General features: G+C 42.5%; 3 protein-coding genes across 3 annotated transcripts in view; all 3 read right to left on the minus strand.

Moving 5' to 3' along the window:
- The window catches only part of LOC133424219 (microfibril-associated glycoprotein 4-like), a 6,668-nt gene extending 1,180 nt beyond the window's left edge, over window positions 1-5,488 (minus strand). The window contains exons 1-5 of the mRNA XM_061714709.1: window positions 5,483-5,488; window positions 3,701-3,856; window positions 2,267-2,305; window positions 2,091-2,187; window positions 1,031-1,198 (exon numbers count right to left, since the gene is read on the minus strand). Coding sequence (XP_061570693.1) covers window positions 1,031-1,198; window positions 2,091-2,187; window positions 2,267-2,305; window positions 3,701-3,856; window positions 5,483-5,488 — 466 coding nt within the window. The remainder of the gene's footprint in view (window positions 1-1,030; window positions 1,199-2,090; window positions 2,188-2,266; window positions 2,306-3,700; window positions 3,857-5,482) is intronic.
- A 12,423-nt stretch (window positions 5,489-17,911) lies between these two features.
- On the minus strand, window positions 17,912-34,269 carry LOC133440828 (dysbindin-A-like). Its single transcript, XM_061718150.1, has 10 exons — window positions 34,133-34,269; window positions 32,215-32,268; window positions 31,026-31,076; window positions 29,055-29,115; window positions 26,664-26,796; window positions 26,216-26,348; window positions 22,058-22,080; window positions 21,831-21,977; window positions 20,668-20,796; window positions 17,912-18,267 (listed from the first exon to the last, which is right to left on the minus strand). The coding sequence occupies exons 1-10, from the start codon at window positions 34,186-34,188 to the stop codon at window positions 17,972-17,974; spliced, it is 1,083 nt and encodes a 360-aa protein (XP_061574134.1). The 5' UTR covers window positions 34,189-34,269; the 3' UTR covers window positions 17,912-17,971.
- Window positions 34,270-37,413: 3,144 nt separating this feature from the next.
- Window positions 37,414-49,215, minus strand: LOC133440829 (pituitary tumor-transforming gene 1 protein-interacting protein-like). Its single transcript, XM_061718151.1, has 7 exons — window positions 48,947-49,215; window positions 48,700-48,746; window positions 46,651-46,759; window positions 40,433-40,541; window positions 39,010-39,075; window positions 38,740-38,786; window positions 37,414-37,878 (listed from the first exon to the last, which is right to left on the minus strand). Exons 1-7 carry the CDS (start codon window positions 49,044-49,046, stop codon window positions 37,829-37,831), a joined length of 528 nt encoding a protein of 175 aa, XP_061574135.1. The 5' UTR covers window positions 49,047-49,215; the 3' UTR covers window positions 37,414-37,828.
- Between the last annotated feature and the right edge of the window lie 22,874 nt (window positions 49,216-72,089).

A 72,089-nucleotide genomic window follows, 5' to 3' on the forward strand; every position in this document is an offset into this window, starting at 1 on the left:
CCTTCCTTCCTTCCTTCCTTCCTTCCTTCCCTTTTCCCTTCCTTCCTTCCTTCCTTCCTCCCTTCCCTTTTCCCTTCCTTCCTTCCTTCTTCCCTTCCTCTTTTCTCCTTTCCTTCTTTCTTTCCTCCTGCTCTCTCCTTCCTTCTCCCTTCCTCTTTTCTCCCTTCCTTCCTTCTTTCCCTGTTTTCTCCCTTCCTTCCTTCCTTCCTTCCTTCCTTCCTTCCTTCCTTCCTTCCTTCCTTCCTTCCTTCCTTCCTTCCTTCCTTCCTTCCTTCCTTCCTTCCTTCCCTTTTCCCTTCCTTCCTTCCTTCCTTCCCTTTTCCCTTCCTTCCTTCCTTCTTCCCTTCCTCTTTTCTCCTTTCCTTCTTTCTTTCCTCCTGCTCTCTCCTTCTTTCTTCCCTTCCTCTTTTCTCCCTTCCTTCCTTCTTTCCTTGTTTTTCTCCCTTCGTTTTCTCCCATCCTCCCTTCCTTATTTCTCCCTTCCTTCCTTCTTTCCTTGTTTTTCTCCCTTCCTTTTCTCCAGTTCTCCCTTCCTCTTTTCTCCCTTCCTTCCTTCTTTCCTTGTTTTCGCCCTTCATTCCTCCTGCTCTCTCCTTCCTTCTTCCCTTCCTCTTTTCTCCCTTCCTTCCTTTTTTCTTTCCTCCCTTCCTTCTTTTCTCCCTTCCTTTTCTCCCATCCTCCCTTCCTTTTTTTCTCCCTTCCTTCTTTCTTTTCTTCCTTCCTTCTTTCCTCCCTCCTTCTCTCCCTTCCTTCCTTGACCCAAAGACAGCACCAGGGTTAATAATAGTTGTCTGCGGGTGTTGGTCGTTGTAAAGGGGCTCTTGTGTGAGGAGAGGACGGGGCCGGTCAGTGTTCTTGTGAAGAGCCCAGTGCTGGTAAAAACCTTCATGATCCAGGTGTGGACCCAGAGACGCCTCGTAGACCAGCGACTACCAGGGACTACCAGGGACTACCAGGGACCATCAACATGGATGTTGGGTTGGAGTTGATGGTTGTGCATGGAGATGGATATTTCTGATCCGACACCAACCTGCCCCTCCATCGGTGAATCCAGACACATGCAGTGTGTATCCCTTGGACTCTGGGCCGATGGAGAAGGAGGACCACCGAGCAGAGGCCTTGTTCCCTACAAAGTCCTCCATGTCAACCAGCAGCTCGTACTTCCTCTGCAGACTGAGGTGGAAGAGACTCTGCAGACCTGAAAATACCACAGAAACAGGCAGGACGCCACCGTCAGACGTTCTAGACCAGGGATCAGCAACCCGCGGCTTTAGAGCCGCATGCGGCTCTTTAGCGCCGCCCTAGCGGCTCCTGGAGCTTTTTCAAAAATGTTTGACCTTTTTTTTCCTTTCTTTCTTCTTTTTTTTCTTTTTTCCTTTTTTCTTTTTTTTCCTCCTTTGTTTCTTCTTTTTTTCCCTTTTTTCTTCTTTTTTCCTTTTTTTCTTCCTTTTTCCTTTCCTTTTTAATCTCGACATTTTGACTTTTTTCTCGACATTTCAACTTTCTCTCAAAGTGCATAATGAAAGAGAAAATCTTCCCCCAGTTCTAACTAATATAGAAACATGCAGCATGTGTTGTCTTTATTCTAAGGCTGATACAAGACTTTTAGATATATTTGTTATTAATATACTTAATATACTAATATACACTAATATACTAATATGTATATACTAATATACACTATATACTAATATATATACTATATACTAATATACTATATACTACACTACACGACACTAGACTATACTATACTACACTATACACTAATATACTAATATACTAATATATATACATAATATACTTATACTTACTAATATACTTCGTAATACTAATATAGATACATGCAGCATGTGTTGCCTTCATTCTAAGGCTGATACAAGACTTTCAGATATATTAGTTTTTTGTGTTTTTGGTCCAGTATGGCTCTTTAAACATGTTGGGTTGCCGACCGCTAGTTCTAGATCCATGTTCTAGATCCATGTTCTAGATCCATGTTCAGGATCCATGTTCTATATCCATGTTCTAGATCCGTGTTCAGGATCCGTGTTCAGGATCCGTGTGAGCTTGGTTGGTTTGGGTCCAGGTCTCACCGAGCCAGTACTCTCCACCAGCGATCCCGAAGCCTATCTTGTACTGGTCCCAGCCTCGGTAGAAGTTCACGGAGCCGTCCATCCTCCTCTGGAACACCTGCAGGAACATGAAGGTTCTTAACCAGCTGGACGGCGGAGACGTGAACAGAGCTGAACCTGACAGGTGTGACACTCACCGTCCATGCTCCTCCCAGCGAGTCCATGTCGCAGTACACCTGTACACAAGCACATGTTTAACCATCTACCTGGGGTTGAGCTATTCTGCTTCAGACCTTTAAAAGCTCTTAGATCTTTGTCCAAATATTCTTCAAATAACTTTATGGAGTGGTGTTTTTTATTTTATTTCGAGGCAGATTGTCCAGGTGATTGAGCGGAGGCTGAAACTGGGTTGTGGTTAGGGTCGCCACACGTCCCGTAAAATACCTTTATTTGAGAAAACAATGTTGCGTCCCGTATTGAACTAATACGGGACACGATTTGTCCCGTATTTTCATTAACGCCCCGTACACACGTCTGTCACAAACACACATCAACACTACATTTTAACAATAATGAACAAAATAAAACACAGGAAACATTAAGGCCAGCAAAATGTTTGTGGCGGGAAAACAGGACCTGCTGCGTCTGTGCCCAGATCTTTCTATGTGTGTGCCAGACAGCGGGAGGACTCGGGCTTCACCTCCAGGTCGGGTTTGGAACTGGGAATTAAAAGTTGCGTTCCATACTGAACCAATACGGACATATATTATGCTCTTATTTATTGATGTCATAATATACAGGTCAAGGTCGGAAAATTTGAATATATTGCAAAACGTCATTCGTAGTAAATTTAACTAAAGGTGAAACAAATATATTATTTCCCCACTAAATTCAAAGTGAGATATTTCAAGCCTTTATTTGTTAGGATTTTGGTGATTATGGCTCACAGTTTATGAAAACCCCAAATAAAAAATAAATTAGAGAATATTTTATGAAATCAATAAACAATTCCATCATCAAAATTATAACAAATACAGGTTTAACATATCTTGCTTTGCATGTAATAAGACTAGGTAATATATTAGTTTCACCTTTTAAGTTGAATTATTGAAATAAATTAACTTTTACACCATATTCTAGAGTTGAATTATTGAAATAAATTAACTTTTACACCATATTCTTCACCTGTAGACTATATTCTACATCTTGGCTGATGTGGACATACGTAGCATACCGTAGGAGGATATTTCAGTTGCTAGTATGGTTGGCTGTCTGTACAGTCCTGCAAGTTCAATGCTATTAAAGCACTTTAAACTTTAAATCAAAGCATTTAGTTTTTTCATAAAAAATAAACACATTTCTATGCATTTTAGAAGTTTTGGGGCTTTTTTTTGGCTCCTGTGCTGCTGAAATCGGGGCGTCCCTTATTTCTATTTCTGAAAGGTGGCAACCCTAATCACAAGGTAGCCTATGCTAATCCAGCCCAAATAGCTAGCTTGTGGTAACCGCAGTGTTACCACAAGCTGAGCAGTACGAAGATACCAGGCTTCAAAAGGAGAGGGACCTGTGGGACCACTTGTGAACCCCCCAGATAATAATGTAAAAGGTGCTCATGGGTGGTGTGGATGGACCTGGACAGCAGACGTGGCCCCGATGGGGTAGATGATGTACACTCCACTGAGTTGGGTGGCATCACTGTTGTAGATGTCGCTGCAGTCCACCGGGAGGATGAGCTCCTGGCCACTGGTCACCATGGGAACCAGGAGAAGGAGGAGGGCTGACAGCAGCTGCAGAACAGGAGCAGATTTGATATTGTTTCAGGGTGAATGTGAACGTGTCTCATGGTGTAGCATCAGAAATTCAATTCAGTTTCACACAGCATCTACTACAACACAAGTTGTCTCCAGGATGATTCCAGAGACCAGATCATGACCCGTCGACCAATAATTTCATAAGCAACAGCAGGTAAAAACTCCCCTTTAGGAGGGAAGAAACCTGCAGGTCAGGATGTTAGTAGGCATCTAGCAGACATCCACACAGACAGATGGAAGCAATCAGTGGGATGATTAGAGGGGGGGCTGCAGGTCAGCATGCAGCTCCTGAAGCTCTGGCCTGCAAACATGCACAGAAGAGAAAAGGAGGAGGGGGGGAAGACCAGCACAACAAACTACAAGAACGATGGACAACAATGATGGCTATGTGATACTTATAATAAATAAAAATGGAAGAGGAGAAGAGAAGAAGGGTGAGAGGCACCGCCCAGCGGATCATGTCGGTGCCCCCCTGCAGCAGAGGCATATCTACCACAAAACTAGACTAACTATTATAGTCTTGTTCTATAGCTGCAACTATGACTACTGACTCTAACACAATAGAGTTTACACTAACTAGAGGTTTACTAAACACTAACTATAGGCTTTACTAAACAGAAATGTTTTAAGTTTAGTTTTAAAGGTGGAGGTGGTGTCAGCCTCCTTAACCCAGATTGGAAGTTGGTTCCATAGTAATGGTGCCTGATAGCAGAACGCCCGCCCTCCAAATCTACATTTGGATACTCTAGGAACTACGAGTAAACCTGCACTCTGAGAACGGAGAGCTCTGTTAGGAACATAAGGCACTATCAGGTCTTGCAAATATTGGGGAGCTAAGCCGTTTTGGGCTTTATAAGGAGTAATAATATTTTGAATTGAATTCGGAATTTTACGGGTAGCCAATGGAGCAAAGCGACTTCTCATCACAACAGCAAATACAAACTATCATTGCCACATTATAAGCAGAAAAAGCTTTTCACAGGGTTAATTGGTAATTTCTCATTTAAAAAAAAAAAAAAAAAAATTGGCTTTGGGGAATCATTTATTAATTGGGTCAAAATCTTATACACAGTACCCTCAGCCACAGTAATCACGAATGGACTAACATCACCACCTTTCACACTGCACAGAGGGACTAGGCAATGATGCCCAATCTCTCCTTTCTTATTCACAATCTTCATTGAAACTCTAGCTGCAGCTATTCGCCAGAACAATAACATTAAAAGAATTCAAACACCAAATAACCACCATAAAATGAGTCTTTATGCCGATGACATCTTGCTCTTTCTAGAAAGCCCCCACTCATCCCTACCTGAAACAATAAAGCTAATACTCCTTTTTTTTTAATCTCCAACTACTCCATAAACTGGCATAAATCCTCTATACTTCCATTGCACATAAACAGCTGTGATGTGGCAGCACGTACTCCACCTATTCCACTACGTACCAGTCGCATTACATATTTACATATGTCAAGAAACAGGTTTTTGAGTAAAAGTTGAATTACTACGACTTCAAAAACCTGCGACACACACACTGATTTCAGGTTGATGGTTGTTTCGCCAAGTTGGTAGACCGAGAGGCTAGAAGTCAGAAACTCACCTTCATCGTCAGAGTTCTGCTGAAGTGATCCGATAGCAGCCGGCTGTTTTTGACCTGTATTTATTTCCCCGTCGTTAATAAATGACCGGACAGCTGCTGAATTCTCACCGATAATACTTTTCACTTCTGGGAATATTTGGCCACAGGTTTGACCCGGTTTGATCTGAGTCGTGTTGGCATCCCCCAAGTAAATGTGCGTCTAACATCTCATGGAAAATGTAGCGTGGCCAGTTTCAGTGTTCTATTCAATTCAATTCATTTTTATTTGTATAGCGTCTAATACAACAGATGTTGTCTCTAGACGCTTTCCAGAGATCCAGAACATGAACATGAACCCCCGAGCAATTATTATATAAACAATGGCAGGTAAAAACTCCCCTAGTGGGAGAAAATCCTTAAGCCAAACAGTGGCAAGAAAAACTCCCCTTTAGGAGGGAAGAAACCTGGACCAGGACCTGGATCATAAGGGGGGACCCTCCTGCCGAAGACCAGACTGGGGGAGTCGGGGACGTCAGCAGTTCTCCAGTTACGAAGTCTGCTTGGGGGTCAAGACGGCCTGCCCCCCGGGGTCCCAGGACCATGCTTCCTCAGAAGGACCAACTATATCAAATAGTTGTATTTATTCTATAACAAAGGAAAACACCGTAGTTGTCTCTTCACAATATTCATGTTATATTAAATGTCAGTCCTGATATTTGACATAGCCCTGAGCCCTGAGCTGTAGGAGCGCTCTGCCCCCCCCCCCCCCCCCCCCCCCAGTGTTTACTGTCGTATTGTGGAAACATCTACGATAGCATTTTTTTCCCTCTGGGTAGATATCCGGACGGAACCGGAGTGTCTAAGTTACCAAGAATAAGACTTGAGATGATCCACTTTTCAGTAGATTTAATTAAGTAAATGGGTCAGAACTTCCATCAGGTTTCTCGGTGCAGGAATGAGACAGAAGGAAGGATTGTAGCACCCTATAATGTAATAATTTCCTGAAAATGTAATAACGCCTAAAATGGAATAAAATTTGCACTTAACTCATTCGAAAATGTAATAAAATCCAATAATGTAATAACTTCACCAATAATGTAATAAAATATCCTGACTGATATTGTAATAACATTTTTTCCGATAATGTAATACCTTATTACATTATTGGGAATTTATTACATTTTCAGGTGGGTCTTTTTTTTCAAAACTGATAATGTAATACTTGACAGATAATGTAATATATATGTTAATTTTCAGTCCAGAGTTCTACATTTTGTGTTTTAAGTATCTAAAAATGTTCTATACGCTGGATTTGAAACACCAGAATGACTATTGGGTTAAATTGCAGAGTTTGAGTACCATGTAATAAATTCCCAATAATGTAATAACGTATTACATTATCGGTAAAAATGTTATTACAATATCAGTCAGGATATTTTATTAAATCTTCTGTGAAATTATTAGATTCTTGGGTTTTATTACATTTTCGATTGAGTTAAGTGCAAATTGTATTACATTTTCAGGAAATTATTACATTATAGGGTGCTACAAGGATGCATGAGGATTTTAAAACATCAATGATGATTCATCCTTATGATTCTGATGATCAGACGTTTGTAAGGTCCGAACTGATCTTTTAGTTTATCAGTCTGCACACTCTGTACTCGGGCCAAGGCCGCGTGCTCATAACAGTAGACGTGGACCAGCGGACCAGTGGACAGACGGAGACCCGAGGGCGCTAGCTCAGGGTCAGTGAGCGGTCAGCAGCTCTGGAGTCTGCTGCTGTCGCTGATCACGTCTAAAGTTTTAAATCCAATTCAATTTTATTTGTATAGCGTCTAATACAACAAATGTTGTCTCTAGGCGCTTTCCAGAGACCCAGAACATAAACCCCAAGCAATTATTACATAAACAGAGGACATTAAAGGGGACCTATTATGAAAAACACGTTTTTTCTTGTTTGAACATATATAAAGTGGTCTCCCCTCACCCTGCCAACACAGGAAAGATGGAAAGACATGAAATTCTGCAGGGTCTGTACACCCCGCCCGGCTGAATCTTCCAGTGTCATGTGACTTTTACAAGCCGTTCAGAATCCGCTCCCGTTGTTACGTAACGACGGGAGCAGATTTCCATAGGTCTCCTCCGCTGCTGAAACCACGCCCACAACTAACTCCGCCGGCTGGAGCGTCCGCCATTGTTCAGAAGCGGTGGCTGTTTCTACAGTGAGGGACAGTTTTTGCATCCACATTTACCCTCATAAAAGGATCAGTACCAACAGTACGGACCCGGCAATTGCACACGAGCCAGCGGTAAGTGACGTTATTTTTTTATGTTATTTTTATATTTGTCTACAAGTATTATCTTTGCATGGGCTAAGTATTTAGCTCAGCTCCGGAGCACCAGGGCTCCTCACCGGACCGGACCGGTGAGTGGCTCGGGTAGCTCCGGTGTTCCCTAACGGAGTGTTAGGTAACACCGGAGCGCTATTATAACGTTTTTCTTCTGTTTATGGTTTCAGATCTTCCAAGCACCTGAAGCTGTTCAACGACACCTTCAGAAAACGCACGGTCCTTCCTTGAGCCAGCAATAGTGCATACATGTTATTTATATACAACTTATGTTTTATTTTTTTAACAATAAAGTTGCTATTTGTGAAAATTCAGTGTTGTGATTTCTTGTAACATATGAAATGATGAGGAATCTGAGTAAATAACTGTGGTGTACCTTAGAATTCAATTAAATCTTCCTGTGTGAATTAGTGTGAAGACCTTCAAGGAACTAAAGGCTGATTAATGGTTCCGCGTTTCACCAACGCAGAGCCTACGGCGTAGGGTACGCGTCGATTTAACGCAGAACCTTAAATCAGGCTTTAAGATCCATTTACACCGTGTAACTGCATGCAAGCGTCCGACTATCGCGTCGAGCTGTGTGACATCGGACGCTCTCTGTCCACACTGAAACTGTTAAACTCTCTCTGTTCACACTGAAACCATTAAACTCGCGGCCAGTTAGGACAGTCCAATACAAAAAAATAAAGCAAGCGAATTTATTTTGTCGCAGAAGCCTCTCGCATGGGAGACGCTTTGTGTACGACGCAGCCGGCTGCTCTGGCCGGAGAGGCTTTGTTCCTCCCCTGCTACACATCATTCAAGCAGCCAATCAGCACAGAGCTTCTTTATCATAGCCCCGCCCCTCAGAATCACTCACAGAAAAGAGGTTAGAAGCGGTAAAACTAAGGACATGGCCCACAGGCTGAATTTCTGTTTTATGTAGAAAAAACAAGCTTTAGATTGTATTTAAGACATTCAAGGCCTGTTTAAAATATACATTAAATGCCATAATAAGGTCCCCTTTAAGCAATATATGAATGATCTGGGTCTTTGCGATACATGGCGTTCTCTCCACACAACCCTCAGGGACTACACTTTTTTCTCAGCTGTTCATCAGAGAGAATAAAAAGCATACCCTTAAATATGAACTCTGCTAATATTAGTCTTTTATTAAAACCGGATAAGGATCCCTTGCTCCCATCGAGCTATCGCCCAATATCATTGATAAATGTGGACCTTAAAATAATTAGCAAGGCTCTTACCAAACGTCTGAAAAGAGTCACCCCTTCTATTATACATCCAGATCAAACAGGTTTCATTAAGGGTAGACATTCTTCTACTAATATTCGTAGATTACTAAATATAATAGACTATCCTTAGACGCTGAATAAGCATTTGATTGGGTAAAATGCAAGTTTCTATTGGCAACTTTACATAAATTTGGATTTGGCGAATCTTTCATTGACTGGATAAAAATATTATACAGCTCTCCCAAGGCACGTGGAAGGACAAATGATCAAATCTCCTCAAGCTTTAACTTGGAAAGAGGCACTAGACATGGTTGTCCTCTCTCTCCCTCACTATTTGCAATATTTATTGAACCTTTAGCAGCAGCTATTAGACAAAATCAAAATATTAAAGGTATACAATGCAAAGTATTAGAGCACAAAATAAGTCTTTATGCGGATGACGTACTCCTCTTCCTCCAGAACTCACGATCTTCACTATCACAGACAATTGCACTTATAGAGGGATTTTCATTTCTGTCTGACTATTCTATTAATTGGTCTAAATCCACAGTTTTGTGTGTTAACTGTAATTTTAGGAATATAGCCAATACTAAATTACAATCAGGGAACATTAGATATTTAGGCATAAACATCTCCCCTAGGCTGTCAGAGTTAATAAAATTAAATCATGTTCAGCTTTTAAAGAAAATAGAAGATTATCTTTCCAGATGGAACTCTCTCCCCATTTCACTCATGGGAAGAATTGCCACCATTAAAATGATGGTTTTACCAAAAGTAAATTATTTTTTCTCAATGATACCATTCAAACCCCCTCTTTCCTGGTTTAAATCGTTGGACTCATATGTATAAAAATTTTTGTGGAAGAATAAAACTCCACGTATTAGTTTAAAGACATTGCAAAAATCCAAAGAACGTGGAGGTTTAGACTTACCTAATTTCCAGTATTACTTCATAGCCAATAAATTACAGTATATTGTAAAATGGTCGAAAAATCATCCTTTAGATAGTCAATGGCTGGACTCAGAGCAAGTGTTTTGCAATGAGCTAGAAATCTCAGAGTTACCATTTATTAGTCAAAGCATTAAACATCATCAATGTTTCAAAAGTATTACTATTAGCACAACTCTGACAGCCTGGTGGGAGTTTCTTAAAGTAGCTAAAATTTCACTTTTTCCATGTGGCCGTACACCCATATGGAACAACCCAGACATCCTGAAAAATGATGAAAAGATGGTAAACTTTGTTCAATGGAGAGATCAAGGAATACGGTATTTACAGCACGTAATTGTAGGAGGACAGTTTGTACCTTTCAATACACTTAAAGGGGACCTATTATGAAAAACACGTTTTTTCTTGTTTTAACATATATAAAGTGGTCTCCCCTCACCCTGCCAGCACAGGGGAGACAAAATACCATGAATTTCTGCAAGCTCTCTGACCCCCGCCGGACAGAGTCCCCCAGTGTCACGTGGTTTTTCTTGAGCCGATTAAAATCTGCTCCCGTCGTTACGTAACGACAGGAGCAGATTTCCAGAGGTTCGGCCTCCGCTGCTGAAACCACGCCCACAACCAGCTCTCTCCGCAGGCTGGAGCGCTCCATCCTTCAGCCAGTCGGACGTGGCGCCGCGGCGGAGCGGATCCGGGTTAAATCATCCAGGTCCCCGGGTGGTTTGGGAGCTGGGTCCTCGGGGGTCTGTCCCAGGCTGGACCAGCTTCACCCTCCGAGATTTTCAGGCAAATCTGTCGGTTTGATCCCCGATAACGGGCGATGCGCCGCGGATGCGCCGCGGAGCGGATCTGTGCGCCCGCCGTGGCGTTGCGGCGCCCGTCGCGCAGCATCCGCCGGGCAGATCCGGCTGAAATTCCGCCGGTCGGTCCCCGGGAGTCCCTGCTACCAGTCCAGGCCGGTTCCTGCGGTCCCGGCCGGTCGGAACCGGTCAGATTCCCCCGTTAAAGCCGCGGTGATGCGCGCTGCTCCAGCAGCGCTGCTCCCGGGCGCCCGGCGTGGCTCCGGGGCCAGCGTTCAGCATCCGCCGGGTAGATCCGGCTTAAATAGTGCATAAATGTAATTTATATAAAACTCATATTTTATTTTTTTAACAATAAAGTTGCCATTTGTGAAAATTCAGTGTTGTATTTATTTACAGCCTCGGGCTGCTCTGGCGGAGCGAGGTTTATTCTCCTCCCCTGCTACACGTTATTCAGGGAGCCAATCAGCACAGAGCCTCATTATCATACCCCCCCTTCCCTAAAACTGAGGCGCAGAAAAAGAGGTTAGAAGCGATAAAACTAGTGACAGGGCCCACAGGCTGGATTTATGATTTATGTAGAAAAAACAAACTTTAGATTGTTTTTAAGACATTCAAGGCCTGTTTAAAATATACATTAAATGCCATAATAGGTCACCTTTAATGTTCAATATGGAATTAGCAGTAATACATTTTTAGAGTACCAACAACTTAAGGCCTGTCAAGGTTGACATTCCCCCCTGCCTTCAGTTTCTGTCTTGCCCCGCCTGTGTCCCATCTGCCCTGATTGTGTCTGCACCTGTGTCTCGTCATGTCTCGTTATCCCCTCAGTATATCTTGTCTTGTCATTCCTTTGTGCCCTGTCGGTCCGTACTGTTTCCACCTCCATGTCGCCTCATAGTTTTTTGATCCCTGGTAGTTTTGTGTTTTTTCATCCTGCTCTGCAGCGCCTTGTTTTTGCCTTTTTGTGGAATAAATCCTTTTGTTTTTTGAGAACTCCTGCCTCTGGCCTCCCTCTCTCTCCTGCACTTGGGTCCTCGACAAAACCGTACCATGACAAGGCCATAATAAATAAAACATATAAATTAGACTTACAACTTCCCACCCGGATAATAGATTTATTGAACCTAAGCACTTTAAAGTTGTTATCAAAACTTTACAGGTTAGTGTCTAAATTGGATAATTCAGTCTCTCTCCCGATCTCAAAGTGGGAGGCGGATCTCTCTATTAACACCGACCATATTTCCTGGTCACAAATATGTTTTAATACTTTTACTATGACTAAGAACCCTGACGGTGGGTTGCCTCCCTCCTACTTCTCCCCTCTGTGGGGTTGCTGGTGGCCTGGGTTCCGGGTTCTTCCTTGTCGGCCTCTGGTCTCGCGGGTGGCGGGGTTGTCCCCCCCCCCCCCCCCCCCTCCTCCCCCACTATAGATACACTTCAGGTGGAGCTTTGTTTGGATTATTACACACACACACACACACACACACACACACACACACACACACACACACACATTCATACCCACACACATACATACACATAGCCACATAGACATACACACACACACACACACTCACGCACACATATATACATATTCATACATGCCACATACACACATAGCCACACATATGCATACACACACACAGACACATTTAGCCACACATACATATACACGCTCACACACACACACACATACACAGCCACACAAACATATACATACACACACACACATAGCCACACAGACATGTACATACACACGCACGTATACACACACACACACACACACACACACACACACACACGCATGATCATATACATACACGCACACACACACATAGACATACACACTGGCTTGTTCAGCGGCATACTTGCTCTGTAGTTTTTGGGGTTAGTTAGCGGTAGCTTAGCTCAGACTGTGATCAGATCTCGAGATTTGGGTCGATTGCTGCTCGTGTTTTGGTCGGTTCCGTGTCGGTTTTGTATTTTGTTTGTGGTTTTTGTTGCAGATTTCCAGTGCTTGACGTGTGTGTCCGTGTGTTCTTGCTTCCTAGATTGGCAGTGGATGTCAACTGTCTGCTGCTGGGGTTTCCCCACGCAGTGAGTGTGCCCCGCCCTGAGGCAGTCGAGGCACATATTTTTCGTTTTTCATTCATTTAGCCTTGTTTAGCTCTCAGTAACAAGCTGATTTATTTCATTATTTGTGTGTGAACAATTTTGTAATAAACAGGCATAACTATAAAAAATATCTTGATTTGTCATGTCTTGTCAATGCAATGCTTCATAATGAAACGTGTGTATGTGTTTGTAACCAGTATTTTGCTAATTGGAGAGTTAAAATTGCACATATAGACACCCGATCTGACCCGAAAAATCCCAAAATTTCGCGAAAGGGGCACCCCCCCAGCCATTTCGCACAGGGCCTCGCAAATCTCTACTAGACGGCTCTGGTCCTAGGCCATAATGAACTGCTCAATAGTGACAAGAAGGCCTATACAGATCTAAGATATAGTTTTCCCCCAGAACTCAGAGAAGAATCCACGTAGATTCACAAAGGAAAACTATGAAATGATCATGAAAAATGGAGAGAAGATACAGCGAACATGGCTTCTATACTCACTTAGCTCAGACTCAGTCTTCTGTTTTCCGTGCAAACTTTTTGGAAAACAGGACAAAGCCCTTACCAAAGAAGGATTTAGAAATTGGAAGAATCTGGCTGGTCATTTAAAAGAACATGAGTATTCAAAGCCACACATTACCTGTATGACGAGTTGGCATGAACTCCAGATGAGGCTCAAAACCAAGACAGCCATTGATCAGATCAACCAGGATTTGATGCACCTTGAGGTGCAGCACTGGAGAGGTGTCATAAGCAGAGTCATTTCCATAATATGTCACCTAGCTGAAAGAAACCACGCTTTGAGAGGGCATACAAATGTCATATATGACCCACACAATGGCAATTTCTTGTCACAGGTGGAGTTGATGGCACAATTTGATCCAGTCATGAATGAACATTTGCGGAGGATTCAAAACAAAGAAACAAAGGTGCACTACCTCAGTAGTCAAATCCAAAATGAAATCATAGCAGTAAATGATGACAAAGTAATTGATGAGAATAGTCAAAAGGGTGAAAAAAGCAAAGTACTTTTCTGTCATAATGGACTGTACTCCTGACATTAGCCACACTGAGCAACTTTCAGTTGTCTTGAGAGTGGTTAACTGCGAGCCATCAGTTGGTGCGTCGATCTCTGAACATTTCGTAGGATTTGTTGATGTTCAAGATACCACTGGCAAAGGTCTGTGTGACACACTGTTGGAGAAGCTGGACAAGTTCAGCTTGAGCATTGCAGACTGCCGTGGGCAATCCTATGATAATGGGAGCAACATGATGGGACACAAACAAGGGGTTCAAGCCAGAATATTGCAAATGAATGAGAAGGCACTGTGTGTCCCATGCAGCAGTCACACCCTTAATCTGGTTGTAGCAGATGCTGCAAAATCTTCAGTACTCTCCATCTCCTTCTTTGGTGTTCTCCAGAGACTTTACAATCTTTTTAGCTCCTCTGTGCAATGCTGGGCAGTTTTAAAGGACCATGTTAAGCAGTTAACAGTGAAGTCTTTGTCAGTGACCAGATGGGAAGCCAGGATTGACAGTGTTAAAGTGGTGCGTTACTACCTGCCAGAGGTCATAGACGCTTTGTCTGCTCTTCAAACCCTTTCAGTGCAGAAGGACTCGGAGACGATGTCCACAGCAACCAGCATCAAGGATGAACTCATGACATGGAGTTTTGTGCTGTGCACTGTAATCTGGTACAACAGATTAACCACGTCAGCAAGATTCTGCAGAGCCCCGGTGTTTCTCTTGAAACACTTAAAAATGAAACAAGCGCAGTGAGAGTGTATCTGGACAACTTCAGGGAAAGTGGACTTGCTGCCGCTCAGACTGATGCTAGAGAGATAGCAGAGAAGCTAGAGATTGACATGGCATTTCCTGAAAAAGGAAAGCAGAAAACAACCCGGCAGTTTCTCTATGAGGGCAGAGAAGAAACCCAGTCCACTCCAGACGAGCACTTTAACAGAGAGTTCTTTCTGCCCCTAGTGGACACAGCCCTTAACAGTTTAAGTGACAGATTTTCAAAAATGGAGGATCTTTATGGCCTTTATGGTTTTATTTTCTCAAAGGAAAACATGTCAACGACTATTCAGAGTGGCAAACTTGAAGGCAGATGTAAGAAACTGGAGGAAACTCTACATGACATAGAGTCTGACGATTTGGTTTTAGAGATCAGGGCTGCTGTCCATGCCTTTCTTGATCATGTATCTTCCTCCCCAAGAGAGATACTTGATTACATTTACAAGGAACAGCTTCTGGATCTTTAAGGAAACCTCAGCATTGCCCTCCGTCTGCTATTAACTCTTCCAGTCACTGTGGCCTCTGGAGAGAGAAGCTTCTCTGCTTTAAAACTCATCAAAACCTCTCTCAGGTCCACCATGTCCCAGGAGAGACTTTCAGGACTGGATCTTATTTCAATAGAGCGCAATGTGCGAAGGTCTTTGGATTTGGAGGATGTGGTGTCAGCATTTGCACTCGCCAAGGCCCGTAAGCAGCACTTGTAGAATCAGTGCTTAAAGGTGCTAATGAGCATTGGCCTAATGGGGGTACATCATTTGTTGTACTATGTTTATTGTATTTTAAAGGAGCTTGAGGCTGGATTTATGAAAAAAAATTGTATACGTTTTAGGTTTTCTAGTAATAATGTCAGATGAAGCGTTCCAAACCAAAAAGAATGATTCCTCTAGTGTATCTCTCCGTTGCCTTGAACAGGCTGTGTGCTGCAAAATGTGCTGCAATCCCGGGCCGGAATTTCCCGCGCTGTCCTGTGGATTTGACGTCACATGACGCTGCATGTGCGTTCTCCCCGTTCTCCCGTGCCGGCTTCACTGTTGGCTGCAGTACCCCCAACGGCCATCGTGGTGAAGGGTGGCGCTAGAGAGTCTCATTTCTTAAAAGGAGCCTCATGCTGCTTTAAGCTATCTACAGTGTTATATTCTAGATATTCTATATGAATATAGATTTGGATTCGAGCACATACAGTAGTGTCAGCATTTCTACTAGCACTATTTTGTTCTGTTTATATTCTTTGTTACTTAAAGTATTTTTATTGTTATTTTTATTGCAGTATTGTTATTGTACTATGTTTATTGTATTTTTAAGCTATGTAAAGTATTTTATTCTATAAGTATATATATTTTGATTTGAGCACATACAATAGTGTCAGCATTTGTACTAGCACTATTTTGTACTGTTTATATTCTTTATTTAAAGTATTTTTATTATTTTTATTACAGTGTTGTTATTTACAGAAACTTTACTGTGAACATTTGGAATAAAAAACGAAATTTCATTAAGTTTTCGTTGGTGTCAGTTTATTACAACATAACGGTGATGAACGCTGGTTTGAGGGGCCCCCTAGAAATCTTTGCCCAGGGCCCCAACAGACCCTAGAATCGCCGGGATGAGATCTTGGAGCCCCAGATCAAGGGAGATTATCAGTGTCTTGTATGTCTTCCATTTTCTAATAATTGCTCCCACAGTTGATTTCTTCTTACCAAGCTGTTACCTATTGCATATTCAGTCTTCCCAGCTGGTGCAGGTCTACAATTTAGTTCTTTTGACAGCTCTTTGGTCTTGGCCATAGTGGAGTTTGGAGTGGGACTGTTTGAGGTCGTGGACAGGTGTATTTTTTACGGTGGCCGAGACCCGCCATTGCTGAAAATAAAAGTAACGCTGCAAACAGAAACAAACGCCGCTGCAAATTAAGGAAATGCTGCAAATAAAAAGAAACGCTGCTGCAAATAAAATAAACGCTTTGCAAATAAAATAAACGCTGCAAATAAAATAAACGCTGCTGCAAATAAAATAAACGCTGCAAATAAAATAAACGCTGCTGCAAATAAAATAAACGCTGCAAATAAAATAAACGCTGCTGCAAATAAAATAAACGCCACTGCAAATAAAAAAAAAACAACGCAAATAAAAAAGCCACAATGGATGTGAATTACTGGGGACTATTTTTGCTGATGCACCGGTGTTTTTTACGTGAGAGGAGAAGAAGAAGACGAAGAGGACGTAAGTGAAAAGGAAGAAATAAGAAGAGCAAGGAATAAGAAGAACAACGAACGAGAAAATAAGTGAAAAGGTTAGTGTTCAACGTCGCTACGTGTAATTTTTAATGTGAAACACCGGTGCATCAGCAAAAATAGTCCCCAGTAATTCACTTCTGTTGTCGTTTTTTTATTGTATTTGCAGCGGGGTTTATTTATATTTGCAGCGTTTATTTTATTTGCAGCAGCATTTCTTTTTGTTTGCAGCGTTTATTTTATTTGCTAAGCGTTTATTTTATTTGCAGTGGCGTTTGTTTCTGTTTGCGTTACTTTTATTTTCAGCAATGGCGGGTCTCGGCCACCGTACTTTTATACTGATAACCAGTTAAAACAGGTGCCATTAATCCAGGTAACGAGTGGAGGACAGAGGAGCCTCTTTAAGAATCTTTTTTTAGATTTTTGAGTTTTATCATCTCAAAAACATCTCCAAAAGAGCAGTGATGATTCAAACTGTTTCCCATTGAGATCAATGCCAGTTCAAAGGTTTTCAGAGGCTCTTTATTGGACGTACCAGTTCAAGCTTCAGCTCAACTCGGTGGATCGCTGACGTTCTTCTGATGCCAGGACGGCCCGCTCTCTTGATTGACAGGTGGACTTTGTGTTGAGTCATGTTTACACAATAAACTACAGAAATGTTAAAGGACTCTTCGTCTGGTTTATATTTTAGTTTTAACTGTCTGTTAGTCTTTGGGTCAAAATGACATAATTCTCCTATCCTTCTTTCCTCCTGCTCTCTCCTTCCTTTCCTCTTTTCTCCCTTCCTTCCTTCTTTCCTCCATTTTTCCCTTCCTTCTTTCCTCCATTTTTCCCTTCCTCCTTCCTTGACCTGAAGACAGCACAAGGGTTAAACAATTTCCAATTTTTCTGATCCTTAACTGACAGGTTGGATGGCTGATGAGGTTGTGTACCGTTTTGGGAATGAAACAACTGAAGACAAACAAAGCAAACATATGAGAGGTTGTTTCTTTATTCAGCAGGAGGTTGGGGGGGTGAACAGAGGGGTTCCAGACTTCAGAGAGCCTCCAGGGCCCGGCGGTCCCGTCCCCCGGCAGGTCTCTCCCCCACACAGTCGCTCTCGTCCGACCCCCAGGTGGCGCCGTCGTCCTGCAGGCCGGCCAGGGACGTGTCCGCCGTGACGTCCTCCTCGTCCGACTGCACCTGCAGCTCATCGCTCTCCTCGCTGGCCTCGTCCTGCTGCCAGGCCGGAGTCTGGCCGGACTCTGGACCGGACTCTAGACCAGACTCTGGAGCGCTGCTGGGGGGGGCCCGGCTCAGGGAGTCAGAGGAGGGGGAGTCCGGGTCTGGACCTGGTGGAGGAGAGGATTCATCAACTCTAGCTGACCCCCCCACACGGGGCACAGGACAGAAACAAGACACGCCTTTATATACACACACACACACACACACACACACACAACAGCCAGTTACAGCAGCCACTCCCAGCTCCGGGCAGAGCCGGGGAGGTTATAGAACAAGTTAGTCTCAAATACAGCTTGGTGGAAGATATGCTGCTATAGGCTTATGCTGCAGGGGGCACAGACATGATCCGCTGGGCGCTGCCTCTCACCCCTCTTCTCCTCTTCCCTTCCTCTCTTCTTCATTTCCATTTTTATTTATTATAAGTATCTCATAGCTATCGTTTTTGTCCAACGTCCCTGTAGTTTCTTGTGCTGGCCCCCCTTGTCTTTTCATCTCTCTTGTACATGGTGCAGCATCCTCTGCTGGTGGTGAAGAGCATCTCTGAATGCACAACACCGGAACCTGCAGTGTGGGAGTGAGAGGGGCAGGGTAACGGCCCGGTCAGGCGGGGGAGAAATTTGTCCGTCAAGACTCCTCTCCCTGGCCCTGCCCCTTCTCAACCTTTCCCCGACCCTGCACCTAACCTGGGACTTGCTGATTGGGCCAGAGCTTCGGGAGCTGCGTGCTGGCCTGCGGTCCCCACCCCTGGTCATCCCGTTGCTGCTTCCACCTGCCTGCGGTCCCCACCCCTGGTCATCCCGTTGCTGCTTCCACCTGCCTGCGGTCCCCACCCCTGGTCATCCTGTTTCTGCTTCCACCTGCCTGCGGTCCCCACCCCCGGTCATCCCGCTGCTGCTTCCACCTGCCTGCGGTCCCCACCCCCGGTCATCCCGCTGCTGCTTCCACCTGCCTACGGTCCCCAACCCCGGTCATCCCGTTGCTGCTTCCACATGACTGCTGTGTGCTGTTGCCGTCCCTGACCCCCAGTCTGGCCTTCGGCATGAGGGTCCTGATCCTGGTCCTGGTCCAGGTTTCTTCCCTCCTAAAGGGGAGTTTTTCTTGCCACTGTTTGGTTTAAGGTTTTTCTCCCACTAGGAGAGTTTTTACCTGCCATTGTTTTTGTAATAATTGCTCGGGGGTTTATGTTTATGTTCTGGGTCTCTGGAAAGCGTCTGGAGACAACTTTTGTTGTATTAGACGCTATATAAATAAAATTGAATTGAATTGAGGTTCACCCCTCCCTGTCCACCGTCTCCTGACCCTGTTACCGGCCCAGCTGCACTCAATAATAAAGAATCAATTCTTAATTCACAAACCTAAGTCTTCTGGTGTTTAAGGGTGATTTGACACCTGTCTGGTTTGGAGCAGTTGTTCCGGAACAGGGAGTGTTTCCCCCTAATGATCGGTTGGTTTGGTATATGTGAACACAGCAATCGCGCTGGGATGCGGCACAAAATAAAGCGAGCCGAGATCTCCTAGGAGAGGTGGTCTCGGCTCGCTTCCATTCAAGACCTGGAGCAGTTCATTTTTTTTATTTGCAGTGAGAACATAATCCACACAGCAACCGACACAACTCCATCCATTGTGTATGTGCGACCGCGGTTCAAGGAGAAGAGTCGGTGCAGCCTCCACCACCTTCTCTCCTATTGGACGAGCCGAGATGTCGTCCCAGTGCGGCACGTGAAATTAAAAGATGTTCAATTTGGGCAGGGTTTGCGCAGCGCAAACCCAGCGGCAGGCGGCCTCTCGTCCGCCGCTGAGCTCGACAGCCGAGCGGTCCGCTCTTGCGCCGCGGTAGCACATAAATGAATGTGAAAGCCGGCGGCGGCCCTCTCTGTGAAAGTGGCTTGTTGTTTTTCCTGGCGTACGGAAGAGGAAACTCCTTCCACGTTCATTTCAGACCAATGAGAGAACAGTTGGTTCATGGCATTTGTTAACAGCTTTGAACCGCTACAGACGGTTGTGAACACAAACGCCACAAATGAGAAACGAAACAACTGTATCGATTGAGCCCCTGAATCGGAACAAAACAAACGGGCCACAGGTTTGAAAGCACCCTAAGAGAGACGCAATAGAAACAATAGAAACATTCCAATCCAGAGATGATGGAGTAATAGTGGGGAAACCAGCGGGAGAGTTCCTGAATATCACCAGTTTGATTGTCACGGTGACGGTAACCAGAAGTTCATCTCATGTCATTCCAATCGTCTCCCCGGTCTCCCCAGTCGGTCTCCCCGGTCGGTCTCTCCGGTCTCCCCGGTCGGTCTCCCCGGTCGGTCTCTCCGGTCTCCCCGGTCTCCCCGGTCTCTCCGGGTCTCCCCGGTCTCCCCGGTCTCTCCGGTCTCCCCGGTCTCTCCGGGTCTCCCCGGTCTCCCCGGTCTCTCCGGTCTCCCCGGTCTCTCCGGTCTCCCCGGTCTCCCCGGTCTACAGACCTGGCTCTAGTCCAGCAGTGAGGGAGGTGAACGTACCTGAGGTCGGGGACGATGCAGTGCTGACGTCACAGCTGCTGGAGTTCAGGAAGTTGTCCAGAGCCTCCAGGTCAGACGTGTTGGAGACCATCACCTGGTCCAGACTACACAGATCAGCTCCAGCCGACCCTGGAAAACACAAACACTTCCTCCTTTACAATTTCAGAAGAAAGACGTATATAGAAATGTTTGAACTGATCATTTTGTGGCTCAGACACAGACATGAGACGACCACCGTGTTGGGACATGTTGGGACAACCAATCAACGTCCACTTCAAGGTGGGACTGACCGTTGTTTTCCACTCACAAGTCAAGCACAAGAAACCCACCACATAAACACAGATTTCACAATAAAGGCAACATCCCTTAAACTGGATGGTAGGCTCACCACACCAGAACTTGTATCCCTTATTAGGGCCCAAGCACTGACAGTGCGAAGGCCCTATTGTATCTGTAGGAATTTTTCTTTCTTTCTTTATTTTTCCAACGAAATGAGGTCCTTTTTTTTCCCCCTAAACGTGCCCCAAAAGTCACCAAATTTTGCACCAAGCCAGGCCTGGTGAAAAATGTGATATTTAATGGTTTGCATTAATGGGCGTGGCCTAATGGCTCAACAGCGCCCCCTAGAAAACTTTGTGCCTCAAGCCCCACAATACGGTTTGACGTACATGCACGAAAATCGGTACACACCTGTATCATGTCGCAACTTAAAGAAAAGTCTCTTGGCGCCAAAGCCGAAACCGAACAGGAAGTCGGCCATTTTGAATTAATCTTGTCATTTTGGCGAAATATATGCCATTCCTTCGGCAGTTAATACGACCCGAACTGTAACTTGCACCCAGGTGTGTTATACATCAAAATGTGCGTCTCCATCCTGCGACGATGGGCATTACTTTTCTCAGTCAAAAGTGTTACCGTGGCGACGATAGACGCCAAAAACCACGCCCCCCCTATCATATCTGATAGTTCCTACTTTCTGCCATAACTTTTGAATGGTTTGGTAAAGAGAGTCATGGGTGGTTTCATCCCCTAAATTTCCAGGCCTGAAGAATCTACATCAAGTCATACAAGCTTCCACTGCAGCCTGAACGTGCACAAGGGTGGAGGACCGTTCATCGCTGCTTGCAGTGATTAATGTTGAGCTAGTGTTTGTGGAGACGGACCTCTGTGTTGCAGCTGTCCGGTGGAGAGATACTGCTGCACGTCCTGGTTGAAGGCGTCCTCGTACACCTTCTGTCTCTCTCTCAGCTTCTGCTGCAGAACCTGCTCCAGCTCCGCCAGCCTCTGAGCGTGCTCCGTGTTCAGCTCCTCTGCAGACCCAGACACAGCCGTCAGACCTGGATGGAGCAGCCAACACTAGTACCACATGAAGACGTGCAGAGCTACTCACCCTCCAGCGCATCCACCTCCTTCCTGCAGAAAAGCACAAACAAGTCTCATGATCTAGGCAGGAACAAAGATCTGAGCAAGCATGTGCTGCCATCTGCCATCTGTAGTACGAGTGTAGCACTGGTACAACTATGGTGAACACGGACCAACAAGTTCCCCCGGCAACCATGGGAAATAATCGGACCACAGTGAGTGCATTTTAGGGCTGAACGATCTTTGAAAATAATCTAATTGCGATTTTTTTCCTCAATATTGCGATTGCGATTTAATATGCGATTATTTTTTTCAAGGTCCTGTTCTCATGTATTTTTCAACTACACAAGCAATAAATCAGTCTGTTTTATAATAAACATTGCCAGATTTATTTAAAGCACAGATTACAATAATAAAGAAAACAAATCTGTGCCTTTACCTCTTTAACACGTCTACACATGGGTCGTTCTCTCTGAACCCAATCGCACGACACCAAACCGGGTTAAACTTTAGCCAAAACGAGGCGTAGTTTGATAGAAAAACACAGAAAAACTCCCACAGGGAACAAAAAACTTTCCCTCCCAGGCAGTACTCGAGTTATAAAAAAAATAAATCAGGGGGGATGGTGGATTTTATCATATGGGGACAGAGAATTTGTGCTGATTACAAATAATATAATATATTACAAATAATAGCAGTGACCAAAACAGCTGCAGAAATACTGCAGGAATGACATAGCAGCAGTTAAATGCAGCCTTCTGTAAGCTTTAAATATCCACTGGGCTTACATCAAATACATCAAAACACAACAATAAAAAACACTTTTCTGAACTTATCAATATGACTCTGTCCTTCACAGGATAAGTAACATGGATCACTGCAAAAACTCACAATCTTAACAAGAATATTTGTCTTATTTCTAGTTAAAATGTCTCATTTTAGTAAAAAAAAAATCTCATTACACTTAAAGCAAGACTCATCACTGGAAAAAACAAAAAATGTCACCTGTTTCAAGTAGATTTTCACTTGAAATAAGTAGAAAAATCTGCCAGGGGAACAAGATTTTTTTGCTTGTAATAAAAAGATAAATCTTGTCCCACTGGCAGATTTTTCTACTTATTTCAAGTGAAAATTTACTTGAAACAGGTGAAAATTGTCAAATAAGTTATTTTTCTGGTGTTATTTTTCTGGTAATTACTCTAAATGTTGAAATAGCAGTAAAACCACATTCATTGATGAAATGACATAAGGGATGGAAAGGGGGGATGGCAGTTTTACAGGAGGGATGATTTGGACTGTTTTTATTTCAGGAGGGGATGATTTTGACCGTTTTTTATTTCACCCCCCCTCAACTCGAGTAATCCCCCCCTCACTCAAAAATCACAGAGAGAAAAAAAACCACCAGCAAACTAACAAACAAACCAATAAAGCTCACAGAGTTAACAAAACGAACCAGCAACTTGCAGCCGCTCTTTAACTTCTCCTGATGAGCTGACTGGCTGCAGGTGGTTTAAGGCAGATTTATGGTTCAGCGTTACACCAACGCAGAGCCTGCGCCGTAGGGTACGCGGTACGCACAACGTACGGTGCGCGTCGCCGCGTAACCTACGGCGTAAGCCCTGTGTCGATTTAACGCGGAACCATAAATCAGGCTTCACAGCGCGACTGTCCGCCCAGCTCGTGCTCGGCGCTGCGCGCAGCTCCTCGCCACGCCGACTCCGCGTTCATATATTTAATACATTTATAAAGCCCATATATTTATAAAGCCCTGCCTGGCCGAGCCCTAACACTGAGGCCATGGTAGATACAGTAGGTTACAGGCGGACACGCGGGACTGTTGACTTTTTTTCCCTGCCGGCAACGTGACCAGATCACGTGACCAGATCACGTGACCAGATCACGTGATCTGGTCAAATCGCAGCCTTTGCGGTTTGAAAATCTTGTTTTATCACATCGCGATATTATCGCAAATGCAATTAATCGTTCAGCCCTATGGGAAGTTTAATTCCTCTATAATTCAGAATGAAAATTAAATCTGATTTAAAATGAGTAAAAATTACCATGTAAACACTTAATTCCGAATGAAAATAGCCATTCCGAATTAAACTTAATTCCGAAGTAAGTGACTGGTTTATTCTGATTTTAAATCCGAATAGAATAATTCCGTGATCATGTATCCACTCATTCCTCTTTAAATTAATCTCTGTCTTTCTTTCTGCTCGTTCCCTCTCCCGTCTGTCTCCATGACGATTATATTCCGCGCTGGGCTGGTTTTCCAAACAAAGTTTCAAGATGCAGCAGCAGTAAACGCTGGTCAAGAGCAGAGAACATTTATTTAATAAATAGAAATAATAAAAAGAACAGATGGAAACAGGAAACATCAAAATTGTGAGCTTTACAAAGTTGTAGCGGCTAAGTTAGTTTTTCTTCCGGTAGTTTAACTTCCGGCCCCCCCCCCTATCCAATCAGAACCTTCCCAACCCCCAGACCTGGAGAGGAATTGGAGAAAGACCATCAGACGTGTTTTCCATGTAAACCTCAATTCAGAATTACTATTTCCATGTAAACTCGAAGGAAAACAGTTTAATTCCGAATTATTTAATTGGGAATAATTAATTCCGAATTAAAAAACATCATGTAACCGTGGCCAGTGAAACGTCAAGCTATTTAAGGGGTTAAAAGTCGCTACAACCATAGCAGCTAGGCCGGGGCACGGCAACCCGGGGGTCTTTAGCGCCGCCCTAGTGGCTCCTGGAGCTTTTACAAAAATGTTTGAAAATGGAAATAGATGGGGGAGGGAAATATATTTTTTGTTTTAATATACTTTCTGTAGGAGGACAAACATGACAAACATTCTTAATGTTTTTCAATGCTGTAAAAAATGCGTAGAATAAATATTAAATTTCAACATTTCTGTTAACAAAGATTTGCGTCGGAGCCTGCGACACACGTTTCTACCAGCAGGGGGCGCCAGGCAGGTGGCTGTTGGAAACAAACCGGTCAAAGGGATTGTTTCCAAAAGGAAAAAATAACTGAGGAGAAAAGAGGATTCAACGTTTCTTGGACCGAATCATTTGCATTCATTGCCTGAATGTTTGCTCTGTAGCCAGACGTTGTCCAATAACAAAAAAGAGTAAAGTGGAAAGACATTTGTTTGCAGCCGAGTTCCCAGTTGGGAGTGAGAGAAAAAGTGTGATTGCATTACTTCTGGAGAAATTAGAGGGGGGCGCAAAAATAGTTTCAAGAACTGGATTGCATCTCCAAACTCCACTACTGCTGCTAAGTTTTGTTGCAACCGGGGAGATAATAAAGCCTGGAAAACCGTTTGCAGACCTACTTGCGACTTGAAAAACAAAACCGAGATAATCCAGACTGTCTCCGCTAAGACAGTGAAGGAAAGGGCCGTTAAAACGGCAGCAACATCATCGATCAGCAAATCAAGGACAGACATTCAGCGCCAGCAAACTCAATTATTGTGTTGAGTCATGTAATGTGATGGATATTGAGACTGCGCTTTTATGCAGGATTGTGAACTCTTATGTATTTGTACCCAACTTAGTCATTTTGATAGTAGGCTAATATAACTAATATAGATACCTACAGCATGTACAGCCTTCATTCTAATGCTTATAATAATAATAAACTTTATTTCTATAGCACCTTTCATATGAAAATCGCAGCTCAAAGTGCTTCACAGTAACAGTACAAACATGTCCAGAACAATGAGAAATAGAGAAACAAACAGCAAATTAAACAAAAAACACAAATATTTAAGTGCAGTGATATAATATATATATATATATATAACCCTGACAAAATTCAGTTCCAAATTCCTCCACAGAACTACTAAGATAGGATAAAAGCAATGTTGAATATAAAAAGGTAAAAATACTGCACTGAGTCGTAGGCAAATGAAAAATAAAAAGATAAAAATATCAACAAATAAAAGTACAAGATAAAAATGATCATATAAAAACATTTAAAAGTATAAAAGTAATGCAAACAGTAAAAATCAATGGTATATAGATAAAAGGAAAGTGGCAACTAAGGCGCGGTTTGTCACCCGGATATCTCAGGCTCAGATATGAGCATGTGTTCTGCTGCTACTTCCTGTACCACAAATCCTCATCAGAACACACCTCAGACAAAATATACGGATACTCTTGATAACAAAAGCGTGTCCTACCTTTTCTTCTTCTTGTAGATTTCCAGTTGGTCCATGTGGTGTTTTTTGAAGGTGTGTTGGTCACACTGGGAGCAGAGCGTCTCCAGGTAAACCAGCCTGCTCTCCATCTCCTCAAATTCTCCTTCCAGATGAGCTGGAATCACAGCCCACATACACACAGATTTTTTTGCTTGTAATGAGAAGATAAATCTTGTCCCATTGGCAGATTTTTCTACTTATTTCAAGTGAAGATTTACTTGAAACAGGGGAAAATTATCAAATAACAAGTTATTTTTCTGGACAATTACTCTTGTTTTAAGTGTAATGAGATTTTTTGACTAAAAATGAGACATTTTAACTAGAAATAAGAAATATTCCTGGTAAGCTTTGGAGTTTTTGCAGTGCTTGCCCCGATCATGTTGCTGGCATTGATGGCAGGTATTAAAGAGAAATTAAACAGGTTGTTTACCAATGCTAGCAGTGATGGCATCAAATTCACTGATTAAATCTGGCAGACTTTCAAATTGTTCGTGCAGTTGTGTCAGAGCGTCTCTCCTCCTCTCCCAGTGAGCTGAAAGCATCACGATGTCTCCGTCCACGGCCTGGAACACAGAGACAAAGCTGCAGGTCAGACGGAGAACATGGAGCACCGTAAACACCTCACCTGACTTTAATGAAGTCAATTCCACCGCAGAACAACACAGGACATAAATCACATTATTTATTGAATAAAAACTATTAACATGAACAGTAGCTCTCATTTTGCAACATTCAGAATCAATTCACAAATACTAAAAAACACCCTCTCATCGCACCTTTTATTTCAGTACATCGGAAGAGGATCATGATGAAGACAGTTACTGTTTAAAGTCAATTTTAACTTGAAATAAGTAGAAAAAATCTATCAGTGGAACAAGAAAATCTTGTTCTACAAGCTGAAAACTGCACATCTGTCCCTTACTGGTGCTCGGCTTCATCTCTGGGATTTGGTACAAGGACCTGCTTGGCTTAAGCAGCCTGCTGTCCAATACGGGTGAGTGTTGTAGAGTGAGAATTCAGACAGATGGGGTCCCAAATGTCTGAAATCAAACAAATGTTCCAAAACAGCACTGAGGACGGGAGACAACGAGCTCTGGTGGAGTAGCAGAGTGTCATTCTAGCCACATCACCAGCAGCTCTGAGACATGGACCACTAGACTGAAGCTACTGCAAACTGTGGGAATGGCCCAGTCACACATCTGTTTGGCCCTGTCCCAATACTCCCACTACCCCTAGTTTTCAGCACTACCCCTAAATGTTGCGCGTTCCTGTGAGGGTAGTGGTGTCCCAAATCCTCTTTTCACCTAGGGGTAGTGAAGAAAAGTAGTGTAGTGGATATGAATCTGTCCCTACGGATCGAGGGATTTCCGATGCTCACTAGTTTTCTAGGGCCAGAAACATTTCCCAGAATGCTTTTCGTCGTCATTTGCGGACTGAATCAAAAAAAAAAAAACATGGCGGACATTTCTTATTTTTTAGTGAATAAAATCAATATTTTGAGTTAGTTTCTGCATAAAAATGCGTTTTGATTACATTTCTAGCGAGAAATATATATTTCACTTTCATAATATTCACTCAGTGAATGTACATAATCACCCGTTGTTGCGAAGATCACGCCAGAATAAAGGCTGATTTATGGGTCCACGTTACACCAACGCAGAGATCTACGGCGTAGGTTACGCGGGGCGGCGCGCGCCGTATGCCGTACCCTACGCTGTAGGCTCTGCGTCGATTTAACGCGGACCATAAATCAGCTCCGGAGCCGGCAGGCAGAAATCCCGAAATTTTCGGAGCAAATTCCTTAACAGGCGTAGCTACAACTGTTAGATTTCATCTATTAAACCAACATTTATCTTCCTAAATGATTTATTTCATCCAGCAGTAATTCTCCACAGAGCTGCAGGTTTCTCCCCGGGACGACGGTGCAGGTCGACCTGGCGATCACGTCTGTACGTGAGCTGCTGCTGCTGCTGCTGCTGCTGCTGCTGCTGCTGCTGCTGCTGCTGCTGCTGCTGCTGCTGCTGCTGCTGCGCCCCGGACCGGCGGCTCTTCTCCGAAAACATCGGGTCAAATTTCTTAACAGGCGTTATTTGGATAAACTGAGCCCAGGTTGGGGATCTTAACGGTTACTTTTACGCCTGAAAAAATATTAAAACTTAATAAAGTGGCATATTAACAGCGCTACAGCTGAAATTAAAACAGCTTTTGGCTCTCAGCTTCCTGATTTTAGGGGTGGTGCTGAAAGTAGGAGTAGTGGGAGTATTGAATTCAATTCAATTTTATTTATATAGCGTCTAATACAGCAGATGTTGTCTCTAGACGCTTTCCAGAGATCCAGAACATGAACATAAACATAAACATAAACCCCCGAGCAATTATTACATAAACAATGGCAGGTAAAAACTCCCATAGTGGGAGAAAAGCCTTAAGCCAAACAGTGGCAAGAAAAACTCCCCTTTAGGAGGGAAGAAACCTGGACCAGGACCTGGATCATAAGGGGGGACCCTCCTGCCGAAGACCAGACTGGGGGAGTCAGGGACGTCAGCAGCACACAGCAGGCAGGTGGAAGCAGCAGCGGGATGACCAGGTGGCGTGGGGGGAGGGGGGGTCAGGCCGCTGGGAAGATTTCGAGTGCCCTAAAATCTGTGGCTTCTTTTTTAGGGCTAGTGGTAGTGAGGGAGGGCTAGTGGTAGAAAGTAGGGCTAGTGGAAGAAAGTAGGGGGTGTATTGGGATTGGCCCTTTGTCTGCTGAAAATACACACATTTGACCCAGAAATACATCTCAAACATGGTAATATTGGGAAACGGGACCGGTCCATACCTCCGCCGCCTCACCACAGTCTTTAGTCCTTTTATGAAGCAGGAACCAGCTCTCCTCGTACCTGCAAACATGTCCAAGCACACCTCCAGTTAACTGAGAACGCTTCAGCTGCACCTGTGTGTGTGTGTGTGTGTGTTCTGTAACGTTACAGTTGTGACCAAAGGTTTAAAGCACCTTTCTACAAAGAAATGTACGTTTTACGTCTCATTTATTCATTCACAAAATAAGAAAAATAGAGAAACATATTCTCTCAAAGCATATTTTACATTTTTATACATTTATACATTATACACATACAACGTAAATTTCTTTGTAGAAAGGCGCTTTATGAAAATAAGTTAATTTACTTATTAGTTTGCAGCCCAGTCTTGCCACATCCAATATGGCGGCGACGTCAGTAGGCGATGCAATGATCTGATTGGCTATCAGAAACGCTTTGAAACCCGTGCCAAAGATCGCTGATTGGCTCTTAGTTTTGGCACGTCAAAACACTGCCATAACTCGTAGTTGTAAAAAACGTTTGTAGCTTTTGAAAAAAAGTTTGTAGCTTTTGTAAAAAAAAGTTTGTAGCTTTGTATCTACAAGTACAAATATTTTTTGCAAGTGCAAAAATATTTTTTTACACGCACAAAATATTTCGTCATGATTGAATCAGATAAACCTTGGAGACAACTGAATGCTTTCAATATGATTGATTTGCAACTATGGAGTATATACTGTATATATGGCTTAGGTCTGTATTAACTTCAGTAGCCAGGAGGAAGCTGACACTTATGTTAAAGGGGATCTATTCTGAAAAACAGGTTTTTTTCTTGCTTTAACATTTATAAAGTGGTCTCCCCTCAGCCTGACAACTCAGAGAAGGAGGAAAGAAACCAAATTCTGCAGTGTCTGTACAGCCGACTGGATGAGCCGTCCAGTGTGATGTGGATTCTACGAGCCAATAAGATTCTGCTCCTGTCGTTTTTTTTCCCTTTTTTTTCTCCTTTTTTCTTCCTTTTTCCTTTCCTTTTTAATCTCAACATTTCGACTTTTTTTTGACATTTCGACTTTTTTCTCAAGATTATACTTCAACATTAATCTCGACATTTCTACTTTTTTCTCGACATTTCTACTTTTTTCTCGACATTTCGACTTTTTTCTCAAGATTGTACTTCAACATTAATCTCGACATTTCTACTTTTTTCTCGAAATTTCTACTTTTTTCTCAAAGTGCATAATGAAAAACAAAATCTTCCCCCAGTCATATCTAATATAGCTACATACAGCATGTGTTGCCTTTATTCTAAGGCTTATACAAGACTTTTCATTTTTTGCGGCTTCAGACATATTTGTTTTTGGTCCAATATGGCTCTTTCAACATTTTAGGTTGCTGACCCCTGTGTTAGAGGGAGCACAATCTTTGACGCTACGCATTTTCAGCTTCCCAAGTCCTGCGAGGGAAGCCCTGTATGTGTGCAGGGGCCTCGTCTGACGGGCGTCAGGGAGGTCGTTGTTCACAGAGTCACCGGGGATCCAGAACTTTAGGACGACTCGTCCAACTCTTCTGAGTGGCGTTGGCCAGAACGTCCTCTGGTTGAGCCCCGACATCGAGACCAAGGAGACACATCCCCCACAAAAGATGATTGGCTCTTTTTGGCAAATCACGACTGGGAGATGTGGAAAAGGGGTTTCCATTGTGGTTTGGTGAAGTATTGGTTTGCAAGTGGCCGGAAAATAAAATAAAACAAAACAAAAAACACCTCATGGGAGTTTTTGCAAAATTGACATTTTTGCATTAATCTAATTTTGGATTTGCAGTTAGGATTTTTGCAACTCCTTAGGAAATGAACACAGCTCTCAAGATTAAGCAGTGAAGCGGTGTTAGCTGTCAGACACCAAACCTGTACCATGGCTGAGAAACCTGCGTCAGTAGGGACGGCTGAGTCCTGAATGAGTGTTGGTGGATGTAATATATATAATATATAATACCTGCTCAGGATTCCCAGCCCAGCACTCAAGTGAGGAAAATTCTCTTCAAGCCTGAAAAACAGAGAGACGAGGCTTTAGTTGCAACTCCACGTCCCAGGACCCATTCACTCACTCATTTACAGAACTGTCCCACTAAGCTTTTGTGATTAATCTAGTTCTGATGATACACGTGTAAAAGTACGGAAGAGTATTAGGGTCATGTAGGAGAAAAATATTTGAGAGGGGAACATTTTTTTTTATTGTGCACTTTGAGAAAAAAGTCGAAATGTCAAGAAAAGTCGAAATTTTGTGAATAAAGTCGAAATTTCGCTTTTTTTCCTCAACATTTCAACTTTATTCACGAAATTTTGACTTTTTTCTCGAAGTGCATAATGAAAAAAAAATCTTCCTCCTCCAATATATTATTCTTATTTTTCTCCTGCCTGGCCTTAATTCTCTTCCGTAGTAAAAGACATACAAATTTACGTTTTGTTTTTTTTTCTCAAAATACATTTTTGTTCTAAGTAGAGAAATGACTGACTGTTTTAGGTAAGTTATAGTCCAGCAATGTGTGAGGTAAAGGTGAATGTTCCTGGCCTCAGCCCTGCTAGGAACCTTCACTCACTAGAGTTGATGATTTCAGGCAGAATTATGTCTAAGTCCACCATATCTGCTGCTGATGGCATCACAATCCCAAACGCTCCTGTTGTGTCACGGATTTTAACTAAAACTCCAAAAGGGTGAGCAGTGCAAAAGGCTTTGTGGAAGCTGATGGAGCTCTGCTGTGGTTAACCTTGTAGTGTCTTGGGGTCAAAATGACCTAACTCTCCTGTTCCTTCTTTCCTCCTGCTCTCTCCTTCCTTCTCCCCTTCCTCTTTTCTCCATTCCTTCCTTCTTTACTCCTTTCTTTCCTCCCCTCCTTCCTTCTTTCTTTTCTCCCCTCGTACATTCTTTCCTTCTTTTCTCCCTTCCTCCCTTCTTTTCTCCATCCCTTCCTATCCTTCCTTCCTCCCTTCCTCCCTTCTTTCCTCCCTTCCTTCCTTCCTTGACCTGAAGACAGCACAAGGGTTAAGAAGGCAGTTGATCATCAGCTGAGAGAACGTGACTGGGATTAGCGTTTTTAACTTTAAAGAAGGTTAAGAATCCACAAAGTAACTTAAATGTAAGTTCTATAGCAGGACTTTCAGAAACAGTGGAGTTTTCTGATCACCTTGATCTCCTCTTCACTTTGCCGTCTCTTGAGATGTCTCCCAGAGTCTTGAAGCTGCAGACAGAAAGAAAGAAGATGATCGAGTAGAGGACAGAAATGTTACAATTTATATAATAAAAATAAAGTCTACAACTACAACTACAACATTGACAAAATCCCAACAAAAATGGCATAATTTCACCGCCAGGCCTTCCTATCACGGTCTCTCATCTTCAAACACAACTTCTCTCCCCATAAATATATTATATGGAACAAGGATATACTCTTTAAACACAAGTCCCTTTTTATTGAACATTGGTTTAAAAATAACACAATATTTGTGGCTCAATTGTTTGACAGGGTTGGTCGTCTCTATTCTTACAATGAGTTCTTAGGAGAATATAATATCCCTATATCACCTGGAGACTATGCAAACGTTTTTGGAGCAATCCCATCTGGAGTGTGCATGTTATTTAAGTCTCAAATTAGAATGGAAACCCCACAATTAGCCTTGCTACCTTTGATTGATACGACAGTTGGCAAAATTTGCCTATCCTTCAACCATAATGAGATTAATAAAACAATTATAACTTTATTTAAAAGGGATATCTCTTCAGTTCCGAATGTTATCCCTTATTGGAATAAATATGTAGAAAATATTAAATAGAAGAAGGTCTGGCTCTCACCCAACCAATACCTGGTGACAAACAAAGTTTAAGAAATTTCATTTACGTTAATTCATACATTCTATCCTACAAATGATCACATTGTAAAAAGATTCAAAATGTACTTTTTGTTCTGCAAATTCTGAAACAATGACTCACTTATTCTGGCTGTGCCTCATTGTTCAAACTTTTTGGAGTGATATGTGTAATTTTGTGTCTGAAAGCAAGGATGTGTTGTTTGGTGTTTTTGACCATGTTACGATTAGAACAAAGCCAAAAGAAACATGTATTATTAATTTGTTGATTATCCTTGCAAAATTCCACATCCACAAATCCAAATTCTTACACAAAAAAAACTTTTTTTTTTTTTACTTTTCATTGGGAATTCAATCAGTATCTGGATTATATTAAGTTTTTCTACTAATTCAAAAGCAATCAAAACCATAAATGTATGTAAATGTTTTGGCTTTCTGTTATAATTTCATCCCCCCTGGCTGGTTATAATGTGTTGTGCTTTTTGTTAGTTTTTTTATTTGATTCAACTCTTTATATGTTATCATTCAACTTGAATTTGCATAATGTGAAGATTTGTAACCATTGTACTTTTTGCAAATGTTAAAAAAATATATATATATTTTGATTTTACCCTTTAAAAAAAACAGCCTTCGGAGAAGCTCGTAGCCCCGCCCCCTGTAACCCCGCCCCCTCGTAGCCCCGCCCCCGGCCGCTGCTGCTGCTAAACGGATGTAAATAACACTAACTATATAACGACAATTAACTAAATAACGCGTTGAAAAGTGCAAATTATCTCAGTTTCTGCTTCAGTTACATTTCACAATTCAATTGCTTTTTTGTGGTCCATTTGCATGAGTCTTATCGGCTCTTTTACAGTTTATACGACCGAAAAAGCCTCATCACATGACAATCAGCTGACCGTAATGACCAGGAAATAAAAGCCGCTTTAACTGCAGCCTCGGCGGCTCCCGCTCCGTCTTCACTGTCGGTGCTGCTGTTTCAGTCCCGGCTCACTTAGAGTATCCGTATTCATACATTTGATGGTGAAACAGAACAGATTTAAAGGCTGATTTATGGTTCCGCGTTACACCAACGCAGAGCCTACGGCGTAGGGTACGCGTCGCCGCGTAACCTACGCGGTAGGCTACGCACGTCGATGTAACGCGGAACCATAAATCAGGCAGTAAGGTTTGCTGTGCGGAGCAGCGACGCGGCTCAGCTGCTCCAGAGCCTCAGAGGAAGGAAGGAAGGATACCAACCTGGTGGAGACATCCTGCTGCACCAGCTGCAGCTTCTCTCTGAAGTTTTCAAACATGTTGCTTCATTTTAAACTCCCAAAATACACTGGAAACAGCTGAATGCACTGGACTGCTGCTTCTGCGGGGCGGTAGCTGCGTCTAGTCGGGCCGACGGGGGCTCAGCGCCCCCTGGCGGCCGGAGGGGGGAGCACACGCCCCCCAATTTCTGCTGCTTTGCCAAAAAATGCTACCTAATGGTTTTCTACCTTTTGTAGAGCTACAATTCTACTGTGTTTTACTCAGTACTCGAATTGAGGGGGGATGAGGGGGGATGGCATCCCCCCTGAAATAAAAACGGTCCAAATCATCCCCCCAGTAAAACTGCCATCCCTCCTTATGTCATTTCATCAATGAATGTGGTTTTACTGCTTTTTCAACATTTAGAGTCATCACCAGAAAAATAACTGATTTGACAATTTTCGCCTGTTTCAAGTAAATTTTCACTTGAAATAAGTAGGAAAATCTGCCAGTGGGACGAGATTTATCTTCTCATTACAAGCAAAAAAGCAGATTTTTCTACTTATTTCAAGTGAAAATCTACTTGAAACAGGTGAAAATTGTTGTTTTTTCCAGTGATGAGTCTTGTTTTAAGTGTAATGAGATTTTTTTACTAAAATGAGACATTTTAACTAGAAATAAGACAAATATTCTTGTTGAGATTTTGAGTTTTTTGCAGTGATCCATTTTACTTATCCTGTGAAGGACAGAGTCATATTGATACGTTCAGAAAAGTGTTTTTTATTGTTGTGTTTTGATGTATTTGATGTAAGCCCAGTGGATATTTAAAGCTTACAGAAGGCTGCATTTAACTGCTGCTATGTCATTCCTGCAGTATTTCTGCAGCTGTTTTGGTCACTGCTATTATTTGTAATATATTATATTATTTGTAATCAGCACAAATTATCTGTCCCCATATGATCAAATCCACCATCCCCCCTGATTTCTTTTTACTTGAGTACTGGTTTTACTCCCTAGCCCACTTCCTTTTCCCCCAAGTGGTCCTTGTCTCTTACCAGGCCGTCATTGTAAATAAGAATGTTCTTAATGGCCTGCCTGGTTAAATAAAGGCGAATGACTGAATGAATATCAAATAAAGCGATACAATCGTTTTTTTTCTCTCATTATCGTATAATGTTCACAAAGTTTAATGCGATTCATGTCATGGGTAGTGTATTTTGAAGGATCAAATACATCCCATATTATCAATTTTATATCGTGCAAGAAATGATGGTCATGGAAATCAAACTTTGAAAATCGACTGTGCGTGTGTGCAGAACCACAAAGTAGCATTTCTCAGCAGGGAGCATGGATTGGCAGAATACCAGCCCAAGCCTCCATGGGGCCTAAGCAAAATTAGATTTTTGGGCCTTCCATTACTGCCAATAATACTGATTATTGATCATTCACACACCCACTATAAACTGATTTCATGTTCTTCCCTGTCATTACAAATACAATTGTAAAACTAGATGGAAGAACTTTTTGTTGTAGTTAGATTGTAATCCACAGTGATTAAGACCATGGAAGCTACAACAGATTAACAAACTTGCAGAAAAATCTTTCAATGAATATTTTGCAAAGTCAACAACAACTATCCATCCATCCATCCATTGTCCACCGCATTATCCGAGTCCGGGTCGCGGGGGCAGCAGTCGGAGCAGGGATCCCCAGACTTCCCTCTCCCCGGACACTTCCTCCAGCTCTTCCGGGGGGACTCCAAGGCGTTCCCAGGCAAACCGAGTGACGTAGTCACTCCAGCGTGTCCTGGGTCTTCCTCAGGGCCTCCTCCCGGTGGGACATGCCCGGAACACCTCACGAGGGAGGCGTCCAGGGGGCATCCTATACAGGTGCCCGAGCCACCTCAGCTGGCTCCTCTCGATGTGGAGGAGCAGCGGCTCGACTCCGAGCTCCTCCCGGGTGACAGAGCTCCTCACCCTATCCCTAAGGGAGCGCCCCGCCACCCTGCGGAGGAAACCCATTTCGGCCGCTTGTATCCGGGATCCCGTTCTTTCGGTCATGACCCAGAGTTCATGACCATAGGTGAGGGTGGGAACGTAGATCGACCGGTAAACCGAGAGCTTTGCCTTTCGGCTCAGCTCCCTCTTCACCACGACGGACCGATACAATGACCGCATTACTGCGGACGCTGCACCGATCCGCCTGTCGATCTCGCGCTCCGTTCTCCCCTCACTCGTGAACAAGATCCCAAGATACTTGAACTCCTCCACCTGAGGCAGGAACTCTCCCCCGACCTGGAGGGTGCAAGCCACCTTTTTCCGGTCGAGAACCATGGCCTCAGACTTAGAGGTGCTGATTCTCATCCCAGCTGCTTCACACTCGGCTGCAAACCGCCCCAGTGCATGCTGAAGGTCCTGGCTCGAGGGAGCCAACAAGACCACATCATCTGCAAAAAGCAGAGATGAAATCAAGTGGCTCCCGAACCGTACCCCCTCCGGCACTTGGCTGCGCCTAGAAATTCTGTCCATAAAAATAATGAACAGAACCGGTGACAAAGGGCAGCCCTGCCGGAGTCCAACACGCACCGGGAACAAGTCTGACTTACTGCCGGCAATGCGAACCAAGCTCCTGCTCCGGTCATACAGGGACCGTACAGCCCTCAGCAGAGGGCCTCCGACCCCATACTCTCGGAGCACCCCCCACAGGATGGCACGTGGGACACGGTCGAAAGCCTTCTCCAAGTCCACAAAACACATGTGGACTGGTTGGGCAAACTCCCATGCGCCCTCGAGCACCCTGCGGAGGGTGTAGAGCTGGTCCAGTGTTCCACGGCCAGGGCGAAAACCGCATTGTTCCTCTTGAATCCGAGGTTCGACTATCGGCCGAATTCTCCTCTCCAGCACCCTGGAATAGACTTTCCCCGGGAGGCTGAGGAGTGTGATTCCCCGGTAGTTGGAACACACCCTCCACAACAACAACTAATAATGAATTTAACTTGTAATGCACTTTACATTCAATGAATCTCAAAGTCCCCTCTCAGCCCCTCTGTACACCACCAAACATTCAAACACATTCACAAGGGGCAAGGTGTCTGCTGGCCTGTCCCTTCAAATCTGTCAGGTCCCGTCAATGAGACGGGGTCATCCCGTCTGTCATCCCGTCTTTCGTCCCGTCTGCCCCCCCAGGACAAGGACCATCAGTCAGTGGAGGGGGTAAGGTGTGGGGGATGTGGAAACCGCCCCCACCTCCATCACAGGCTCTCATCACAACATTCTGACACCAAATCAAACCAAAACATGTTTATTACAACTTTTAATTGTGTGTGAACACACCAGCGCTACAACCAGAGCTGTAAATCAATAATCAATACTCAATAAAGTGCAAACACTGATAGTAAAGTTGAATTCCTAAAAAGAGAAGCTAGAAACAAGATTTCAAAACACAAGTATAAGAAGGATTTTTAAAAAAACAATCTTTCACACCCCTCCGCCTCCAGACGACAGAAGGCCACAGAAGTGAGCGGAGGAGACAGGACAGGTCTGTAGGGGGAGGAGAAGACGGGTCTGGATGGACGGGTCTGTAGGGGGAGGAGAAGACGGGTCTGGATGGACAGGTCTGTAGGGGGAGGAGAAGACGGGTCTGGATGGACAGGTCTGTGGACGGAGGACTAAAGAGGAGCCGGGACAGCGGCTGAAGGCTTCACTCGTTCTCAAACTTGCTGTAGGGGTGGTCTGCGTCCCCGATGAGACCTGAGGAGGAGGAGACGTCAGAGAGTTCAGGGTCCAACACGTCTGGATTCATTCTGGAATAACTCATTACGTTTACATGCAATTCAATTCAATTCAATTTTATTTATATATCTAATACAACAAATGTTGTCTCTAGGATCTTTCCAGAGACCCAGAACATAAACCCCCGAGCAATTATTACATAAACAATGGCAGGTAAAAACTCCCATAGTGGGAGAAACTCAGAGAACGGAGAGCTCTGCCAGGAACATAAGGCACTATCAGGTCTCTACATGCAGCAGTTCAATCGGATTTCTGATCGTGTAAGACATCGTTCAGACTTTTAAACTGCATGTAAACACCTCAATCCGATCTGCTTCGGACCTATTTCGGACATTTAATAATATCGGATAGGAACACCTAGATAACTCGTTCACAGTCGGAATGTTAACTCCATGTTTACGGAGACATCAGATATTGCAGTCTGCGCATGCTGGAGAATTTCCTCAGGGGCTTCACCCGGAAGTGAAAGGAGACGGCACGTGTTAAATAGTTGTTTAAACACCTTTAAAAAGATCGCGAAAGAAAAGAAAGCTTCATCAAGACACCGAAGCAGATCAAAATAAAGTGGGAAAATATACGGAAGGCGTAACATTGACGCCAAACAAAACAACCGTCAACCGGAAGTGGCTCTTTGTTGAAATGGTTACCATGGTTACAGCGCCACCTAGCGTCACGGGGTCAGCCATGCTCAGGACATTTATCCCATTCTCTGAACAGCATGTAAACTCAGATAAGTGATTGGGTCTTCTGGATGTTTATCTGATACAATCAGAAATCTGAGGGATGTTTCAATCAGAGCAGAGCAGGATTCATACTCACCATACTTCTTGCGGATCTCATCGTGTCGCGTCTTTCTCTCCGTCTTCCTGTAGGAAAAACAAAAAGACAAACAGTTCAAACACACAAAGCAAACACGACTCAGAACCTCTGAAAGTAGGACCTTCAGTCTGACAGCTCGTCTCTCAGGATTTCAGGGCAATCAGAGGAGTTGAGCGGCAAACAGATGCATCGTGTCAGACGGGGACAGAAACCATCTCTGGTCCATCATCATCAAACTACAGGATCACATTGGTGTTGTGGGAACCTCACCGCTCCTCGGCACGCTGCTTCATCTCCTCCCTCTTCCTGCTGTAGCGCTCCTCATCTCTGTCAGGCCTGGGGGAGAGCAGACAGGAGGAGAAACATCCTGATGAGCTGGATCTGAAGGAAGGATGGAGCTTCTCCTCTCTTCTTTGGAAGCAACACAACGTCAGTAGCAAAGACGTAAAAGAGAGGCTGAGAAACTAAAAACATGTCGTAAAGAAAGAAGAAAAGAAAGTCCCCCTGCTCCTCGCCATGGCGACAGAGACAACTGGAGGACGTTTGCTTTTTAACTAGATCTGGTTTAAGGTGGCAGGGCTGCCCCGTGTGATCTGTGATTGGAGTTTAGAGGATCTGCAGATGGACTCATTTACCTAATGATCCTGCACCATTCCAAAACTTTAACTTACTGCTTAGTCAATCATGCACCTCTTAAAATGTCAGCTGGATGACCTGAAAACTGCATTTATTAATGCTCTAAACCTCACATTTCAAGTTCTCTGAAACATGATTCCTATTATTAGGGCCCGTGCACTTACAGTGTGAAGGCCCTATTGTATCTGAAGGAATTTTCCTTTTTCGACGAAAGGAGGGCCTTTTTTTCCCCCTAAACGTGCCCCAAAAGTCACCAAATTTTGCACCAAGCCAGGCCTGGTGATAAATTTGATATTTAATGGTTTTCATTAATGGCCGTGGCCTAACTGCTCAACAGCGCCCCCTAGAAAACTTTGAGCCTCAAGCCCCACAATACGGTTTGACGTACATGCACAAAAATCGGTACACACCTGTATCATGTCGCAACTTAAAGAAAAGTCTCTTGGCGCCATGGCCGAAACCCAACAGGAAGTCGGCCATTTTGAACATTTTGAATTAATAGCGTAATTTTGGCGCAATTTATGCCATTCCTTCGGCAGTTAATACGGCCCGAACCGTAATGTGCACCAAGGTGTGTTATACATCAAAATGTGCGTCTCCATCCTGCGACAACACGTATTACTTTTCTCAGTCAAAAGCGTTACCGTGGCGATAGATGCCAAAAAGCGCGCCCCCCCTTCATCTGATTGGTCTATATTTGATAATTAGCCCCACCCCCTTCTTCTGATTGGTGGATATGTGACAGTTCCTATTTTCTGCCATAACTTTAGAATGGTTTCACATAAAGAGTCGTGGGTGGTTTCATCCACTAAATGTCCAGGCCTGAAGAATCTACATGCAAGTCATACAAGCTTCCACTGCGTGCGAGGGCCCATTCATCGCTGCTTGCAGCTTTAATTATTATTGTTTTGTCAGTTGTGCACCACATGACACGCAACAAGAAGGGATGGAAATGAATGCAAGGTGCTGCAGATTATTTCTTGAATTATTTAAGTCAGAAAAAAGACAGAATATGAGAGGTTCTTGCTTCCCCTGCTCAGGTGTGGTGTGATCTTACTGTGAGGAGCGTTTCCTGCAGCAGCAGCAGCAGCAGCAGCAGATGGCGATGCTGATGATGATGACTCCTCCCACCACGGCCAGAGCGATGATCAGAGCCTCGAAGTTCACTGAGACAACCGCACACAGACACAAGCATCAGCATTCATGCTCTGCCGTCCAGGACGTCACATGCTTCTTGTCACTTTGAAACCTCCCTTTTTCCTCAAGCGTGAAACAGAAACAGCAGCCCTCTCAACTCTCAACTGAAGTGAAACCACAGCGCACTGCCGTTTCCACAGAAACGAAACTTAAGAGACCGTTTAATCAGCTTCAACCATAAACTAGATTCTACCTATTTATCTTTTGGTAGAATTCAGATTCTCCTGAAGCTGAAACACTTTACAGCCTTCACTTCATCGACACACTCGGAGCAGCTTTTATGGTTCAACTCAAGCAGAGCTCAACACATTCCCAGCAGGATTAACCAGATTTTACGCCTCATTCCAGACTGATTTTCAGATTCTGTTTGAGGTTAGTTACCCTAACGGTTTGAGGTTAGTTACCCTAAAGGTTTGAGGTTAGTTACCCTAAAGGTTTGAAGTTAGTTACCCTAAAGGTTTGAAGTTAGTTACCTTAAAGGTTTGAAGTTAGTTAGTTACCCTAAAGGTTTGAAGCTGCTTCCTGCTGTTAATGTTTGTCAGACCTGTTTTACGTTCCCTGATACAGTCTCATCGTCTCATCAGTAAAAACCACTGTAAACATGGCCGACTATAAACCTTAGGACTTCAAATTTGCATCAAACAAACAGTTGTTGCCAAGAAACCGCTTGAAATAACACAAGTGAGGTCATTTCTGGTGCAACCGGATTTGAATAAAGCAGTTGTGAAGCTGGAAGCTTGCATGGCCTGCAGTGCAGCAACCAGCCATGAGCTGCGTCTGAAATCCCATACTTCCACCCTAATGAGTCGCAAAAACAATATTTAGTGCATCCGAAACATTAGTATGTACACAATAGTATGCGCTATCCATACTCATTCTGGAGAAATGTATTAGTGTGGATTGATGGACACTAGCTAAGCAGAAACTTCCCACAATGCAGGAGTTTTCCTTCCCACTGTTTGGCTTAAGGTTTTTCTCCCACTAGGGGAGTTTCTACCTGCCATTGTTTATGTAATAATTGCTCGGGGGTTTATGTTCTGGTCTCTGGAAAGATCCTAGAGACAAATTATGTTGTAATAGACGCTATATAAATAAAATTGAATTGAATTGAATTCATCTGGCTCGAGGAACCGGTTTGGTTCAGTTTCTCACCCAAACCGAAGAGGAAGTACGTGAAACCCCGGGACTGACACGAGCAGCCTTCATGCTCTTTTAAAGTCGGCAAGTTAGAGGAATAGAAAGTTGATGCAGAAGAGGAGAGAAAAGAAAATGAAAAGAAACCGGTTTATTTATTTGAATGATTGATAATATTTGTAGCTTAATGAAACGTTTGTTTATTTATTTGAATGATTGATAGCCTAATATTTGTAGCTTAATGAAACATGTATTTTTTTGAATGGTTGATCATACATGTAACTTAATTAAACAGGTTAGGAAACTATTTGTGGACTTTGATTCTTTGAAACGAATCTATTTCCTGTTTGTTACTGTACCATAGGTGAGCGGAGCTGAGCGGAATAGAATATCTCCCGTTGCTGAGTCGTATCTCTGGTCCGTCCTAGTTCCTGGAGAATCAACACTGTGCCCGTTGCATAAGGACTTATGGAACTAATGATTTCAACTGAAAACACATTAAAGCATGAATAACTGATGTAATATTTATGTTTTTTGGTAAGTGACCTTGGTATAAGTGAGATAATGCCCTTCCAGGTGGACATTAACATAAATATATGGACTTCGCAGGGCGTGAAACGTCCTCCACTTCGCGTTGGACGGTTCCATATAAGTCCATATATTTATGTTAATTGACACCTGGAAGGGCATTATCCCTTACTTACACTTAATCTGCAGCTGCGTTGCAGCAGTCATGTTGTGGTTTTGAACAGAACTGTTGCTGCTCTGCCAGCTGACGGCTCCTTAAACCCCGGCGTCATTCATACACAACGTCAGCATGACGTCTTGAAGCTGCCGCGTGTACGACCAGCAGCTTTCTGGTGGGATCTTCCAGCCTAAAACAACGTCAGCATGACGTCTTGAAGCTGCCGCGTGTACGACCAGCAGCTTTCTGGTGGGATCTTCCAGCCTAAAACAACGTCACTGACGTCCCAACCATTCTCCACCTGGAAACCCTGAACAGGAAGCTGCAGGGGTAGCGTCGCCACCCGTCCCTTCAAATACGGAATTGTTACTTCATTGGGAATTAAAAGTTGCGTTCCGTATTGAACCAATACTGACATATATTATGCTCTTATTTATTGATGACATAATTTTGAATATATTGCAACACTTCATTCGTAGTAAATTCAACTAAAGGTGAAACAAATATATTATTTCCCACTACATTCAAAGTGAGATATTTCAAGCCTTTATTAGTTATAATTTTGGTGATTGTGCCTCACAGTTTATGAAAACCCCAAATAAAAAATCTCAAAATATTTGAATGTTTTATGAAATCAATAAAGAATTTGATCAAAATTGTAACAAATAAAGGTTTAACATATCTTGCTTTGCATGTAAGACTGTGAAACGATGTAATATATTAGTTTCACCTTTTAAGTTGAATTGTTGAAATAAATGAACTTTTACACAATATTCTAATTTTCCGACCTTCACCATAGGCTATACAGGACTGTCTCAGAAAATTAGAATATTGTGATAAAGTTATTTATTTTCTGTAATGCAATTAAAAAAACAAAAATGTCATACATTCTGGATTCATTACAAATCAACTGAAATATTGCAAGCCTTTTATTATTTTAATATTGCTGATTATGGTTTACAGTTTAAGATTAAGATTCCCAGAATATTCTATTTTTTGAGATAGGATATTTGAGTTTTCTTAAGCTGTAAGCCATGATCAGCAATATTATAATAATAAAAGGCTTGCAATATTTCATTTGACTTGTAATGAATCCAGAATGTATGACATTTTTGTTTTTGTAATTGCATTACAGAAAATCACAATATTCTAATTTTCTGAGACAGTCCTGTATTTATATTTACCATAGGAGCATCGGTTATTTCAGTTGCTATATGGTTGTCTGTCTGTACAGTCATGCAAGTTCAATGCTATTAAAGCACTTTAAACTTTAAATGAAAGTTTTTTCATAAAAAATAAATACATTTCTATTCTGTTTAGAGGTTTTGGGGATGTTCCTTTTTTTGGCGCCTGCGCTGCTGAAATCGGGGCGACCCTTATTTCTATTTGTGAAAGGTGGCAACCCTACGTAGGGGAGTGTTGTGCAACACCCGTGCTAACTTTCAGAGCAGAGCCGTGATTGTGTTTGTGAAATCACCTGGTGACATAAATGCTCCTCCTATTTTCAGCAGTATTTGTGGTTTCTGTCACGCTCAGAATGAGGAAGCGGCTACAAACAATTCTACTTTTAACCACGACTGTCTGTTGAACAGCACTGATTACTCCCATGGCCCTGTGGTTGATTACTTTCTTAAGTGATGCCAGGATTCTTTTTTATCTCTTAATTTATCAAAGACAAAGGACATGTGTATTGATTTTAGATGTTTTCAGCCCTCTCCGGATAGGACAGTGATTAAAGGAAAGATGTAGAAATTGTAGAGTCCTATAAGTATCTGGGAACTATAATAGACAATAAGATGACATTTGCAAGTAACACCAACTTCATTTACAAGAAAGGTCAGCAGCGTCCGTACTGTCTTAGAAAACTGTCCAAATTCCATGTTGATGGGTCAATGACGTGACGCCTATATTTTCCAAAAAACAGTTTTTTTTGCCAATTCAAAAAAGGTTTAAATGGATAAAAAAATAGCATATATATGACCGACCTGTCCCACATATGGACTCACTTGAATTTTACAAAAAAATACTAATTATTTGGGATTTTGTTGTTGTTTTAAGCGTCAAAATGTCATGTGGTGCGACTGTCTGACCAGGACCCTTGTTTTGAAAACTTTTTTTGAAATCACTCTAAATGTTTTTAAATCAATCTTCTTCTATCTGGCATGATTTCTGAACTGTCTTGTAGTGTGTAAGATTGCAACACATTTGTATTTATATTTCCATCATAATATACAAACAAAGTTTGACTGATGTCCATTTTATGAAATATCATGTGGCGCAACCATTACAAAAAACATTTTTGTATAATACTGAAAAAAAAAAAGATGTTAAGGAAATACATTTATTTTAATGAATATGAATCATGGTTGCACCACATGACTTTTTTAAGGCTAGTGCCAATTCATCTTGACAAAAATCACTTAATTTAAATTTTTTATATACATTTATGTGTACACAACATTTTTAATGTTTGAACTACTGCAATAGATATTCTTTTTTTTATTATTTTAAAATTGACCTGTTGGAAATTCTTATTCGTCATTGACCATGATTCATCCTTGATGTCCATGTTCTATCGTTCTTTCATTGAGTCTGTATTAACCTTTTCCTTCAGATGTTGGTTTTCATCACTTAGGGCAGGGGTGTCCAAAGTGGGTCCTCGAGGGCCACAGTCCTGCATGTTTTAGTTGTCTCCCTGCATCAACACACCTGATTCTAATTAACGGTCGTCACCACCTTGTCATCACCAGTCTGGATAGTTCTGTTGATGACCAAGCTCCTTGTATCACGGTTTGATAAAAAAAGGGACACATCTAAAACATGCAGGACTGCGGCCCTCGAGGACCGACTTTGGACACCCCTGACTTAGGGTAAAGCAGAAAACTGTTCTTACCAAGATGGTTAATGTCTGTAGTAAAATAACTGGCTCTGCTCAGGGGACTCTACAGGACCTGGATAACAAACAGCTGTATAGGAAAGTTTCAGTTCCTCCCATCGGGTACATTGCTCAGACTTCCACTTGTCAAAACTAACAGATATAAACATTCTTTTGTACCTTCTGCATCTCCCTTCTCAATTCCATGAGGAAAAGGAAGCTGTTGTGGGGCTTGGTTTTTTAGATTTAAACTCGTTGTCGTTTACTATGTGTATATGTGTATATATTGCTGCAAAATGAATTGCTCCATTGGGGACAAATAAAGTTATTGAATGATTGATTGATTGATTGACATCAACTTCCCCTTCCACCACCCCAACATCCCTGAACCGCAGAACCCAGATAGCTGGGAGGGAATTCATGGAAATCGTGCACTTGGTGACAAGTTTTTGATATTTGGCATGGTGTTAGTTATGGACATACGGTTTTCAAAAACCACCGCAAACAAATTGGGACGGCCCCCTAGTGGCCGGTTTGCAGAAAATTCTAAATGAATCAATCAGCAATAAGGCGATAGAGGCAGCATTGTAGGTGATAAGTGAGTTTAAACATGCACAGCTGATGTTTTTGTGTGTGTTATTTTAATAAAATCCAATTCTTTCACTGTGACTTAGTTCTGAGGTTCTGTTCATATTAAGCCTGAATGAAGTAATAATAAATAATAATAATACATTTTATTTATATAGCGCTTTTCTGGGCACTCAAAGACGCTTTACATTAAAACAAAACACATAATACAAATTACAATTACACAGGACAGTACAAAAGGACACAACATGAGACAGGACATTAATCACACATTAAAAGCAGGTCACTGTTCTCACCCAATCAGATTATTGATACCACAGCGATAGTGACCTGTCCAATAAACAGAAAATTGCATTCCTTGGTGGTGAAAATAGTGGCCTAGTGCCCTCTATAATCTTTCTATGTGACTTCATTCTAGAGATATGGAGTTTTTTGGGACAAAAAATGACCTTGAAAATTTAAATTTGACCATCAACATGACAGGAAATGTATCTCAGAATTGAATTCCTAGCACTAAAAAGTAGAGAAAGTGACAATATTCAACAATCTAGGACTAAGAGAAGCTGAGATATGACCTTTGGTCTTTTCGGCGGGAGCCATTTAGAATTTTCTGCAAACTGGCCACTAGGGGGCGTCACAATTTGTTTGCGGTGGTTTTTGAAAACCTTATGTCCAAACCTAACACCATGCCAAATATCAAAAACCTGTCACCAAGTGCACAATCTTTATGATTTGTGACATATTCCCTCCCAGCTAAGACGGGTTGGAGGACACAGTAGAAAGGTGGAGGACTCACGCCAGCAGACGCCCCAGCGGGCCTGGGCCAGCGGGCAGAGCGAGGGCGGGGGCAGCAGCCAGGTCACCGGGTAGTCCGAGCAGTTGCTGCTGGTGAAACACCACAGGCACTGGAGACACCACACACACACAGGGCCAGAGGTCAGGTTAACGGGTTAACAGGAATGCTGCCGGGACGGAAGTGGAGATGAGCTGTGATCCCAGTCCAGACCAACCACGGCCTGGATTCTGGACCGGTTCTCCTCTTGGTGTCGAGCAGCTGGACCCTGTTAGGTGAATGTTTTAATGACACTCTCCTCTGCAGGTGAAAGATATTCCGTCGTCTAAATATATATAAAATATTGACTATGTTTCCATGCATCAATAACCCTTTTCTAACCGGAATATTAGCAATAACCCGGTTGCACACGGCCATGTAAACACCAATAACCCCTTTGAATAACCAGAATTTGATCATATTCCGGTTTATAAAAACCTGAATATGACCCCTGGGTTACTCCTTTTCTAACTGAATATTGGGTCATGTAAACGCCTAACGGAATATCCCCATCAAACGGAACATGAATTTGTTTTCTGCACATGTTCTGTTCACAAGGAATCCTGGTCTTTTGAGTCCAGGAAGTTCTTCTAAACACGGAGAAACCAAGACCAGGAGGAGACTAATCACTTCATAAATGTAATGAAGGATATGAACATTTCTGCATTTGTAGACGGTAGAAAGTACCGGGATAGAAGATTTACAAGAAGGTGAGTGAAGCAGCATTTGTAGGAACTCCAGACCAGATCCAGCTCCGCTGGAAGACGCTGGAAAAGGAGAACTACAGGGTCGAGAAACAAAACGCTACCAGTGGGTCTGATTATCCACCGTGCTGCTGTTATTGTGGTTGTTTTGGATTTGGATACAGGAAGAAGAAGCAGAAATGACGGGAATTGCGTCATGATGTTCTCCGTGCGTCGCTGGTTTGATCCAGATATCCTGAATGATGAATCACCATGTAAACAGGGATAATCCTGTTAGCTCACGCATGGAAACAGATTATTCCCAATGTTTCAGTAACCGGAATATTGACCGTAACCCTGATTTTGACTGCATGTAAACGTAGTCATTGTTTTAGACACATTTGTTGACATGGGTTCTGCTTGTAATGTAAAATGTAAAAATGGATGTTAACAAAAGAAAGAAGCGAATTTACAGAAAAAACAACTAAATATGTCACATGTTTAACCTGAATTATGGTTCTGCGTTAAATCGACGCAGAGCCTACGGCGTAGGTTACGCGTTGATTTAACGCAGAACCATAGCTCAGCCTTTAGGCTCAAACCACTGCGTACGGAAGAGTATCAGGGCCAGGCAGGATAAAAATAAAAATAATATTTTAGAGGAGGAAGATTTTTTTTCTTCATTATGCACTTCGAGAAAAAGCCGAAATGTTGAGAAAAAAGTCGAAATGTCGAGAAAAAAGTCGAAATGTCGAGAAAAAAATCGAAATGTTGAGAAAAAAATCGAAATGTTGAGAAAAAAGTCAAAATGTCGAGAAAAAAGTCGAAATGTTCAGAAAAAAGTCGAAATGTCGAGAAAAAAGTCGAAATGTTGAGAAAAAAGTCGAAATGTCGAGAAAAAAGTCGAAATGTTGAGAAAAAAGTCGAAATGTCGAGAAAAAAGTCGAAATGTCGAGAAAAAAGTCGAAATGTCGAGAAAAAAGTCGAAATGTCGAGAAAAAGGCGAAATTTCGACTTTTTTCTTGACATTACGTCTTTTTACTCGAAGTGCACAATAAAAAAAAAATCCTCCACTCTCAAATTTTTTTTCTCTTGCCTGGCCCTAATACTCTTCCGTAACTGCGAAACAAGTCCATGTGCACGTTTAACAACAGAGGTGTGTCCTGCTCGTGCACGGCTGCTCGTGCACGGCTGCTCGTGCACAGCTGCTCGTGCACAGCTTACTCGTGCACGGCTGCTCGTGCACAGCTTACTCGTGCACGGCTGCTCGTGCACAGCTGGTCCAGCTGGGGTCACAGTGGGGTCTGCATGGGTCTGATCGTGCACGTACCTGTGCGTGTGGGACGCAGGCATCGCAGCTCCTGTGGGCGGAGCAGGCTGAGGAGACACGGAGAAGAGACTCGTGAAAAACACGGGACGACGTTTCAAACACACATGCAGGGGCATTAAAGCCTGATTTATGGTTCCGCGTTACACCAACGCAGGCCTACGGCGTATGTACGCGTCGACGCGTACCCTACGCCGTAGGCTACGTGCGTCGATTTAACGCAGAACCATAAATCAGGCTGTAGACTCACGCGGAGGGGGTGGGGAGGTGGTCTGGCTGAAGGCGCTGCTGCAGAGCAGCGCGGCGGCGAGGACGCTCCAGACACGGCTCCAGGGCGGGGAGGCAGACATGGTGGAGGACCAGAGGACCGGTGGGGGGTCGACGGTGTGTGTGACCCCGATAAAAGCCCGATAAAAGCCCGCTCGCTCCTCAGAAACGCCCCGTAGTCGGATAGGGAAAACCTTCGCTGCTCTGTTTTGCTTCTTCTGGAACTTCCTGGAACGAGAGTAGCGGGGGCGTGGCTAGCGCCCTGGGGGCGGGGCTAGCGCGCTGGGGGCGTGGATAGCGCGCTGGGGGCGGGGTTAATGCGCTGGGGGGCGGGGCTAGCGCTTGATTCATATCAGAGTAGGGGATAAAACAGGGTGGCGACATTTCAACAGAGGTGGGTAGAGGAGCCAAAGATTGTACTCAAGTAAAAGTACTGTTACTAAAAAAGTACTTGGTAAAAAAACTACTCAAGTATTGAGTAACTGTTGAGTAACGTCTGATTTATTTTTTTGACACAACCATTCAAACAGACAAAAGTACAAAATAATCATCTTCAGGCAAATTAAATCAATAAAATAAATTAATAAAAAATAAAAAATTGCTTAAATTAAAATAATTTCAAAGTAAATTCAAGTACCTTAATAAATAATAAAATAAATAAAATAATAACAGAATAAAAAAATAAATTAAGCACAAGTAGCACAACATTTCAAGCCTTTGTACTTTTCTTTTTTAACCAGGCAGAACTAGAACAAACATGAACTCATAGAAACTCTGTGTGTGTTTGAGTCTGTGTAAATGTGACAAAACATGCAAAAACAAACATTTTTCCCAAAGAATCACCCAGTGATGTCATGAGATTGATGCGTACGCGGATAAAAGGGATAAAAGAAAAGTAACAGCTCAACGTAGCCTAATGTAGCGGAGTAAGAGTAACAGTTTCTTCTTCACAAATCTACTCAAGTAAAAGTACAAAGTACAGTGATTCAAAACTACTCCTAAAAGTACAACATTTCCCAAAACTTACTCAAGTAAATGTAACGGAGTAAATGTAACGGAGTAAATGTAACTCGTTACTACCCAACTCTGCATTTCAATTCAATTCAATTTATTTGAACACACAAAAATCAACAGATTATTAAAGTCAGTTTCTGCAGATTCTCCTTGGGAAGACGAGGATCCTGCTCCCTCTCATCCTTGATCTGCAAATAGAAATATCATTTATTTTCCTGCTCCACTAACACAACTAATCATCATCATACCATGGTATGATCACTGTTCTACATAAAATAATAAATGTAAAAAAAAAGCGTGTCAGACCTCGTCTTGATTATTATTAACATTTTGGATTGACTGAGAGCACTGCAGTTGTTAAATAATAAAATTAAACCTCAAAAATACAACTTGCCTAATATATTGTGCACACAGTGTAGATGAATACCTTGTAGTGGTGTGTATATTTCATTTATACTTTTATTTTGTTGCCATTGATGAATATATAGACATTAAGATAGTGAATGCTCGGATGCTAGATTACTTTTTCTCACTCTTCTTTCTGTTTCCCACTTGTTTGGTTGATGTGCACATATGATATTGCTAGAGGATATTGTAAAAAAGCCAACTTTTACACCGGATACACCTCTTTTTTTCAAATTGTTCCCCGTTTGGAGAAGTCAGAGTGGGTCAAACACTACTGCACGTGGTGCAAATGAAAAAACGTGCTGCAAAAAACAAAGACAAATGTAGCATCATCAAACGCGCTGCAAATAGAGAAACGATGCAAAGCACAAAACCATATAAAACAAGAAACCATCTTCAAAAGAAAAACGCTTCATAACCGGTCACTACAACCGGAAGTGCTCCAAACCTGCAGGGGGCGCAGCTGACTGAACCACAGTGTTTACATCCATGGTTTAAACATACAGCGGGAACGGTAATGTGATTTAATGTGGTTTATATCACTGTACAACGCTGTACATTACGAGACGTTTCTTTTTTATATTTTACACCAGACGATACAAGGCTGCACATTGGTCTCTCTGTACTAGGCAAGGCAAGGCAAATGTATTTATATAGCACAATTCAACACAAGGTAATTCAAAGTGCTTTACATTGACATTAAAAGCGGCAAGACATAATTAGACAGTAAATAATTTGACATAATTAAACAGTAAATGACAAATAAGATTGAATAAGATGATAAGAAAAGAAGTAAAATAATAAAAAGCACAAGCTGTTAAAAATAAGGGCAGTAGAGTCCAGCAGGTAAGTTTAATTTAGGAGTACGCTTCAGTAAACAGTAATGTTTTTATCCTGATTTAAAGGATCTACAGTGTGAGCAGACCTCAGGTCTACAGGAAGTTTGTTCCACCGGTGAGGAGCAGAATAACTGAACGCTGCTGAACCTTGCTTGGTTCTGGTTCTGGAACCACAACAAACCAGATCCAGATGAAGCTCAGGGGTCTGGGAGCTTCATAGGAACTAACAGATCCAGCATGTATTTTGGTCCAAGACCATTCAGGTCTTTGTAGACCAGCAGTAAGATTTTAAACTCTATCCTTTGACTCACTGGAAGCCAGTGTAGCGATTTAATGACCGGTGTAATATGGTCCAGTTTCCTGGTGTAATATGGTCCAGTTTCCTGGTGTAATGAGGTCCAGTTTCCTGGTGTAATGTGGTCCAGTTTCCTGGTGTAATATGGTCCAGTTTCCTGGTGTAATATGGTCCAGTTTCCTGGTGTAATGTGGTCCAGTTTCCTGGTGTAATATAGTCCAGTTTCCTGGTGTAATGTGGTCCAGTTTCCTGGTGTAATATGGTCCAGTTTCCTGGTGTAATGAGGTCCAGTTTCCTGGTGTAATGTGGTCCAGTTTCCTGGTGTAATATGGTCCAGTTTCCTGGTGTAATATGGTCCAGTTTCCTGGTGTAATGTGGTCCAGTTTCCTGGTGTAATGTGGTCCAGTTTCCTGGTGTAATGTGGTCCAGTTTCCTGGTGTAATATGGTCCAGTTTCCTGGTGTAATGTGGTCCAGTTTCCTGGTGTAATATGGTCCAGTTTCCTGGTGTAATGTGGTCCAGTTTCCTGGTGTAATGTGGTCCAGTTTCCTGGTGTAATGTGGTCCAGTTTCCTGGTGTAATGTGGTCCAGTTTCCTGGTGTAATATGGTCCAGTTTCCTGGTGTAATATAGTCCAGTTTCCTGGTGTAATGTGGTCCAGTTTCCTGGTGTAATGTGGTCCAGTTTCCTGGTGTAATATGGTCCAGTTTCCTGGTGTAATATGGTCCAGTTTCCTGGTGTAATATGGTCCAGTTTCCTGGTGTAATATGGTCCAGTTTCCTGGTGTAATATGGTCCAGTTTCCTGGTGTAATGAGGTCCAGTTTCCTGGTGTAATGTGGTCCAGTTTCCTGGTGTAATATGGTCCAGTTTCCTGGTGTAATATGGTCCAGTTTCCTGGTGTAATATGGTCCAGTTTCCTGGTGTAATATAGTCCAGTTTCCTGGTGTAATGTGGTCCAGTTTCCTGGTGTAATATGGTCCAGTTTCCTGGTGTAATATGGTCCAGTTTCCTGGTGTAATATGGTCCAGTTTCCTGGTGTAATGTGGTCCAGTTTCCTGGTGTAATGTGGTCCAGTTTCCTGGTGTAATGTGGTCCAGTTTCCTGGTGTAATGTGGTCCAGTTTCCTGGTGTAATATGGTCCAGTTTCCTGGTGTAATATGGTCCAGTTTCCTGGTGTAATGTGGTCCAGTTTCCTGGTGTAATGTGGTCCAGTTTCCTGGTGTAATATGGTCCAGTTTCCTGGTGTAATATGGTCCAGTTTCCTGGTGTAATATGGTCCAGTTTCCTGGTGTAATGTGGTCCAGTTTCCTGGTGTAATGTGGTCCAGTTTCCTGGTGTAATATAGTCCAGTTTCCTGGTGTAATGTGGTCCAGTTTCCTGGTGTAATGTGGTCCAGTTTCCTGGTGTAATATGGTCCAGTTTCCTGGTGTAATATGGTCCAGTTTCCTGGTGTAATATGGTCCAGTTTCCTGGTGTAATGTGGTCCAGTTTCCTGGTGTAATGTGGTCCAGTTTCCTGGTGTAATGTGGTCCAGTTTCCTGGTGTAATATGGTCCAGTTTCCTGGTGTAATGTGGTCCAGTTTCCTGGTGTAATGTGGTCCAGTTTCCTGGTGTAATATGGTCCAGTTTCCTGGTGTAATATGGTCCAGTTTCCTGGTGTAATATGGTCCAGTTTCCTGGTGTAATGTGGTCCAGTTTCCTGGTGTAATGTGGTCCAGTTTCCTGGTGTAATATAGTCCAGTTTCCTGGTGTAATGTGGTCCAGTTTCCTGGTGTAATGTGGTCCAGTTTCCTGGTGTAATATGGTCCAGTTTCCTGGTGTAATATGGTCCAGTTTCCTGGTGTAATATGGTCCAGTTTCCTGGTGTAATGTGGTCCAGTTTCCTGGTGTAATGTGGTCCAGTTTCCTGGTGTAATGTGGTCCAGTTTCCTGGTGTAATATGGTCCAGTTTCCTGGTGTAATGTGGTCCAGTTTCCTGGTGTAATGTGGTCCAGTTTCCTGGTGTAATATGGTCCAGTTTCCTGGTGTAATATGGTCCAGTTTCCTGGTGTAATATGGTCCAGTTTCCTGGTGTAATGTGGTCCAGTTTCCTGGTGTAATGTGGTCCAGTTTCCTGGTGTAATATGGTCCAGTTTCCTGGTGTAATATGGTCCAGTTTCCTAGTGTAATATGGTCCAGTTTCCTGGTGTAATATGGTCCAGTTTCCTAGTGTAATATGGTCCAGTTTCCTGGTGTAATGTGGTCCAGTTTCCTGGTGTAATGTGGTCCAGTTTCCTGGTGTAATATGGTCCAGTTTCCTGGTGTAATGTGGTCCAGTTTCCTGGTGTAATGTGGTCCAGTTTCCTGGTGTAATGTGGTCCAGTTTCCTGGTGTAATATGGTCCAGTTTCCTGGTGTAATGTGGTCCAGTTTCCTGGTGTAATGTGGTCCAGTTTCCTGGTGTAATATGGTCCAGTTTCCTGGTGTAATATGGTCCAGTTTCCTGGTGTAATATGGTCCAGTTTCCTGGTGTTATATGGTCCAGTTTCCTGGTGTAATATGGTCCAGTTTCCTGGTGTAATGTGGTCCAGTTTCCTGGTGTAATATGGTCCAGTTTCCTGGTGTAATATAGTCCAGTTTCCTGGTGTAATATGGTCCAGTTTCCTGGTGTAATATGGTCCAGTTTCCTGGTGTAATATGGTCCAGTTTCCTGGTGTAATGTGGTCCAGTTTCCTGGTGTAATATGGTCCAGTTTCCTGGTGTAATATGGTCCAGTTTCCTGGTGTAATATGGTCCAGTTTCCTGGTGTAATATGGTCCAGTTTCCTGGTGTAATATGGTCCAGTTTCCTGGTGTAATATGGTCCAGTTTCCTGGTGTAATATGGTCCAGTTTCCTGGTGTAATATGGTCCAGTTTCCTGGTGTAATATGGTCCAGTTTCCTGGTGTAATATGGTCCAGTTTCCTGGTGTAATATGGTCCAGTTTCCTGGTGTAATATGGGCCAGTTTCCTGGTGTAATGTGGTCCAGTTTCCTGGTGTAATGTGGTCCAGTTTCCTGGTGTAATGTGGTCCAGTTTCCTGGTGTAATGTGGTCCAGTTTCCTGGTGTAATATAGTCCAGTTTCCTGGTGTAATGTGGTCCAGTTTCCTGGTGTAATGTGGTCCAGTTTCCTGGTGTAATATGGTCCAGTTTCCTAGTGTAATATGGTCCAGTTTCCTGGTGTAATGTGGTCCAGTTTCCTGGTGTAATATGGTCCAGTTTCCTAGTGTAATATGGTCCAGTTTCCTGGTGTAATATGGTCCAGTTTCCTGGTGTAATGTGGTCCAGTTTCCTGGTGTAATGTGGTCCAGTTTCCTGGTGTAATGTGGTCCAGTTTCCTGGTGTAATATGGTCCAGTTTCCTGGTGTAATGTGGTCCAGTTTCCTGGTGTAATGTGGTCCAGTTTCCTGGTGTAATATGGTCCAGTTTCCTAGTGTAATATGGTCCAGTTTCCTGGTGTAATATGGTCCAGTTTCCTGGTGTAATGTGGTCCAGTTTCCTGGTGTAATATGGTCCAGTTTCCTGGTGTAATGTGGTCCAGTTTCCTGGTGTAATGTGGTCCAGTTTCCTGGTGTAATGTGGTCCAGTTTCCTGGTGTAATGTGGTCCAGTTTCCTGGTGTAATGTGGTCCAGTTTCCTGGTGTAATGTGGTCCAGTTTCCTGGTGTAATGTGGTCCAGTTTCCTGGTGTAATATGGTCCAGTTTCCTGGTGTAATGTGGTCCAGTTTCCCGGTGTAATATGGTCCAGTTTCCTGGTGTAATATGGTCCAGTTTCCTGGTGTAATGTGGTCCAGTTTCCTGGTGTAATATAGTCCAGTTTCCTGGTGTAATGTGGTCCAGTTTCCTGGTGTAATGTGGTCCAGTTTCCTGGTGTAATGTGGTCCAGTTTCCTGGTGTAATATGGTCCAGTTTCCTGGTGTAATATGGTCCAGTTTCCTGGTGTAATGAGGTCCAGTTTCCTGGTGTAATATGGTCCAGTTTCCTGGTGTAATATAGTCCAGTTTCCTGGTGTAATGTGGTCCAGTTTCCTGGTGTAATATGGTCCAGTTTCCTGGTGTAATGTGGTCCAGTTTCCTGGTGTAATATAGTCCAGTTTCCTGGTGTAATGTGGTCCAGTTTCCTGGTGTAATATGGTCCAGTTTCCTGGTGTAATATGGTCCAGTTTCCTGGTGTAATATGGTCCAGTTTCCTGGTGTAATGTGGTCCAGTTTCCTGGTGTAATATGGTCCAGTTTCCTGGTGTAATATGGTCCAGTTTCCTGGTGTAATATGGTCCAGTTTCCTGGTGTAATATGGTCCAGTTTCCTGGTGTAATGTGGTCCAGTTTCCTGGTGTAATATAGTCCAGTTTCCTGGTGTAATGTGGTCCAGTTTCCTGGTGTAATATGGTCCAGTTTCCTGGTGTAATGTGGTCCAGTTTCCTGGTGTAATATGGTCCAGTTTCCTGGTGTAATATGGTCCAGTTTCCTGGTGTAATATGGTCCAGTTTCCTGGTGTAATATGGTCCAGTTTCCTGGTGTAATATGGTCCAGTTTCCTGGTGTAATATGGTCCAGTTTCCTGGTGTAATGTGGTCCAGTTTCCTGGTGTAATATGGTCCAGTTTCCTGGTGTAATATGGTCCAGTTTCCTGGTGTAATGTGGTCCAGTTTCCTGGTGTAATGTGGTCCAGTTTCCTGGTGTAATGTGGTCCAGTTTCCTGGTGTAATATGGTCCAGTTTCCTGGTGTAATGTGGTCCAGTTTCCTGGTGTAATATGGTCCAGTTTCCTGGTGTTTGTAAGGACTCTGGCGGCAGCGTTCTGAATCAGCTACAGCTGCCTGATAGATTTCTTGTTAAGGCCTGTAAAGATGCCTTTGCAATAATCCAACTTACTGAAAATGAATGCATGAATACGTTTTTCCATGTCTTGTTTAGACATCATCAAACTACAGGCCACCGATTGGTCGGGGGGTTGGAGTCAGACGTCTGAGTCAGGAGGAGGAAATCAGAGAAAGAGACTCTGACGGATTCTGGTTCATTTTATTCAACCAGCAACAGCAGCAAAAGTCTGTTTCATGATCCAACTCTGAGGGTCAGATGTTCATAAACCTGGTGCTGAGGAGAGAAATAAAAAGATCTAGACGGAGATAAGGAACAACCAGATCTACCAGGAGATCTGTCTCTTCATAGCTGCTCACGGCTCCAGCTGACTTTTCAGCAGCGCAGAGACAAACTAACAATAATTAAAAAGCGTCGCCGCTTGAAGCTTCTTTCACTCTTATCTTTTAACTTGATATAGTGCAGCAGGTTAACTCATTTTTTCAAGACGATACTTCACTTTGGTAAAAAAACATAAAATTTGGCACAGATACTCTCCAAGGTCTACTCTTTAGGAAAAAGGTGCGTGCCACTCAAAATTCCATTAAGACAACCCTCAGGTTGTCTTAATAGTAAGTAAGCCGACTGAAAATATCAGGTTGTGAGAGTAACATTTTCATAAATCCATATTCTCGTGACAACAATCAATCTTACAAAATTCTCACTTTTCCAGGATACAAGTTTCTATATGCTGTATCTAAAGAACTGTAATGGATACAGACATGCACTTGGTACCAAAATGTCCACAATCCCCAACTTTATATTAAACTTCAATATATTTATGTGGCTTAAATTCAAGGCATTTCCAGTTATAAAGAGGGCCGCCCTCTTGGAATTTTGAGTGGCACGTGCCTTTTTCCTAAAGAGTAGACCTTAGAGAGTATCTGTGCCAAATGTCATGCTTCTTTACCAAAGTGAAGTATCGTTTCACTAATCTGCTGTACTAATATCAAACACAAGCCACAGACCCAGCAGCACATCTATCATCTCCTCCAGGTTCTACATCTTTAGTGTTGTTGTCTTCTTCCTTTAGATCACACAATCAAATACGTCACAGCAGCTTCTCCAACCTCCTACTTCTGCTGCAGGTGCTGAATTGTAGTGGAAAAGAAACCAGGCCGAGTTGAGTCGAGCTGAGTAGGTGCTGGTGGAAAAGTGCCATAAGATGGTTCTACCAAAACCACACCGAGTCTAAGCTGCTGAATCCGGTCAACACTGAAGGGCAGAAACCATCTGGTGCAGCTCTCTCCCCCACAATTACTGACATAACTGACACGGTACGTTAGACTGCTGGAAATATCCCAACAGCCTCCCTGAACGACTACAATCTGTTAGGACTGTGGTCTAACGAGCAGGCCGGGTTACAAGCAGGAACAGCAGGAATATCATTCAACTAAAATGAAGTTTATCAAAGGCACAAAAGCCTCAGATGATGCGTGTCTGTGTCACACTGTTCACTGATCCTGATGAGAAATAATGCTCTATAAATCTGTATTTTCCTGTTTAGAGGCCTCAGGAGGGAATGGAGGATCAGCAGGTTCATGAGGTAAACTCTAGTGTGTTAGAGTCTTATCTGCAGCTATAGAACAAGACTCTAATAGTTAGTCTCAAACATAGCTTGGTGGTAGATATGCTGCAGGGGGGCACCGACATGATCCACTGGGCGGTGAACATCACCTTTCTTCTCCTCTCCTTGTCACGGCTCAGACAGGACAGAGAACCCAAAAGCACAACACCAGGCAGAATCAGAGTCCGTGAGGCTTTAATACTGGTCAAAGACAGGCAGGGGTCAAACCGGGCAGACAGGCAGATCAGGCAAACAAGTCCAAAGGGGCAGGCAAAAATCCAAAACCGGGAGTCATACAGGGTTACAGGCAGGCAGGAACAGGACAGAAATCAGGAACGCTGGAAAGCGAGGCAAAAGCACACGACAATCGGGCAAACTAGAAGGTGGAAATGGGCCGGTATATAAAGGGAACTGCTGATGAGGGAAACCAGGTGTGGAGCTGGGTGGGGAAGCACAGGTGAAGGGAATGAGTGGATTTCTGGCTGATTAGGGTGGCAGGATCTGGAAAGACAGAGGAGTGAGTTAAACAGTAAAAAAAACCTATCCTACACTGTGAAACTGTGACTCTCCTCTTCCCTTCCTCTCTTCTCCATTACCATTTTTATTTATTATAAATATCTCATAGCTATCATTTTTGTCCATCGTTCCTGTAGTTTCTTGTGCCGGCCCCCCTTTATTCTCTTTTGTGTGTGTATGCAGGCCGGAGCCTCGGGAGCTGCGTTCTGGCCTGCGGTCCCGGAACCAAACCGGATCCCCTCCGGCCCCTGGCTGCACCTAGAAATCCTGTCCATAAAAATTATGAACAGGACCGGTGACAAAGGGCAGCCCTGCCAGAGTCCAACATGCAGCGGGGACAGGTCTGACCTACCAAGCACTTGCTCCGGTCGTACAGGTCCGACTGGCCCTTTCTGCTTCACCTAGGGGTTTCATTTCAATTAAACCAAATAATGTTTAGCAGGGGGACTGTTCTTATGCTCATCTTAATAAAGTTGTCCTCTTTAAGACGCTGTTTGTTAAAAAGGTCACAATCAAAATACCTGCAACATCTTGCCACATTTAGCTTCAAACAATGTTTACAAAAAGTGGTGTACATTTTTTTTGTCTTTTAAGCTCATTTGGAATATGTATTAACCTTGAAATATATTAAAATGTTAAATCTAAATTTAAATGTTAAACTTAAATGTTAAATCTGAATGCTAAATCAAATCAAAACTCAAATTAGAACCAACTAATCGGGGGAATGAGAATTTGGACATACATTGGAGTGACAGTAACGTTCTGAAACGATCATTTGAAAACAACATATTGAGTTATTTCCTTTGACGAGTACTGAGCTTTGAGTTTCGTCCAACTTGAGAGCGGAAATGAACACATTTACAGTTTTGGTCTTAATCATAATAGACATACTGTATATAAAGGCTAGATGACTCGTCCGCGCTGCTGCCAATGCAGAGCGACGTCGTCACACGGCGGCCATCTTTCCACAGGAGACTCGCTCACTCATAACATTGTGTTTAATGGTGCATGTACTGCTTAAACAACTTTAACTTGCTCAATTCTCAACAGATTTTCAAACAGTTTGGTTTGTTATGAACGTCAGAGATGTAGTTATGACACTGCATACTTGTGAATAATTATAAACATTGACAAACGTACTTTTATATGAAAATAACAAGAAACAGATAGCTATGACATGGTATTTATATTAAATGAATATTTCTATAGTATTCTTAGTAATATTTATATTTACATTATAACATATATACATATATATTATTACCATATAACATATATATATACATATATATATATATATACATATTATTATCATATAACATGTATTCATATGACATTATAACATGTTAATATATTATTACATTATGATGTATATACATCATGACATTACATATGTGTGTGTGTATATATATATATATATATATATATATATATATATATATATATATATATATATATATATATATACACACACACACCTCTATCCATCCACCCATCCATCCATTTTCTTCCGCTTTATCTGTTCCCGGGTCGCGGGGGCAGCAGTCTCAACAGAGGTGCCCAGACTTCATTCACCCCAGACACTTCCTCCATCTCTTCCTCCAGCTCTTCCTCCAGCTCTTCCTCCAGCTCTTCCTCCAGCTCTTCCTCCAGCTCTTCCTCCAGCTCTTCCTCCAGCTCTTCCTCCAGCTCTTCCTCCAGCTCTTCCTCCAGCTCTTCCTCCAGCTCTTCCTCCAGCTCTTCCTCCACTGATGGAGTTGAAGAGGAGCTCCAGGTGGTCCTGGCTGAACCGGTAGGTCAGGACATATCGCTGTCCTTCAAGCAGCACAGGAACCATCATCATCAATGTATCTATATTGATGATGAAGCCCAGGATAGAGAGGAACCTTCAAAAGCAAATATTGTATTACTATGATGATCCAGCTAAAACACAACACAAGAAATCAGGGATGCAAACACAAACAGTATGTTGAGTAGGATGAAAATAGTAGATACTTCCAGAGCAGCAGTTCTCAGGGAGCTGTCAGGACAGACACAAATCCACATTTCACACAATTCACTTCATTACCATATTTTGAAAATAAGCGGGCCGTACCCTAAAGCTGACAAGTTTGCATCCCTGATCTTAAAAGTATAATCAATGAGAGCTGAGGTTTTGCATCCTTAAAGTTACTTTTAGGACACTAAACCTGCTACAATCAGTTCACAACACAACATGCAGACCAGTGAAATACATACCATATTCACCTGCATCTGGGGAGGAAAAAAACTGCACAGAAGAACAGGGACAAATTTGCTGACAGCAAACACATTGGAGTACCACTTTATCTTATGAACTTATCTTATGAACTCCATGCGGAAGAGAAGAGCATCCTATGGCATCTGAACGTGATGCAGAACAGAGTAGACAAAGATAAACAAGAGAACAGAGCATCTCATGAACTTATCACATGGACTTTAGGGATGCACTGAAATAGTACAATTTGTACTGGGCAATGGCGACTATACTCAAAAGTTGAGTAGTTGTACTTATATTTGTGTGGGGGTAAATAGTATCAGTGCATCGCTAATAGAACAGTCCCTATTTTAAAGGTGACCTATTATGGCATTTAATGTATATTTTAAAAAGGCCTTGAATGTCTTAAAAACAATCTAAAGCTTGTTTTTTCTACATAAATCATAAATCCAGCCTGTGGGCCCTGTCACTAGTTTTACCGCTTCTAACCTCTTTTTCTGCGCCTCATTTTTAGGGAAGGGGGGGTATGATAATGAGGCTCTGTGCTGATTGGCTCCCTGAATGACGTGTAGCAGGGGAGGAGAATAAACCCTCGCTCCGCCAGAGCAGCCCGAGCCTGTAAATGATCACAACACTGAATTTTCACAAATGGAAACTTTATTGTTAAAAAAATAAAATATGAGTTGTATATAAATAACATTTATGCACTATTTAAGCCGGATCTACCCGGCGGATGCTGAACGCTGGCCCCGGAGCCACGCCGGGCGCCCGGGAGCAGCGCTGCTGGAGCAGCGCGCATCACCGCGGCTTTAACCGGGGAATCTGACCGGTTCCGACCGGCCGGGACCGCAGGAACCGGCCTGGACTGGTAGCAGGGACTCCCGGGGACCGACCAGCGGAATTTCAGCCGGATCTGCCCGGCGGATGCTGCACGACGGGCGCTGCAACCCCACGGTGGACGCACAGATCGGCTCCGGAGCGCATCCTGTGCGCATCGTCGGTTACCGGTGATCAAACCGACAGATTTGCCTGAAAATCTCGGAGGATGAAGCTGGTCCAGCCTGGGACAGACCCCCGAGGACCCAGCTCCCAAACCACCCGGGAACCTGGATGATTTAACCCGGATCCGCGGCGCCGTGTCCGACTGGCTGAAGGATGGACCGCTCCAGCAGCGGAGAGAGCTGGTTGTGGGCGTGGTTTCAGCAGCGGAGGCTGAACCTATGGAAATCTGCTCCTGTCGTTACGTAACGACGGGAGCAGATTCTAATCGGCTCAAAAAAAACCACGTGACACTGGGGGACTCTGTCCGGCGGGGGTCAGACACCTTGCAGAAATTCATGGTATTTTGTCTCCCCAGTGCTGGCAGGGTGAGGGGAGACCACTTTATATATGTTAAAACAAGAAAAAACGTGTTTTTCATAATAGGTCACCTTTAAGACCTCTTTGTTCGGTAGAGGGGTGTGCCATCTTCCATCTTCAGAGATAGCAAGTACCCCCTGGCTTTTGACAGGAACTCTCTGATGCTTGTCCAATTCCTCAAGCCAAGGGGGGCTTTGAACCCTCTGGCTCTGGGATTGCGGCTGTTCAGGGTGTCAAACAGCCTGTCTGTTATCTAAAAACAAACGTCTAAATTCATTACATGGAAGCGCTGAAATCATCACCATAACCGAGTGTCAACAGTATGTAATAAACACCCAAGAATGAGGAATAGTTTGATTTCTCTCCATTTCCTCTGGGCCTGTGCTTTTTAAAATGAAATTGCTGCACTGCCATAAACCTGTAAATCTGAGATGTGACAATAAGGGTGTTTCTGAGGTAAGGATGAGGTAGGTATCAACAGTTTTATCCAAATTCTTGCATATTGTTGAATTTGAGGATGGTCATAATTGTTGTAATGACTCCGTAATTATTTAATCTCCTTTGCACCTTCGGCCTTTAAAAATCAGCCCTTAAAATGTTTATGTCACCAGGATTAAAGGGGTTAAAACAATTAATCACTCAAAACAGTAGAATTGTGGAAAATGACTGTGGTAATTGATACACAAATCCCTATCACCTCAATGAATTCTGAAGTAGCTTCACAGTCTTTGAACTCTGCATAGCCCATGTCCCGCAAGGTGCGAAGCGCCACTGCCACAGAGTTGCTCAAAGTCTGAGCAGCCAGGGAGACCTTGATTGAGTTTATGAGGAGATAGTTCAAATGAAGAAGGCATTGAACCCATTTCTATTGCGGTCCTATATATATAATCATGCAAACATGCGTTCATCTTCTGATTAGCGAAGTTCACATGCTTATCTGTGACTCTGTTGGCAGCATGTAGTCCACTTTTCTCTTGGACATTGTTACGGTGAACTATGTAGCTCCAATTGATGCTGCCAGTGATGCCTCTTATTGGGCTGTACGCCTGCAAAATCTGAATATTTTGTCACTGTACATGTCAAATGTAAAGCTCCACATTCTCCACAATTATTTAAATACAATAAAAAATTTATAAAAAGCAGAATAGATTCAACCAGAGCAAATAGGCAATAATCTGAAAGTACCTGCAACATATTGCGTGTCAGCTTCAGCATGTGGCAAGCATCCATCATGACAAAAACATCATCATGGGTTACTGGATGTGGAAAATGAGTCTTCAAAGGCTCAGAGGGGTTTCCTCTTAGACCACATCCAAGTTGGGTGCACATACTGACATTGGATGCGTGGCCATCCATTGTCATGCACACCACCCGTATCTGACGACGATGAAGCTCCTCCAGTGCATCTTCTACCAAGACTTTGTGTGTCTGGTGTGAGGTTCTTGGTCAAATAATACGCAATTGGAGCTTTCCAATAACCTTGAAGCCCAACCACCATGAACACAAGAGCCTCGGAAGCAATGTCGGTCTCATTCAATCGATCCCCCATGTCCACATATCCGGACATTGTTTGTGTCTGAGGATCGTATTGAACATGCTTTTTTATGGCCATGGCATCCAGCATCAGAGTGACACACCCATACTTGGCCTCATCTTCTTGACGCCGCCTTTCCAGCATGTCCAACATCATTTTGTTGAGACCAGGTTTGGCATCAAGAGAGCTCAGCCACCTTAGTAAAATTAAAAAGTAGCCATTCAACCACATTTCCATTGATCAATTAACCTAAGCAGGCCTATTGTGGACAGTGGACATACTAAAAGTAGCTACAATATCAAAATGTATCAGCATGAGACATGAGCTGTTCAATAATATTAACCATTCATGATAATACAGTCTGCAATGCTTAAAGGAGCTTGAGGCTCCTTTTAAGAAATGAGACTCTCTAGCGCCACCCTTCACCACGATGGCCGTCGGGGGTACTGCAGCCAACAGGGAAGCCGGCACGGGAGAACGGGGAGAACGTGCATGCAGCGTCATGTGACGTCACATCTGCAGCCCAGCGCGGGAAATTCGGCCCCCAAATTGCAGCACATTTTGCAGCACACAGCCTGTTCAAGGCAAAGGAGAGATACACTAGAGGGCTCATTCTTTTTGGTTTGGAACGCTTCATCTGACATTATTACTAGAAAACTTAAAATGTATACGGATTGTTTTTTCATAAATCCTGCCACAATCCGGCCTCAAGCTCCTTTAAGTGATTAAAATAATTTAATGTAAAATTAGACATCTTTAAGAATACCTCTGCAATGAACAGGGATGTGGGAGGTGAGTATGAAGGGTGTCCCTCAGATAATGGTAAGCCTCTGGACCATGCAAATGGAGAGTGAGGGCAAACTCTCTCTGGGCCTGGGTGTATTCTGCACCGTGTCTTGACAGGAGGTGAACAGGAAGATCTGAAATTCAATAGCAGTAGTGATTTAGTGTACCACCTTTTAATAATAACTAGGAAGTCAATAAAGGACATGAAATAAACAAAATATTCAATGTAAATAATATTTTTATTTTACCTGAGTAGCACTCAAGCTTGTCTTTCAGCTCTTCATTGATGAGATTTTTGTTCTTCATCTCCTCCGGAAGAGCCCAAATATTTTTTTTTGCCCTCCTTTCCCTCGCTAAGGCATTGGACTTAACTCTTACTCAACCTTACAGAGGCTTCATTGATCTTGGCCTTTACAGCCTTGGGGCAAGCAGGCAATGCGTACAGGTGGTCAGGAGCCTGTCGCTTGCGGCTCTTTCGCCTCGGTCCAATGGCTCTGTAGCAGTGTGAGTGCCACGGGGGCCCGACCGACAGGATGGAGAGACACAGAGTTTCGTGCAGACCCTTTTATTTACCCAAATCACACGCGTGCACAAGCACCTTCACAGCAGCTTCACAGGAGAGACCTTGCTGCTGTGCAGCTATGCCTTATGAAGGCTGGCAGGGTGGAGAGGCTGATTGGGCCCACCTGTGCCCTAATCAGCCTGAGTGGCTGCAGCTCCTCCACCCTGCCACAGGCTCCCTGTTGCTTTGGCAAAATATAAAATATATAAACAATAGTAATATGGAAGACATTATTTAACAACTCAATGTTAACGGCTCAATGCTGTGAGCCTACAGATATTTATACGTTATCCAATTCTCCAATAAAAGGTTAGTGTGTTGATTGCAATGGTTACCTATGGTGTAGTTTTGATGTTTGCACAATGTTTATTCAAGTGACATATCACATGCAAATACTCACAACCTCAGGCTGAGGTTCCTCTTGAGACCTGTCAGGATGGAGGTCTGCCGCTCCTCTGGAGGTGTTGATCCTTCTTTCTGCTTTCGGCTCATATAAACATAAGTAAGGAACGTTTGAATTTCTAAAATGTGCTGTAATAAACAACATGTTATTTATTCCTAAACTTGCAGAAAGAAAAACTAAAGTGTGAAATTTAATCACATATTATATACTACTGATACATATATCTTATACACCTTGGATTCTTGTTGGACAATGATACACATACAGTACCCTTTGAAGATGAGCTGGAAAGCTGAAGACTGACAGCACAACACCATCTCTCAGACGGACAGTCTGCCCCGTCCTGTCAAAGTCTGCACTCTTAAAGTGTTCGCTGCAGATCAGCGTCCTATCATTGGCCACAAAACCATCCCTTCTAAGGGCAACTTCCCACTGCCTCCTCCTTTCTCTGGCTTTGGGAAACCTTACAAACATGAGTGCCAGATATATAAAGTATTGTCAATATTTTCCACGCTTCTTCCTTTAACACTAAGGATAAGAACAAAAATAATGAATCATATTTGTAGGGTAATTGTAAGTGGTGTTTAGGTGTATGTAAGTGCCTTTGTATGTGTGTATGTATATATGTATGTACTTTAAAATCAAGACAACACTAAAATGGTCATTAAAAGGTGTCCGAAAATTTTTTCGGACACCTTCTTGATTGTATAGACAGGTGGTAGCAAAATATTCTAAAAAGCCTTGGGTCAACAACAATCTTGCAATACTATTATCTCATATACCCCCGCTGTTCTTGTGTAGCAGGATCTGTACGGTAACGTTACATACATCCACTAAGTAACTAATGATTATCCTAATTATAGTCATAATATCGTCATCTTACAAGTGAAAGGTGATCCCACGGGCTCTCGTTTGGGTACTGTGCTGACTGGAGCATCCATAGGCTGCACAAGAGTCAGGCATAGTCAGGATTCTGTGAACACAGAGCGAGAAATGTCCTATATCATAATGGAAGATATTTTTAATAAATCAAACCAATTGGAAATCATCTTCTCCTTAAATTATGTTTAAAATAAAGGACAGTGTCTCTCCCACTGATGTACAGTTGGGTAAACGGTAGTACTAGGTCTCAATCACAGCTTCTTGATATTCGCCAGCTAATGAATACAACCACATCCACAAAGATTTAGAGAAAAGAGTAGGTTGTCATGAAATCGTCATTTTATCGCAGTGGAAGCTGTATGATGATTGAAATTACTGATTGTGGTCACCAGTACTGGAGTGGAGGGGGGGTGAGGGGGGATGAGGGGGGATGGCACCCCCCCTGAAATAAAAACTGTCCAAATCATCCCCCCTGAAATAAAAACTGTCCAAATCATCCCCCCTGAAATAAAAACGGTCAAAATCCTCCCCCCTGTAAAACTGCCATCCCTCCTTTCCATCCCTTATGTCATTTCATCAATGAATGTGGTTTTACTGCTATTTCAACATTTAGTCATCACCAGAAAAATAACTTATTTGACAATTTTCACCTGTTTCAAGTAAATTTTCACTTGAAATAAGTAGAAAAATCAGCCAGTGGGACAAGATTTATCTTCTGATTACTTCTTATAAGCAAAAAAATCTTGTTCCACTGGCAGATTTTTCTACTTATTTCAAGTGAAAATCTACTTGAAACAGGTGAAAATTGTTGTTTTTTCCAGTGATGAGTCTTGTTTTAAGTGTAATGAGATTTTTTTACTAAAATGAGACATTTTAACTAGAAATAAGACAAATATTCTTGTTAAGATTGTGAGTTTTTGCAGTGATCCATGTTACTTATCCTGTGAAGGACAGAGTCATATTGATAAGTTCAGAAAAGTGTTTTTTATTGTTGTGTTTTGATGTATTTGATGTAAGCCCAGTGGATATTTAAAGCTTACAGAAGGCTGCATTTAACTGCTGCTATGTCATTCCTGCAGTATTTCTGCAGCTGTTTTGGTCACTGCTATTATTTGTAATATATTATATTATTTGTAATCAGCACAAATTATCTGTCCCCATATGATCAAATCCACCATCCCCCCTGATTTTTTTTTTTACAACTTGAGTACTGGTGGTCACCCTTGATAACTTGGGCAGGTAACGTTAGTTAGTGGTGATACACAACTATTGTATATGCTGCATGATTAGGTCGTTTTTCGCAACGAAGAAATACAATTTCAACATGTCCAAGTATCCCGAATCATACCCACGTTAATGACGTTTATGATGAACCAATCCGTTTGTAAATCCGTCAAGATTTCAGCAAGTTATGAGTATTTTTGTCTGTACAGACCACTCACCCTCCAACAGCAACAACGATAGCGCGCTAAAGAGTCTCCTGTGGCAAGATGGCCGCCGGTGAACGACGCTGGAGACTCCGCCGTGAGTCATCTAGCATTTATATATGTCCATGGTAGATAGCCGTCGTCCAGTCCAGCACCGCGGACAGCTCCGTGCTGCTGGCGCTGTCCGCGGTGCTGAAAGGGAACCGTGTTGCAGAGAAACCCTGGTAACACTTTACAATAAAGTACACAACATTTAGAGTAGGCTAGTTACCAAAACCCTCATTAACATTTAGGCATTTTGCTTTGAAAATAAATTAATCTATTTAAATGAGAAATTTTCTGAACTGACAAGGAATGAAATAATAATAATGGACATAAAATAATAATAATAAGCTTTATTATTAAAAAAAAATCCTTAGTAAAGTAAGGACATTTCACTAACGAAAAAGTAAAAACTAATGGCTTTTTACTGAATTATGATTTTTCTTGTGTTTACGAATGTCTTTCTCCCCCCGGGTCTGCTCTACCTAGAAACAGGAGTGTAAAGGCCGGTAGGTTTGTGATTGGCCAGCACACACATGCTCTCATTACCCCTGAATGGCAAGCACACAGAGAGGGAGGGCCGGTAAAAACAGGTTTTTGACCATATGCCCGATGGCCAGTACACCACTACTCACACTCACGTCAACTGGTCCTCTCTCATGAAGAAGATGGTGAAGAAAGAAAAATATTCAGGTACGGAATGTATTTAACAGCAAACTTTATCAAGCAAACAGAAATGGCTCATATAGCTCATGGCTTATTTTCTAACTGTGCTGGCATGAAACCTCAACACTTTGACAACACTGGATATTACATTAGTTAACAACACTGAAGAGAAAACATAGCCTAACAGCATTTATAAATGTTCAAAGTGCCCCTGGAACTGGTCCATATCACCAACGCTCAACTGTTACTAATAAACTTTATTCATCTTCCCCTCAGACTTTGCCAAAGTAAACCTCTCTTCGCTCACTGGCAAAGCAGAAGCTGTGGAGCACGTTTTGGAGGTCCAGGCCATCGGTCAAGTCTTTGTGGACGTGGAGGAAGAGGAGGTGATCTAGGCATCGCTCAGACATTGTTGAGCGAAGGAAAGTTTTCAACCGACGGAGGCTGGAGAATCTCTGCTCAGCTGTCCAGTTGGACACGGTCACCGTCAAATACAGCTGAAGAAGCCTGTCCACTCCACTGAAGAGGGACTGTGTGCCTTTTCTCCTGGACGTGACACCTGGACGGACACCTGTCCATCTCAGGACCACCTTACAGTGAAGATAATGTGACTGTAGGTGGAAGAAGGAATGAGCGGGTGTTGTCATGGATACCGAGGTGGGAGACCTGGCACATCAGCCCAGTACCGACTCAGTACCGACTCAGTACCGACTCAGTACCGACTCAGTACCGACTCAGTACCGACTCAGTACCGACTCAGTACCGACTCTTGACCCACTTACGGTCCCTGATCATCAGTGACTTCACTCTGGTCCAGATGAATCGATGATGATGATGATTCTCACAGATTCTCACGTGCGCTAGAAACCAATCTTTTTTTTTTTTGAATGAAACTTTATTTCAATTTCAGAAAAATAAAATATAAAAACATTAATATAAATGGCAGACATCATTCAATAATATAAAACACAAACATACATAGGCATCATCATAGTCCAAAAAATATCAAATGATTCTCTTCACAAAAAAAACAAAAAAAAAAAAAGTAGTTTGTGACATTAACAATTACACTAAATAATAATGGGAAGGCAATACATTCAGATATCAGTAAACATTTATTTTATGAGGTTGACAGTGGTATTACATTTCTTGTTATTAATCAATTGTATCGTCTCAAAATACATTTTGAAATCAACTTTAAAGGGAACTAAGGATGGACAGGATTTGGAGAATGTTGCCTTATGAATGTGGAACTTAGCAATAAGAATCATTAAGTTGACCAATTGTTGAATTTTGTAATTTTGTTTTTTGTAATATAGTAAGATATCTTTAGCTTCTAATTTAATTACATTTTTATGTATGTCAAAACATTCTTCAAATATTTTCCAGAAACTTAAAGTATGTTCACATTCATAAAACAAATGTATGATGGTCTCTTCGTCATTACAAAATACACACCTGCTATCATCAATCTACACATTTGGATATAAGTTGGTTGGTGGGGTAAATATGATGTAACATTTTATATTGGACTTCTTTTAATTTGTTTGAGATAGCAAATGTATAGGGAAGGAGCCACGCTGTTTTCCATTGAATGTCAGAAAAATGGGAGTTCCAAACAAATTTCCCTCTTGGGGTTATTTTCCTTTTACTGTAGAAGTAGTTTCTTATGTGTTTATTAGTGCACTTTTTATTTCTAATATCTATACCGTCAACAAAAAAGGAGAGATCCTTCTCTTGTACTTGTGGTGTCTCAAAGTGACACTTCATCCATTGAAGAATTCCATTAGGAATAGCGTTTATTACCGATTGATATTCTTTATTTGTGATAGGAAAGGTTTTAGATTTAAGGAATTCCTCGTAATTTAGAATTTTACCTTCATCATTTTGTAGGTCTGCGAGGAAAATTATATTCCTGTCAATCCAGTTTTGTAAATATAATGATTTATTTTTCCTAGTTATGTATTCATTGTTCCAAATTATGCTTTTGTGAGGGGAGAAGTTATGGACAAAGCTTAATTTTGCTGCCGTGAGAGACTGTTGATGAAATGTAGATCATTTTTGCAGTAATGCGCTAGAAACCAATCTTTTTTTTTTCTCAACTTTATTGAAGCAAAAGACATAACTATACACAGAATTGAGAGCAACATCAGACATATGTGTATACAACATAAACTACACAATTAGACAGTCACAAATACGCCAGGGGAATTAGTCATTGACGAAGAAAAAAAAATTAAACAAATATCTTATATAGCTTACAAAGGTCAGAAGTTTTAACAGCTTTTTTATTTACAGAATCAGATATGGAGAATATGTATTGTTTGATATATGCGGACAGCTCCGGAAAATTCGGCTTTTTATTTAAAAATTTGGATCTGTGGATATAGAATTTAGTTAAAATAACGAGCAAATTCATCAAATAAAATTTACAGTTGAGATTCCTGTCAAATTCAATATATCCAAACAATACATTTTTCCAGCACAAATTAAGTTGGGGGTAGATGTGATCTACAATAAAGCGGGACAATTTACTCCGCAGTTTTTTTGTGTACAGGCAAGACCAAAATAAATGAATCAGTGTTTCATTGGGAAAACCACAAAAAGTACAACTCACATCAATGTCTGTCTTAAGTCTCTGTAAATAATGATTGATATAATCTGTGTAGCATTTTAAAGGAAATCTCTTTGACTTTATTAGTTAGGAAAAACTTCTGTGGTAATAGCCAGACTTTTTCCCAATGAATGTTTCCAACAAAAGAAGAGCAGTAAGATAGTGAAGAAAGTGTAGGCTACTGATGATGTCTTGTTGAAAATGCTTACGAATAATATTGTTTTTGTTCTTAGTGTTCCAAGAAAAACACATTTTTCCAACAGTAGTTTCAATTACATTCAGTAATACAGGGCAATTGTTATTTAGTTTGAGATCTTTAAAAAGTGAAATAACCCCCGAGGGGACAGCATCAAAAACAACAGAGAAGTCCTTGGGTGTAACAGGGATTCCATAATGTTGAATGAATTCAACATAATTATAGAGATGCCCATGTTGATTAAACAATTGACTCAAAAGCAAAATATTATTATCTAATCACTGTTTGAGAAAAATAGACTTGTTTTTATAGAATATGTCTATTGTTCCAGATAAAAAATGTGTGAGGGGAGAAATTATGCTTGTAGATTAGACACCAAGCCAGTAACATTTGCTTATGAAATGAAGAGAGTTTGAGAGGAATTTTGTCCACATTGTAAGTGCAGAGCAATAGAAAGTTAAGACCACCAATTGCAGAGAAGATATAATGAGGAATGAAATTCCACAGGGAGGTTGGACATTTGAGGTAGCGTATAATCCAATTAATTTTAAAGGTGTGGTTTAGTGTGGTGAAATCTAAAAAATTAAGACCACCTTTACTGTACTTATTCATTAAAACAGATTTTTTCAAATAATGGGTGCGGTTTTTCCAAACAAAATCAAATAATATTTTGTCCGCTAGAAACCAATCAGTGTTGCGCCAGGTGTGTTGATGACGTCAGCTCCAGTCTTCAGGTGTGTTGATGACGTCAGCTCCAGTCTTCAGGTGTGTTGATGACGTCAGCTCCAGTCTTCAGGTGCGGCCGGGCCGCGCTCTGTTTGCTCCGTTAGTTCTGTTTGTTTGCTCCGTTTGTTGCTCTGGTTCCTCCGGGTTCGGGATGCTGCTGGTTCTGCTGCTGGTTCTGGGCTCTCT

The sequence above is a fragment of the Cololabis saira genome, chromosome 3 (assembly GCF_033807715.1).
Source record: "Cololabis saira isolate AMF1-May2022 chromosome 3, fColSai1.1, whole genome shotgun sequence".
Lineage (NCBI taxonomy): Eukaryota > Metazoa > Chordata > Actinopteri > Beloniformes > Belonidae > Cololabis > Cololabis saira.

Excerpts from the sequence above, each read along its gene's own strand:
- LOC133440828 (XM_061718150.1), bottom strand. The coding sequence starts at position 34,188 with ATGTTTGAAAACTTCAGAGAGAAGCTGCAGCTGGTGCAGCAGGATGTC. Across the intron at positions 32,269-34,132 it reads CAGCAGGATGTCTCCACCAG|CTTCAAGACTCTGGGAGACA; the intron begins GTTGGTATCCTT and ends TTCTGTCTGCAG. Across the intron at positions 26,797-29,054 it reads ACTGTGGTGAGGCGGCGGAG|GCCGTGGACGGAGACATCGT; the intron begins GTATGGACCGGT and ends TCTGTGTTCCAG.
- LOC133440829 (XM_061718151.1), bottom strand. The coding sequence starts at position 49,046 with ATGTCTGCCTCCCCGCCCTGGAGCCGTGTCTGGAGCGTCCTCGCCGCC. Across the intron at positions 38,787-39,009 it reads AAGCAGCGTGCCGAGGAGCG|GAAGACGGAGAGAAAGACGC; the intron begins GTGAGGTTCCCA and ends TTTTTCCTACAG. Across the intron at positions 37,879-38,739 it reads TGAGATCCGCAAGAAGTATG|GTCTCATCGGGGACGCAGAC; the intron begins GTGAGTATGAAT and ends CCTCCTCCTCAG.